At 42.6% G+C, this 72,089-nt stretch overlaps 1 protein-coding gene across 2 annotated transcripts; it reads right to left on the reverse strand.

Annotated features, from left to right (window-relative positions):
- Nucleotides 1-24,544: 24,544 nt before the first annotated feature.
- Nucleotides 24,545-56,798, reverse strand: bnc1 (basonuclin 1). 2 transcript variants are annotated; one of them, XM_034183867.1, is made up of 6 exons: nt 56,638-56,798; nt 43,989-44,091; nt 39,173-39,408; nt 37,631-37,715; nt 35,653-37,525; nt 24,545-26,634 (listed from the first exon to the last, which is right to left on the reverse strand). In XM_034183867.1, exons 1-6 carry the CDS (start codon nt 56,650-56,652, stop codon nt 25,854-25,856), a joined length of 3,093 nt encoding a protein of 1,030 aa, XP_034039758.1. In that variant the 5' UTR covers nt 56,653-56,798; the 3' UTR covers nt 24,545-25,853. The 2 variants fall into 2 exon arrangements, with proteins under 2 accessions (XP_034039758.1, XP_034039749.1); XM_034183858.1 differs by having other exon boundaries at nt 35,653-37,715; nt 56,638-56,797.
- Nucleotides 56,799-72,089: the final 15,291 nt, after the last annotated feature.

A 72,089-nucleotide genomic window follows, 5' to 3' on the forward strand; every position in this document is an offset into this window, starting at 1 on the left:
GTACTGATAGTGGGCTTGGCCTAAACTGGAAGTGGACATGGTTTAACCCAAAATGGCTGGGGCTTAAATCAGTACATTATTTTAAATCTGAAATTGATATGGATTGATCAGAAGTTGCTATATTTATTGTTTCTTTGAAAAGTATTTCCAGAACAAGCTTTTATGAACTCAGAACATAAATATTCTTCAGTGTATATTCATACACTGAAGAATATTTATTTATATATATTTGCAGAACAGCCTCAGAATTGATATTCAATGTTTTTGATCGCAATACTGAAGGAACTATTTTACAGAACAAGTTTTTTTATAAACTCAAAACATGAATATTCTTAAGTGTATGCATGAATAAGAGAACAGCCTCAGAATTGACATTCAGTGTAGTAGGAAATTACGAACTACTAAGTATGCATGAACAAGAGTTGTCATACTCAACAGTTTTCTTTTTTTTAATTTTATGATCAAACTGATTTTTTTCCCCAATTATTTATTTATTTTTACGACCTAATTGTCTTGGCATTTTCTTCCACACAAAGTTAAACAATATTGATTAAGGTGTTTGTGTGTGCGCATGACTGTCTGTCTGTGTGTGTGACTGTGTGAGAGGGAGAGAGAGAGGTTGTTCGACAGACCAATTTATTTTTATGAACCTGCAGTGAGAAGTGTCAGATTCTGCATGCAGCCATATTCAATAAAAAAAATATTAATATAGGCTACTTTGTGTGTTCAGCTATATGTAAGTGGCCTGTAAGACTGCTTATTTTTTTAATGATCTGTGTGAAATTGATGATTAATGCAAACATCCAGTGATAGCAAAGAAGGAAATAATATGTCAGCCGTGTTCACTGTATTCTTATCAAAAGCACTGCGTTCAGTAGGAGCAAAGTTTTCCAACTGACTTTATATTACCCAACCAAATGAAGTGCAAACAAACGGTTAAAAATAAATTAATTTAAAAAACCTGACCGGAGTGGAGGCAGTGACAGATGTGACAAGAGCTGTTTTCAGCTTTTTTTCTCAAAAGCATCACGTACAATACAAAACATGCTTACCAAATATCATACAAACAGAAACAAAGGCAAGTTGAAGAAAGCTTAAGCAGTACTGAGGGAGCAACGTCAGGTAGAATCAAGCCACGCACAGAGTGAAATCCTGTCTGGGTGTGTGCGAGAAGCTGCAGACAGACGTGTGTGTGTAGGGAGGGGTGGAGGCGTGGGCGCTGTGTGTGACTGGCCAATCACAGAGCGTGAAGACAGTCATTTAGCCAATGAGAATTTTCCTTCATCAAGAGCACAGATGAGTTTTATTTGTACCATGCTTGTACTCGTCAAAATTCTTTATCCGTACCGGGTACTCGTCTGAAATGAGTATCCGGCTCAACCCGAGTTACTATGACTATTGGATTAACTGTTTTGTCACCTCACTTGTCACATCGAACATAGAGTACTGCCACAATGATTATTGGTTTCAGTGGTGTGTCACCATTACTACTGAATTTACTGTTCTGTTGCCATGACTATTGAATTTATGTTCTGTGATAATGGACAGTTGGATTTAGTGTTCTGAGACCATCATTTCTTCACCATTGACTATTTGATTAAGCATTCTGTCGCCATGAGTAATAGATTTAGTGTTATGTCGCCATTACTGTTGAATTTACTGTTCTGTCACCATCACCATGACTACTGTTCTGTCACCCTGTTGGGAAAGTGTAGTGACACGGACCCACAACAGGGGGCGTAAATGAACGGACAATGGAAGGAGTTAAATTAGAACACTTTACTGTTGTGAATGTCACAACCAAACACAGCAGATTACAGAATGTACACAAGTCAATTAATAAAGGTGTCGTGTGGGCAGGCTCGACGATAGGAGACGCCCGTCTGGAGACGAACCGGAACCACACGATTTCCACCGCCACCGAACCCGAGGGATACTGGAGCCGCCAAGTCCCGAAGTCCCCAGGTGGCCACCGTCTCGGCGTGTCGGATCTGGTACTGCTGGCAGAAAACAAAAACAGTCAAGTGTGGGTGTGTGTGCACCCAGAACAATTATGGTGGGAATTCCACCTCCACCTCTCACTCAGTACGTGTTGCAGCGATCCCTCAGAGGAAAAGAGTGCCGTCCTGCACAGCCTCCACAAACTAAGGACCGGTACTCCTGCAAACACTCACAATAGATAGATTTAGAAAATTACCACAAAGTCTGAGGATATTACCTCTTGATGAAGATGATATCTCGGCAATGTGGTGGAGGTGTCTTCCTGCTTTTATTCCAGATGTGGAGTAGATGATCAGTGACAGCTGTCATGGTTGATGGGTGACAGCTGTCACCACGGCTTGTTCCTGGAGGCGGCAGCGCCCTCTCGTGCCTGAAAGCAGGGCGCCCTCTGGTGGTGGGCCAGCAGTACCACCTCTTCTGGCAGCCCACACAACACACCATTCTGTCACAATGCCTACTGGATTTACCATTCTGTCACCAGGACTACTGGATTCATCATTCTGTCACCGTGACTACTGGATTTAGCATTGTGTCACCAGTCAATTTATTTACATCCAATTTATTTCATTTATATCACACCAAATCACAACAAGTTGCCTCAAAGCACTTCACATGAGTAAGGCTAACCTTTCCAACCCCTGGAGCAACCACACAGGTGACAGTGGTAAGGAAAAACTCCCTCAGATGATGTTGAGGATGAAACCTCAATCAGACCAGAGTCAGAGGTGTGACCCACTGCTTAGAATAACATCAAAAACAGTCATTATTGAGATTGGGATCATCCTGCACCCTGGGATGCTGGGCCAGCGTCCATCCCTCACACCATCAGTGGACCCATCGTCATGGTACATTCCAAAAGCAGACTGCAATCTGAGAGTGAGGTCTACAGTCTGTTGCAGTGAGTCATGTTCACCAGCAATAAATCATCAGTAAAGCAGAGAGAATATGAAGGTGATCACTGGCTGCTAGCTCCAAACTTCACTAATAGACCCAGAATTTAGATCAGGGGTGGCCAAGTTCGGTCCTCGAGAGCCACCTTCCTGACACTCTTATGCTGTGTTCACACCGGGCGTGACACGAGCGACTGCAGCGACAGGTTGCCATGTAATCCCTATGTAAGGACGCATTTTGGTGCCAAACCGCGCAGCGCGACGCGATGGATGCAAATGAAGTGACGCGAGTGAAGCGATTTTGAGCGTTTGGCGCGTTTGTGGCATGATATTGCGTCGCGTCATGTCGCGTTGCCCTCCTCCCCAAGTTGAAAAATCTGAACTTTTTTGTCTCACCGCGCCGCGATGACCAATCAGGGACTGGATATGTGGTGACGCAGGGGAGCGCTGTGCGGGCAAACTTCGTTTATGACGGAGGAGAAACTCATCGTCACTGTGAACACGAGGCCTGAGTTGTACGACCCTTCAAACGTGATTACAAAGACAAGTACAAAAAGGACATTGTGTGGAGAAGAGTCAGTGAGGAGACCGGACTAGAAGGTAACCTTTGATTTTTTTTTTTTTTTTTGTAGTTTGCTAATGCCTTTAGCGACTTTGTTCTTGGCAGATCCATGTAATAATAGCAATACTTTTCACAATAAATGATCCAAAGTTAACAATAGCCACATTATTGACAGATTCTGCATCATTTCGAGCAACTCGAACCGACAGGGGAACAATGTTGCGTGCTGCGTGCATGCGCACGCGAACGAACGAACTACCGGTAATGTGGAGATGTCTGGAGTTTATTCTTGATGTGGATATGTTCAGTCTCTGGCAATCTGCCGGACTTATTTCCCTTTTGTCCTTTATTTAACACAATTATGACCAGTGATGCCGGTATCGCGTTAGTAACGCGTTACTCTAATCTGACCACTTTTTTTAGTAGCGAGTAATCTAATGCGTTAATCTTTCCAAATCAGTAATCAGATTAAAGTTACTTCTCCAGTCACTGTGCGTTACTATTATTTTTGCATTGTGGGTGGTCAGGGGGTCAGGGTTCGACTGAACTGCGCACTTTAAGCGAGGTGTGAGCTTTTTGTCCGTGTTTTTTTGCAGCAGCTACGACTCGTCCTTCCTCTTAAAGCACAGTGACAACAGCAGACCTGCACTGAGCTTTACAAAGACATTTTTATGCTTTTTTTCTCCTTTATTTAGAATTCTGAGCTGAGCCGTTCCGTATCTGCTCGCTAAAAACAGCTGAACCTCCGCGACGCGTCAACAACAAACACTATTTTCCACTCAAATGCACCTAAACTCTCTTTCTGAGGACCACATGATGTGAAAACGCAATAAAACTTTCTTACCTATAAATCTGGTCATGTTTCCTGCATAAATAAAGGTTATCCATTCTTTGTGCTCAAACGCCAAAGCAGGGACGAATCCAGATGGAATGGGGCGTGGGGCAGGGATGTGCCCCCCACAACACCCCTAGATTAACGGTCCAGTTTTGAAGCCGTTTTTTTACTACAACTACTACTACTTAAAATAATAATTTCGACAAGTAAAATGTTTAGAGAGAATTTAAATGTTAGAATTTAATAGTTACATTTATAAACAATGTAGGTTAGAAATTGCAAGTTTTACTGTTACAGTGCTGTCAACAGTTAAATATGAGGTCAAGAAAGAGGTCTTTATTTTACTTTTTATAAAACAAGTATTTATTTTCATTGAATTCAAGAAAGGGTGACTATAAATTGAGTTTTGGCAAAACAAGTATCATTGTCATGTTGAGATGGCAGAGGGTTGTTGTTGGCAGCTGGGGAAAGTAACTAAAAAAGTAACTAGTAATCTAACTTAGTTACTTTTCCAATTGAGTAATCAGTAAAGTAACTAAGTTACTTTTTCAAGGAGTAATCAGTAATCATTAATTGGATTACTTTTTCAAAGTAACTGTGGCAACATTGATTATGACAGAGGTGTGAGAAAGCGAGGAGCTGTAGCCTTTTTTTTCCACATGTGCACGCATGAATGACTCGTCCATGAAAATAAATTTATTAACTACATGGCTGTATAAACAAGTGGTGACTGGTTTATCAGGGGCATAACGGTTTCATCACATTATATGCTGCCCTCCAAATCAGTCACTATTTATATATTGACCTCCAAAATGAGAGCTGCTGTTCCACAAAGTCAAGTTATTTAATGGCTAATCCTCTACACTAATCAAAATGATGTTAATTGATAGTTAGTGTTTACAAAAACAAATCTATCTTAATCTATTTTCAGTGGAAGTGTGCCGCAAGTGGTGGAAGGGCTTGCGGGACACGTACCTTAGGGAGAGAAGGATGGAGATGGAGGCCAGGAAGAGTGGGGCAGCAGCACACCAGCGGAGGAGATGGAGGTTCTCTGGTGTTCTCTCATTCCTGGACCCATTCATGGCTCCCCGGCCCACTACCAGCAACATGAGCCAGGTCCAGGAGCCACAAGAGGCCCAGAACCAGGACCTCCCTCCCTCATCCACCTTGGACCAGGAGTCAGAAGGTACAGTGCAACCAAAACATATATTTTAACGTCTTTTAAAGATGTCCTAACGTTATGTCCTGTCATTAAAGAGGATGATAAAGAGCCCAGGACCTCTTCACTGCCTGAGGTCCCGTCTGGCTCAAACGACCCTGGTCCTTCTGGTGCTGGTGCTGCTGCTGCGCCCAGTCCCCCGGTGTCCACTCCCACAGGTGTGTGCTGGTTATAATACAATCCACTAATCAATGTAGTTTTTCTTTGTTTAGGGCTGTACACACTGTAGAAATTGCGGGAAATCTAATTTAATTTTTTTAATTTTTCACAGGACAAAGAAAGAGGAGGAGAACCAGACCACAGGAGGAGCCTTCTGCAGTGGAGGCTGCCATTTTGGCAGCTCTCCAAAACCGGCCACCTCCACCTGCCCATCCTCCCCCTCCTCCTCGGGAATTTAGTGCTATGGAGCGTTTTCTCCTCAGTTTAGCTCCATCTCTTGAAAGACTGCCATTTTATGAGCAAGAAATAGCAAAACTGGAAATTCAGAAGGTCATAATTGATCATTCCACATTTGTGCTTAATTTGGAACATTTGGCCCCTCAATAGATTTTTTTTTTTTTACAATAATTTGGTAGTTTTTCAAGGGATGGACCTAAACATTATCTCCATCCTTCTCTCCCTACCAGCCTGTCTCCAGTTCTTTTTGTACTTGTTTTTGTAAATTTTGTTCCAGTCGTACAACTCAGGCCTAGTAAACAATATGTCTCAATAAATTTGTTCTTTTTTCCTGACAACTATGGTATAATTTCATGCAGTCAATTTATACATAAGTATGACATTTTCATTTATCCACCAATGCATAATACTACTACTACTACTAATAATAATAATAATGTACTTTTGTGATGTGTAGAAATATAAGGTTTTTCACTTGGGCTTATCTCAATTTATTAAATCTATTATAGCACATAAACAAACAATACGACTTTTCAAGAAGAAAGAAAGCCACAACAGTGTTTTCATGGATGTTTTAAGTGGTAAAGTCAGCAATGGTGAAGAAAGTACAAAATAATTGCACTTAGCAAATATAAAAGACAGAACAAATAATGCAGAAAATAGGTGAAGTTAAGGTTTGCTCTTTGTATGTTTGTGGGTGGCTTGTCATATAAGCAAGAACACACACATTGATTATGATATATATATATATATATATATATATATATATATATATATATATATATCATAATCACTCTGACTAAAAAGGTAATTATTATTTATTAGGAAAATAAAATGAAACAAATGTCATTTTTGATATATATTAACTAATTTCCTATTTATTCTTGTTGCCATTGTATGTACAGACTTTTCAACACTGTCATGTTCCCTAGTAACTGTTCTCAAAGACTTGTTTTGAATTAAACTTTTGTACTATTTTTGTATCCACTATATCCCAGCACGACACACTCATTTCATTTTAGCATTGAAAACTACATTTAGTCAAAAGAAGGCAATAAATCATTCATGCTTATAATAGATCAAAAAAGCAGTGAGTATTTTTTGGTTAATATATAAAGATATATAAAGTATCAAAAACAATATTTAGCAGTCATTAATTTTATAATATATATTCATCACTATATATGCATTATATATTCATTATTTTTTTTACCAATTTACTTGTGGGGCACTGCCTGAAAGCCACTAGATAGCGCTACTGGGTGGCATTCAATATCTTTGTTAATAACAATCTATTATTATCGAAATAGTTTTTATCTGAACCACATTTTACCAGGAAATTCCCATTACGAATAATTTATTGCTTTATGGCAATCGTATGACAATTTACCTCTGTTGCCATCTGTTTGCCCAGTGTAATTTTATATTTTGGCGGACTTTGATTATTGATTTAAGCGCGGAATATTTAGATAACACGATTTGGATATATTGGTGTATATTTGTATTGTAGACAGGTTGTTTTTACTAACCGAAGACAGATGGAAAGCCGCTCTGCAGCAGGGATTGACCGTCTGTAATTGGTGTCCTGGAGGCGGATGGCGGCTCCAATGCGGGACAGGAGGTCCTCAAACTGGGTCCTGGAGAGGCGGAAGTACTGCTGAAAGCGGCCGTCATCTAGACGCAGCTTCTGCAGCAAATGATGAAACGCCCCAAATTGGGAACGTCTCATGAGGATGTTGTGAACCCAGGGACAGCGCCGCTGGTGACGTTTGTCTGCTTTCCACAACAAATAAAGCACAGCAACTCGCTCTGTGTGATCAAGGTCCGTCATGATGACTTGACGCCGAGCGGAATGGAAGCTCCTCCTAATTGATGATGCACTGGAGTGAATTTTCGCGAATGTCCACCCAATGTCCGACACACTGGGCGAACCACGCGACCCCCGCGAATTTGTAGCGTCTGATCGTGCTCGGTGTGAGAGTGCCATTAGTTGTCTCCCTGCTCCAACACACCTGAATCCAATGAAAGGCTCATTAAAAGTCTGCTAACGAGCCATTCATTGGATTCAGGTGTGTTGGAGCAGGGAGACAACTAAGAGTGTCAGGAAGGTGGCTCTCTAGGACTGAACTTGGCCACCCCTGATTTAGATGAAGTGAGGCCAAGACCTGTTCCATTGCTAATAAGATTATATAAAGCGATATGAAGCATAATACAATACTATGCCATACAATGCTAATGTTATAAAAGTTAATGTTGTTAAAGCTCTGTAAAATATATTTACCATTATAATTGTCTTAGTAATTGATTGAACAATGTCATGGAAGAGGAAGTGTACAAAGGGCACAGATACGATTGATGAGGCGTTCATCAGTGCATGATGAACAAGAAGGAAAGGACTATTCATGTGATTGTCTTGTGCTATATGATGAGCCGAGACAATTTTTCATCAGTGTCTCATGAACGACCAAGGAATGGACTTTTGAGACTGACTTATACTATCAAATGATTTCACTGAATGGACTTTGTAACACCGTGGGACTGTATATAAGTGGCATGAAAATGTACTTCTATTTTGACTTCAGACCTACATTCTGTATGACATACACCTTTAAAGTTTTAAACCTCTGGGGCCGACGGCGTCGTATACGAAGGTTAAGACCAAGCTTTACAAAATTATCAATAACTTTTTAATGATATGAGATAGAAACATACTTTCTTTTTTTTTTTTGCTGAAAAGTTAACTCTGTGGACTTTCGAGCCAGCCATCGACCATCTTTGTACTCCTCATAGAAGCTGTGTGATGACATGCGAGTGACATGTGAGTGTCCAATCGGAATTGGTTCACCATTGCATGGTTTTCCAAAATCCAATTGTAGGGCAGATTTACCTCACGTGAAAAGCCAAAGATCGTTTTCAGGAGTGATATGTTACTAGTTGGCCTGTTTGAATAGCCCCCTGGGTGTTGAGAAAGTGTAATGACACGGACCCACAACAGGGGGCGTAAATGAATGGACAATGGATGAGCCAAAAGTATAACACTTTACTGTTGTGAATGTGCACAACGAAATACAGACAATCACAGAATTTGTATGCAATCAATATACAAAGGTGACGTGTGGGCAGGCTCGAGGATAGAAGACGTCTGTCCAGAGAAGAGACGGGCCCCACACAATTTCCACTGCCAACGGGTCTGAAGCACACCGGAGCCACCAAGTCCTGAGTCCCCAGGTGGCCACTGTCTCCAGCTGTCAGACCTGGTACTGCTGGCAGGAAGCAGAAACAGTTAATGGTGGGTGTGTGTACACACCCAGTAAACAGTCAGCAAACACGTTCTTTCTGTAGCCGGGTGGGAAAAACACATCCACCTTTAATCCAAAAAACTAGGCATGTGCAGAAATCTGTGAGTACTTATCCACGTTTGGTGTGGGGAACGAAAACGTCAGCCCTCCACGAACCACAAACCCAGCCTCCAGCTGCAAGCACTCACCAACTGCAAAGGTACAGATGCAAAACGGTCAGCAATACGGCTGAGTAGTTTACATATTTGGTAGACCATATCTCGGCAGGGAGGTGGAGTTGCTGCCCGGCTTTTATGGAGATGGTGGTGAGGTGGTGATGAGTGACAGCTGTCAGGTGGTGATGAGAGACAGCTGTCATTCCCGACTGCTCCCGTGAGGCGGCTGCGCCCTCTCGTGCCTGAAGCCTGCACTTCAGGCAGGGCGCCCTCTGGTGGTGGGCCAGCAGTACCTCCTCTTCAGCAGCCCACACAACACTGGGTGCTCCAGTGCTGTGTGTTTTAAATAAATGTGTGTGGAAAATTATTTTTTAGCTTTTTTTAAATTGCCTATTTTTGATTGTAAACCTTTATTACACTTATAAAACACAACAAAAACATATATATTCTGAAAGCACAGGTTGTCCTGAAAAAAAGAGACATAAAACTTGATTGTGGGATGCAGGGAGAGCTGTTAACAGCAATAATAAAACATTTATGCTAGGCGAGTGAACTGTCCAAAAAATGCCCTCGGACCCCAGATGGTTAAATGAAGATCATAGTAACCAAAACCTGTTTTCCCCAGTGTCTCACTAAAAACACTGACACAGAGTAACAGCTAACCATATGAAAGGGAGAATAGATGTGTCTTAAGTCTGAACTTGAATGTATCTACAGAATCTGACTGTTTTATCGCCATTGGGAAATCATTCCACAAAACAGGGGCACAATAAAAGAAGGCTCTGTTGCCTGCAGATGTTTTATTCAGGCTTAGGGACACACAGTAGTCCTGTACCCTGAGAATGCAGAGCCCAGGGCAGTATGTAGGGTTTAATTAGGTCAGCTAAGTAGGGAGATGTTAGTCTGTGAATAATTTTATAAGTTAGTAACAGAACCTTAATATGGATCAATATGTGTGGAGTTTGCGTGTTCTCTCTGTGTTTGCATGGGTTTTCTCCAGGTGGTGAACCCCTCCCGGTAGTTTTATGTCATGAGCAAACTCAAACACTGAAAGACTGACAGGAAGCAGACTTCAAAAACAGATGTTATTAAAAAAGATGCCTACACTGAAGAACAGAGTCAACTACAACAGCGCTGGGTTCTTGAAACAAAACATCACATGCACCATTGTGAGCAAGAGCCCAGACATTAAGGTTCGGCTGCTCTTTAAGCCTGGACTTGGTCCACCCCCAAGTGGGCAGGTCTTGCCCTGCTGTGTGGATCAGTGGAACCATGTGACTGGTTGCGAAGAGTTGTTGCGTTTGTTATCTTCAAGCGGTATGTATTATATCAAAACTGTGTAGTGAATGTGTTTGTGTTTGCGTGATAAGCAAAGAACAGAACATTTCATGGCACCCATGGTTTGTCCCAGACAGATAAGAAGGTATTGATGATATGAAGCCCTTGGTCTTATCAGTTTAAACTGTATGCAAATGATATTTTTGGCCATGTGTCAGAGCCGCATGCAAAGCAGTCAGGTCAAATCCAGTCTGTAACATTAAGTTGTCTGAGTACAGGTGTCATGGAACATTCCATCCAACAACTCCCCCTAGAGGTGTGAAAACGAAAACAACCAAAAATTAAACCTAAACTATGAAATCATCCAAAATACCAGAGAGTACATGTGAACTCTGTGGACCCAAAAAGAGTACCTCATCAGTGGCACCTAACCCCCACCAGGACTTTGATTTTACCCACTGAACCAGGTTTTTCAAGGAGGCAATGTTGCGTGTGGAGTATTTGCGGGATTTTACTCCGCTTGTTGCAAAGCACAGAATATGAAAATACAAACAGCATGAATCTTTAAGCAGGGATAAAGAACAGAATATTAACCTAAAATCAAAAACCACCAGTCCCAACTATCCTTGCATACAGCTTACACATAGCCAGAGGTGGGCCTGGATTATTTATTAATTCATTTTCAGAGTACAGTGGTCCCTCGCTATAACGCGGTTCACCTTTCGCGGCCTCGCAGTTTTGCGGATTTTTTTTTAGAGCAATTTTGCATGCTTTTTTTTTTAATGGCGCACTGTGTTCTGCGTCCTTTTCAGGCGGGCCGGTCGCGGCACCGGTCGGCATCACCGCGATTGCTCTCACTGCCTCCGATGCGCTTTCTGCGGGCTCAGTAAATGCAGCAGCGGGCCACTCACACCGCCCTCCTGTCTGCTGTGCGGAATCGCGCCAAATCTGGCGTCACTAATCAGAGACTACGCTCGCTGTTTAGATGCGGATGTTGACCGCAGATGCAGAGCTCCGTGGCCACCGAGAGAGGACTTGGATTCTTTGCGGGTCCCGCATCCGTACCTCCGGAGGCAGTGAGCGAAGGGAGAGTTCTGCGTGTGTCTGTTATAATCTTCTCACCCAGAAGAAAAAAGAGAGTGTGTACACAGGAGAGAAAAGTGAGAAAATGTTAATGCCTGTTCAGTGTTGCATAGTAACCAAGTAAAAGTACAAAAGTACATTTTGGGAGACTTTGTACTTAACTTGTTTTTTTAATTCAGCTTACTTTCACTTTTACTTCACTACATTTCCGACCTTAATTGCATACATCTAGTCCAATACATTTTCTATTCGCCATGCCGTTACTCGTTACAAAAAAAACAAACAAACACACACACACACACACACACACACACACACACACACACACACACACACACACACACACACACACACACACACACACACACACACACACACACACACACACACACACACACACACACACACACGAAAAAAGTCGTGTTTTCAGCCAGAGACACAAATGATTACTAGTGACTGCAACGGAGTCAGGCCGATTTGTCATGAGGCATGTCCGGTAGGCTTTTTTGCAGTTGCGCACTTTATCAGGAAAATGAACATTTCTCTACATTGATTACAGACTTACAGCGGGTCTGTAATCAACATTTCTGCCGCAGCTTTGCTTTGAATCTTAAACCAATCAAAGCAGTGATTCGCAGGTCGAAGCAGTACTTCGATCTGTGATTCGTGGATTAATTGCTATATTTCACTTTATCCTAATTTTTCCCCGCTAAAACCCGGAAGAGCACATGTCTGTGAGTAATATTTAATATTTTTATGTTAAACCAACCTCTTATGGTCTTCTGAAACAGATAGATAGATAGATAGATAGATAGATAGATGTATTTTATAACTTAAAAACGGGACCGATGTTAACGCGTTAGCATGTCTATGGCGTTTTCAATGTTAAGTTAGCATTAAGCTGTTCGCATCAGCACGTTTGTGTTGATTTGTTTTCTGTATAATTAATGGCTCAGCGTTTGTTGTCGTAAAAGGGCCAAATTGTATTTTTTTTTTTTATTCATATATTATAGCAACAAAAATAATAGTCTACATAATAGACAATAATAGTCAATAATAATAGACTAATAATGTTACAATACAATTTTAGAGACTTTCCTGTGAACACCTAGTGAGTAGCCTACTCTCGTTTAGGTTTTGAAACCTTGTTTCTGAAGTGTTTTTGTGTGATGTGCACAATTTTCAGTATTTTGACTAATACTACCAGTCATTTATAAGGCTAGATAAACGTTTATATAAAAAAAAAATCTGTCCATTTTTGATTATTAACATTTACTTGTACTTTTACTTTCAATACTTGAGTACATTTAGTTGCACATTACTTGTCATACTTAAGTACAATAAATACTAGATACTTTAAGACTTTTACTTGAGTAGCATTTCAATCAGTGACTTGAACTTCTACCAAAGTCATTTTTAATGGGTATCTGTACTTTTACTTAAGTGTGATTTTCCAATACTTTATACAACACTGTGCCTGTTTGAGAAAAGTGTATAAAGTGTGTATTGAGGGGTTTTACAGCCTTAAAACATCTATAATAATTGCAAAAAATAGCGCTGACTACTTCGCAGATTTCGCTGTTTTCTACTGTTAATCGGATAAAAACATGACAGACTGAATGCACTCTCCGTGCTTTCCCTTGAAACAAAACTGACCGAATCGTTGGACTATGATGACGTGATAAGAGAGTTCAACAAAAAAAACCCCATCATATCCTGCTGTAGCATGCATTAAAAGGATTCATGAAATATAAGTGTGAGACCATTAATTACTTTTTTCTTCTAAATAGGCCTAATTGTTAATATTATATTGCAACTGCCACGAATCATGTTGGTGTCCATTCTGATGGTTTTTAATTTGGCCGCCGAGCCATGGTTTCCATTGTTTATCAATTTCATAATTTGGCCGCCGAGCCAACCTGTTTTCATGTTGCGGATATATTTTGAATTTTTATTTTAAAGGACTCTACATGACTAAGCGTTGCATTGCTGCTTGCATTGTCCATGGGGTGCTTGTGTCTGACACTTTGCGTCTGTGTAACTGTGCACACAGCGTCTGTGCAGTTGGCTGAGATGTATTTATCATTAAACTTGGAATTCATTTTTGAAACAATGCCTTATTTAAATACCTATTGACGTTTTGGGTTTAGGCCGAGCCAAGTAGGCTAACAGACTTGCACTGAATGTGTGTGTGTGTGTGTTTGGCGCTGCACTGCAGCTTGCATTATCCATGAAGAGTACTTGTGTGTGACGTGTCGCGTCTGTGTGCGCACTTTGCCAGTGCTGTAGGGTAAATGATAACGTTGCTTGCGATGTCCAAACGAGGCATACTTTTTCAAACGGTGAATTATAATACCTACACCTTACCTACAACCCCAAAGGTTGGGCCCGTCTGATTTTTTTCTGGGCCCACCCATTTTATGATTTCTGCCTACGCCCCTTGGCATACAGTGTGAAAATGTATTTGTTCATGTTGGGGAGGTGATGGTCTAGTGCAGGGGTGGCCAAGTTCGGTCCTCGAGAGCCACATTCCTGACACTCTTAGTTGTCTCCCTGCTCCAACACACCTGAATCCAATGAAAGACTCGTTAGCAGACTTTTAATGAGCCTTTCATTCGATTCAGGTGTGTTGGAGCAGGGAGACAAGGACCGAACTTGGCCACCCCTGATCTAGTGGTTAAAGTGTTGGGCTTGAGACCAAATCCCAGCCTGACCGGAAAAGTAGTAGTGAGCACCTTGTATGGCAGCATCCTCACATCGGCTTTAAGCGTCTGATGCAGATGGAAAAGTGCTATGTAAATGCAGCCCATTCATCCTTAGCATCAAAGTGAGAACAGTACATGTAGACCTGACCGTTGACCCTATACTCAGTGAAAGGTGGAGTAGTCTTCATCCAAGAGGGTTGGAGGGTTGGCGCTTCGTGACTGCTGGCCACTCTGTGAGTATCGGCATGTTGAAAATAAGTGACGTTTTTCCTTTTTTTTTTTCTTTCTTTGCAATAGCACCTGCTCTGCCCCCTTTTACGGTGATAAGTCTGAGCTTTTCACAGTGGACTGTTTATTGTGAAGCATATGAAAGAAACTAGCATTTAGGATTTTAGGTTTTACAGATGTTTCTGACTCTTCAGCTTTATCTCTGGTAGCAAAAAATGCCAGTGGAGTGAAAATTATTGGAACTAAATTTAGCAGAAGCTAATTGGTCTGCTGATGGTTTTCAAAGTTAGCTGAAAAGTTAATCTGCGGTTAGCAGAATTGTGCCCACCACTGTCTGTGTGTATATTATATACTCAACAAAAATATAAACGCAACACTTTTGGTTTTGCTCCCATTTTGTATGAGATGAACTCAAAGATCTAAAACTTTTTCCATATACACAATATCACCATTTCCCTCAAATATTGTTCACAAACCAGTCTAAATCTGTGATAGTGAGCACTTCTCCTTTGCTGAGATAATCCATCCCACCTCACAGGTGTGCCATATCAAGATGCTGATTAGACACCATGATTAGTGCACAGGTGTGCCTTAGACTGCCCACAATAAAAGGGCACTCTGAAAGGTGCAGTTTTGTTTTATTGGGGGGGGGGGGATACCAGTCAGTATCTGGTGTGACCACCATTTGCCTCATGCAGTGCAACACATCTCCTTCACATCATCCGTGAAGAGAACACCTCTCCAATGTGCCAAACGCCAGCGAATGTGAGCATTTGCCCACTCAAGTCGGTTACGATGACAAACTGGAGTCAGGTCGAGACCCCGATGAGGACGACGAGCATGCAGATGAGCTTCCCTGAGACGGTTTCTGACAGTTTCTGCAGAAATTCTTTGGTTATGCAAACCGATTGTTTCAGCAGCTGTCCGAGTGGCTGGTCTCAGACGATCTTGGAGGTGAACATGCTGGATGTGGAGGTCCTGGGCTGGTGTGGTTACACATGGTCTGCGGTTGTGAGGCTGGTTGGATGTACTGCCAAATTCTCTGAAACGACTTTGGAGACGGCTTATGGTAGAGACATGAACATTCAATACATGAGCAACAGCTCTGGTTGACATTCCTGCTGTCAGCATGCCAATTGCACGCTCCCTCAAATCTTGCGACATCTGTGGCATTGTGCTGTGTAACAAAACTGCACCTTTCAGAGTGGCCTTTTATTGTGGGCAGTCTAAGGCACACCTGTGCACTAATCATGGTGTCTAATCAGCATCTTGGTATGGCACACCTGTGAGGTGGGATGGATTATCTCAGCAAAGGAGAAGTGCTCACTATCACAGATTTCGACTGGTTTGTGAACAATATTTGAGAGAAATGGTGATATTGTGTATGTGGAAAAAGTTTTAGATCTCTGAGTTCATCTCATACAAAATGGGAGCAAAACCAAAAGCGTTGCGTTTATATTTTTGTTGAGTGTGTATATATATATATATATATATATATATATATATATATATATATATACACACACACACATACACACACACTTTTGTCCACAGTATGTTTGTAAAAATGAAGACGATGCTGATTGGTGTGTGAACAGGAACTTTACATCTAAAAGACAGCCACATGGAGCTGTTGTTCAGGACATTATGTCTAATATCTGCATCAAATAATTTTTTAAATGTCTGACATTTTTGCCTTAAACGTCATATCAACTCACCTAAGCAAAGCTAAGTGCTAAACTTAATACTAAACTAAGCTAAGTGTTTTGAGCTAGCATTAGACTCTTTCAAACTCGTTACATTTGTCTCAACCAGGCTTTGAAACAAATTCACCTTTGCTCACCTTCAGCTTCAGATCCCATGACACAGTTTCAGGACTGAAGCATTTGTTTCCTTCATATGGGGACATTCTCCCATGGGTTTGGTGTTTCTGTCTGTAGGTGAGTCGTCTGTGTCATTACCTTTTTTTATGATGTGAAATTGTGATCGTAGTCTATTGTGTGTATATATATAGGATGTTTTATGTTTCAGAATTTGAAGTGCTTTAATTTTAGGAAACTGTAAAGACTATTTTCAAAAGGTTTCATAATTAAGAGAATGAGTTCAATATTTTTTATTATATCTACAAAACTGAAGAAGTCAAATGGATGATTGATCCATTTTGGAGACCAACCAGATGTCCAGCTGCTGTTGTGGTTATTAAACCAGTGTTCTGTACAGTGTGGTTACCAGTTTTGCCACAGTTACTTTGAAAACGTAATCCATTTACTGATTACGCCTTGAAAAAGTTAGTTGCTTTACTGATTACTCAATTTTAAAAGTAACTAAGTTAAATTAATATGCATATATTGCGGACATGAACGAGCAAAGCTCGTCAGCATCTCACCATGTCATTTAGATCCTTCAGATTTTATTTTGAGTAAATGCTTCAGGGGAGCATTAGCATGGCAAAAACCTTTCAGCTTCAGACCCTCTGCCTTTTTAAGCATTTTTCTTGATTTGGCTCTCACATGCCTGGAAAAGCTCCAATCCATCCGCACGTCTTTCATTACAAAATCTCCTTTAAACAGTGGCATGTCCAGATAATCTGCTGATCCCGACCTCTTCTGAAAGTTCTCTGTTCTCTCACAACATCCTGGGTCAACAGAGGCTTAAATTTGGAGGTTTTCAGCTCGAAACAGGCTGACGATGGTGCCTCGGAGCACTGCACGACGTCCCGCTCCGTGGGAAGTCCTTAAAGCGACAGTAACACTCCATAATCTCTCATCAGCCGTTAAAATTTTCACCGAAAACCAGCTGAATTTCTCAAATGGTGTCCACTTCAATGTGCCTCACAGGTTCTGAAAAATTTTGATAAAGCAAAGCGCCAGTCTCTCAGGAACAAGTCAGACAAAGGAATTCCGATGGGAGGGGTGGACCACTCCTCACTCAAAGCCTGCCCACAGGCGAATGACGTAACCGACAGGCGTGAAAAAACTCTCACATGCCCACGAGGGTTCAAGCTTGTCTGATGTAAACGCACGTGATTCAAATCCATATAGTTTTTGAAAAAAATAAAAAGGTCCGTTACTTTTCTCACAGACCTCGTATATATACACACACACATACATACATATATACACACACATATATATATATATATATACACATATACGAGGTCTGTCAATAAAGTATAGGTCTTTTTTTTTTTTTAAAAACTATATGGATTTCATTCATATGTTTTTACGTCAGACATGCTTGAACCCCCGTGCGCATGCGTGAGTTTTTCCACGCCTGTCGGTGACGTCATTCGCCTGTGAGCATTCCTTGTGGGAGGAGTCGTCCAGCCCCTCGTCGGAATTCCTTTGTCTGAGAAGTTGCTGAGAGACTGGCGCTTTGTTTGATCAAAATGTTTTCTAAACCTGTGAGGCACATCGAAGTGGACACGGTTCAAAAAATGAAGCTGGTTTTCGGTGAAAATTTTAACGGCTGATGAGAGATTTTGAGGTGATACTGTTGCTTTAAGGACTTCCCACGGAGCGAGACGTCACACAGCACTCCCAGGCGCTGTCGTCAGCCTGTTTCAAGCTGAAAACCTTCATATTTCAGGCTCTATTGATCCAGGACGTCGTGAGAGAACAGAGAAGTTTCAGAAGAAGTCGGTTTCAGCATTTTATCCGGATATTCCACTGTTAAAGGAGATTTTTTTAATGAAAGACGTGCGGACGGGTCCGTGCGGACGGGTCCGCGCGTCGGGACGCAGCCGGCGTGGTGCGGCGGCACAGGAAAAACACCTCCGTGTTAATAACCATTTGTAAAATCCAGGCGGCTTTTGATGGCTTTCAGTGGAGTAATTATATGAGAAATTGTTTAACAGCTGGACATGTTCCAACTTGTCCTTAAGGCTTCCAACAGAGGTGTTTTTCCTGTGGTGGAGCGTCGCGGCGGCTGCGAGCCGACGCTGCAATCCGCCCGCACGTCTTTCATTAAAAAAATCTCCTTTAACAGTGGAATATCCGGATAAAATGCTGAAACCGACTTCTTCTGAAACTTCTGTGTTCTCTGACGACGTCCTGCATCAATAGAGCCTGAAATGTGGAGGTTTTCAGCTTGAAAGAGGCTGACGACGGCGCCTGGGACCGCTGTGTGACGTCCCGCTCCGTAGGAAGTCCTTAAAGCGACAGTATCACCTCAAAATCTCTCATCAGCCATTAAAATTTTCACCGAAAACCAGCTTAATTTTTCGAACCGTGTCCACTTCGATGTGCCTCACAGGTTTAGAAAATATTTTGATCAAACAAGGCACCAGTCTCTCAGCAACTTCTCAGACAATGAAAATCCGACGAGGGGGCAGGACCACTCCTTCCACAAGGCGTGCTTACAGGCGAATGATGTCACCGACAGGCGTGGAAAAACTCACGCATGCGCACGAGGGTTCAAGCATGTCTGACGTAAAAACATATGAATGAAATCCACATAGTTTTTGAAAAAAATAAAAAGGACCTATACTTTATTGACAGCCCTCGTACATACACACACACACACACACACACACACACACACACACATATATATATATATGTATATATATATATATATATGTATGTATATATATATATATATATATATATATGTATGTATATATATATATATATATATATATATATATAAAGTATGTACGTGGGTGTGCATGTACATGTGCACATGCATACATATATACATATATATATACACACATACACGCACACACATATGCATGCACACACCTATACACATACACATATACATATGCATATATATAAACATGATTGGGATTGAAAAGGACATAGGAGCATCTTCTTTATGATATGTGAAATGGAATTTAGATGTGGTAAGGTGACATTAGTGCAGAGATTTGTAAATGAGTTGTCTGACTCGTTTGCACATGATTTGTGGACATATTAATATTGCACGTGATTTGTGGACATATTATTGCATGTGGTTATTTCACAGTGTTATTGTACAGTCTGACAGCAGCAGGGAGGAACGACCTACGGTATTGTTCCTTCTTGCACTGAGGGTGCCATACTCTGTCACTGAACGAGCTGGTCAGCTCCTCTACAGTCCGGTGCAGAGGGTGAGAGGAGTTGTTCATGATGCATTTGAACTTGGTTAACACCCTCCTCTCAGTCACCTCCTCCAGAGAGTCCAGAGGACAGCCCAGGACAGAGCTGGACTTCCTGACCCCTTGTTCAGTCGCTTTCTCTCCTGCTCCGTGCTGCCCGGGGCCCAAAAGATGACAGCATAGAGGAGAGCAGAGGCTACAACAGAGTCATAGAAGGACTTAAGCAGAGGCCTGCTCACTCCAAAGGATCTCAGTCTCCTCAGGAGGTGGAGGCGTCCTCCGCATTACCGTAAAAAAGGTCCAGTATTCTATTGTCCCTGGTTTTACATGTGACGTACTGGGTGAACATGGGGAGGGTGGCGGAGAGGGAGGCATGATTAAAGTCCCCGGTGATGAGGAAGAGCGCACGTGGGTGTTGTGTCTGCAGCCGCGTGACTGTGCTGTGAATCTGCTCACAGGCAGCAGCGGCGTCCGCAGAGGGAGGAATATACACACAGAGCGTAATCAGACTTCCAAACTCCCATGGGAGATGGTAAGGCCTCATGCTCACTGCGAGTAGCTCCACATCCGAGGAGCAGATCTGGTCTTTGACGTGAATGTGAGCTGCGCTGCACCATCTCTCAGTCACATAAAGGCAAGCCCCCTCCTCTCTTTTCTCCACTCTCCGCCAGCATCCTGTCCGCGCGGATGAGTGTGAAGCCGTCCATTTTCATTACAGAGTCCAGTACATGTTCATCTAACCATGAGACTGCAGCCCTTATACAGCCTCTGGAAACGGGTTAGCGCTGATAGCTCCTCGGTCTTGTTGCGGAGAAATCTTACATTCCCCATGACCACAGACGGAATATAAGTCCTTCTCCACTTTGTCCGCCCGCCTCTGCAGCCCCTTCGTTTCTTCCGAATGTCTGCAGGTACGTCCGGGTGTTCAGTATAGCAGGGACCCGTCCCGCTGTACATTGAGTCCAAGCAGCTGATCGTGGCTATAAACAATGGGACGTCCGGAGCTGGAATCAAAGGGATTTCCCCACGCTGCCTTGAAAAGTGCCGAGAGCAGCATAAAAATAATCACAAGAGTAACAACAGTGGGTTTCCCATGTGCATACTTGCACAGGGTACGACCCACTGCAAATAAAGACAAATAAGCACTATTAAAAAGTATTAAAAATAGCGAAAGTAGGAAAAGAGGGGCCAGAGCAGAAGTAACAGGCAGCTGCATTAACAGCGCCATCTTGAAAAAAAAAAGAAGTCCATAGTTCAAATGATGTGTTCAGTTCAAATCTGAAGCAAACATTTTTCTTCTTCTACTAAGGTGAACTTTTTGTGGTAAACACCATTAACTACTGGACAGGAGGAACCTAGCAGTCAATGTGACTCACCGATTTGAAAATGTAGGTCTTTCAACCAGACGTGTGGTGCTGTGACATGTCAATCATCTGTGTATAATCAGATTTTAGGGGAGTCTAGTGAAACCCCGGCCTCCACTCTAGCTCCACCCATGCCAGGAAGTATTCAACATTTGACATTTCCTGTTTCACTGTAACTGAAAATTTGGCAGTTCCTGTTTGAGTGTAAGCTTGCCACTGAGTTCCTGTGAGATTCCATGGGATCTCATCTGTCAATCCAGGAAGTGTTTGACATTTGAACATTTCCTATCTTACTATGGATTTGAAATTTAGCACTTCCTGTTCAGGACACCCTGTACCATGAGCAAGCTTCACGCAGCTGTGCAATGCTTCGCTCGTACTAGTTAATTTGTTACTTTCAGCAGCTGCCGACAACAACCCCCTGCCACCTCAACATGAAAATAATAACCAGTTTGGCCAATACTCACTTTATTGGAAGCGCATTTTTAACAGTAATGCAAACAATGTATGTCTTGACATTTTAGGTGGAACTTAAGTACTATTTCCTGAAAAAAAAGGTTTTGTAAAACGACATCAAGTCAATGAACATAAATACTTGTTTTATTTTATTTTTATTTTATTTTTTTTACCTCATACTTAACTGTTGACAGCACTGTAACGGTAAAATTTTCAATTTATAATCTACTATAATCTACATTGTTTATAAATGTGACAATCTTTCTACTGTTTTAGTTGTTGAAATTATTATTGTTATTATTATTATTAGTAGTAGTACTATGAAAAAATATCTCCAAAAGTGGACCTTTAATCTAAGGGTGTTATGGGGGGCGCAACCCCCTCCATGCCCATTTCCATCTGAATTTGACTCTGCCTTGCTGTTTGCGTGCTTAAGATGCTGTGTTCTTAAGATGCCAGAGCTTCCCACAGCTAAACTTCAGGCAACCTGGCCTCCCCTCTAATTCCCGTATTAGTGCAAACTGTCTTTCCTGGTGTTCCGGATGATTTCTGCACAGTTCTCATGCTTCCCTGGCTCCTGGTTCCTGGCTACCTGCACAGCTACGTCACTTTAGAACTCCTCGGCTCTCTGCTCAGAGCGCGACTCTGCTATGTAAGATAAGATAAAACTTTATTAATCTCAAAGAGGAGAAATTCACGTTATGTCAGCTCTTAAAAGAACACACAAGATGGGTGCAAATAGAGGAAAATGTTCATCAAACAGCGTGTGCAAGGATAAGCAATAATACCTGTAACAGTACAATAAAATAAGAAAATGAGGTGTATATATATATATATATATATATATATATACTCAACAAAAATATAAACACAACACTTTTGGTTTTGCTCCCATTTTGTATGAGATGAACTCAAAGATCTAAAACTTTTTCCACATACACCATATCCCTCAAATATTGTTCACAAACCAGTCTAAATCTGTGATAGTGAGCACTTCTCCTTTGCTGAGATAATCCATCCCACCTCACAGGTGTGCCATACCAAGATGCTGATTAGACACCATGATTAGTGCATAGGTGTGCCTTAGACTGCCCACAATAAAAGGCCACTCTGAAAGGTGCAGTTTTGTTTTATTGGGGGGGATACCAGTCAGTATCTGGTGTGACCACCATGTGCCTCGTGCAGTGCAACACATCTCCTTCGCATCATCTGTGAAGAGAACACCTCTCCAACGTGCCAAACGCCAGCGAATGTGAGCATTTGCCCACTCAGGTCGGTTACGACGACGAACTGGAGTCAGGTCGAGACCCCGATGAGGACGACAAGCATGCAGATGAGCTTCCCTGAGACGTTTTCTGATAGTTTGTGCAGAAATTCTTTGGTTATGCAAACCGATTGTTCCAGCAGCTGTCCGAGTGGCTGGTCTCAGACGATCTTGGAGGTGAACATGCTGAATGTGGAGGTCCTGGGCTGGTGTGGTTACACGTGGTCTGCAGTTGTGAGGCTGGTTGGATGTACTGCCAAATTCTCTGAAATGCCTTTGGAGACGGCTTATGGTAGAGACATGAACATTCAATACACGAGCAACAGCTCTGGTTGGCATTCCTGCTGTCAGCATGCCAATTCCACGCTCCCTCAAATCTTGCGACATCTGTGGCATTGTGCTGTGTGATAAAACTGCACCTTTCAGAGTGGCCTTTTATTGTGGACAGTCTAAGGCACACCTGTGCACTAATCATGGTGTCTAATCAGCATCTTGATATGGCACACCTGTGAGGTGGGATGGATTATCTCAGCAAAGGAGAAGTGCTCACTATCACAGATTTAGACTGGTTTGTGAACAATATTTGAGGGAAATGGTGATATTGTGTATGTGGAAAAAGTTTTACATCTTTGAGTTCATCTCATACAAAATGGGAGCAAAACCACAATTGTTGCATTTATATTTTTGTTGAGTGTATATACATATATATATATATATAGTTAAGTTCCTCCTCGTCTTAGTGGGATCCCGTTTTTATTCACCCTGTTTGTGACTGTGCCATGATAAAGAACTCTTCCTAAGAACTGCATGAACTCTGATATCAAACAAATAAGAACCCACCTGTATCAAGTCCTGCTTCATTGCAATTGCGTGACAACACGCAGCACTTGACCTCTGGATACAATTTATGAACTGTGAACAATTCCTGAACAGTAAACCTTATTTCTTGAGAAGACAACATTATTTCCTCACATCCAAAGCAACCTGTATTAAGCCTTTTGTGAACTGTGACTGTTTGCTCTAGCGTTATGAGTGCATTCACTCACCTTGTGTGTCTTTATTTACCATAGTTCCTGGTTTCGGAGGCGGGTGTTCCACCTGGTCCTGGTCCTTGAACCTTAGTAATCATTCTCCTTCAAGACTGGCTCAGAATACTGCAGCTCCCTATTTTCACCACCAGGAGGTGGGCCATCTCTCCATACTGCAGGCAGCCCAGCAGCACCTTTTATTTATTGATTATAAATAAATATATTGTCCTTTGTACTCCTTACGTGTCCAACTCCGTGCATTTGGATCCATTGCCTGAAATGGTCTGGTTCCGTATGTACCCCTAACCATAACAGATTGTATATTTATGCCTTTAGAAAGATGTTTGTAGTGACAACCTTATGTTATGCTATGTTAACTGTGCACATAACACATAATCTTGAGTTCATTCATGTTTGAAAATAAGACGGTCTAACAAACCTCTGATTGTCATCCCTTAAATTAAAATTTTTTACGAATATATTCATAACTGACAAACCAAAGCATGTGAATCAGATTCAGGGATCAAAATAAATCTTATCTCGTTTCACATTAAAAATAATCCTGCCCATGAGTTTGAGGAATGGCAAATTTCTGGGCGAAAATTCTACCAAACAAAAAGTGCTTGTTTTGATTGGCATTATGTGTGAAAGATAAACATCAGAGTGTCATTTTTAGATACACAGCAAAAAGCACACAATGGAAAACATATGGCTTTTATTTTATAAGAATTAATATTGCAACATTAAGTCACAGGAGACAGGAACACCTATCAATATATGTGGAATTCTGCTCTTTTTTTCAACAAATCAAAAACAAGATCTTTCGTTTGAACCATTCAATATAAATACAGAATTAAAAAAAATACATTGCAAAAAAAATAGACAATTTAACCACAATGAGACAATCAGACAGTGAACAAGACATTTTTTTCCTTTAAAAAAAACAAACAAACAAAAGGACGCAAACAATTAAAAAACATACACTGCACGTGGCCCCGCAACCCAATCCCGGATAAGCGGTTGAAGATGTATGTCCACTGTAAGTGGTGAACCTTTTTTCTTTTTTACTTATTTTTTGGTTTATTTCAGTTACAAATAAGTCTATTCACAGAATATACAAACATTTATTTGCCAGTTTGCTTGCGTGTGTCTGGCCTTTGTTATCAGCTGCATTTACTTTAACTATTTCTCAGTGTTTGACTTATTCACAGTATGTTTGCCTAATGTGTGTTTGTGTGTGTCATTGTGCCATTTGTCTGCTCAGCCAGAATTCACACAGACGTGACAACAGCGATGCTTTAATCAAGTCTAAATACATGAAAAATGCCACTGAGACACTCGCTGCCAGACGTGTTTTGTTGAACACAGCGGACGCCCCGTGTGAATCCATCTGCTCGCTGAGGACCCGTTTAGACTACACGGCTCCTCCACAGGATGATGGACTGTCTGTTAACCATGGAATGAAGCAGATCTTTGGTCATCTTTAGCAGTGTGCACCAGAATAGTACAGACAGAAAGAACAATGTCGATCAAACAACATCACATAATACGCACAAGAAAGCGGACACAATGAAACACAGTGCTTGCGTCACATCTGCTTCTCATCAACACGTTATGCACAACGCCACAGTTCACAGTGTAGACATTTGACAGCGAAACACCAGATGACAAAGTTTCGTGAGTTCCGTCTCACTTGCACAACACAAAAATTCTCTTCATGTAAATGAAGAGTTGGGACACATGGAGGAAGGCCTTCTTAATACCAAGTCCGTTCCAACACATTTTACTTTTATTGGCTGTGGAGAAAAAACACTTTTCCAGTTCTCTGTTTGTCACAACAAATGATCTTCAGACATTTATGTTACAGCCACATGACTGCACCATTACGGAATACATATTTAATTCAAAAAGTGCTAATTGGCGATAATTACGTGAATCCCCACCACCACCAAACAAACAAATCAGCAACAAAGGAAATGAGTCATGGTGGTACGGCAGCTCGAGTCTTTACTCCTGGTCCAGAGCAGTTCTTGAGCTCACAGCCAGGTTCCTGTGGAGGTTTGGGTTCTGGCTGTGCCGGTTTCTGCTTCGTACCGAAGAGAAGGACGTATCACAGCCGGGAACTTTACACTTGTGGAGCAGCCGCAGATGGACAGTTTTGTAATGGGCCCTGAATGTGCCTTTGTTGCTGTACACCTTTTGGCAGATGTGGCAGGTTATTGGAAAGCTGCTCCCACCACCCTGAACAACGCCAACACAGCCTAGGGTCCTTTCTTCCCCAAGTGCCAACTCTTCGACCCCAGGCTTCCCAATCTCAACCCCGTCACAGCTTTCATCAGTGTCCTCCATGGGCAGCGTCTCCTCCTCCTCTTCCATCATTACTCCTTCCTCACTACCCGCTCCGTCTGAGTCCCAAGATGATCGAGCACTGCTGTTGCTGGGGGGTGGGATTGTGGAGGAGGTGCTTAGGTCGAGGACTGCCCCGTCATCCACATTTCCCCCAGAATGCCCTCCCCCTAACCCCTCCAGTGGAGTCACTTCAAGGCTTTCTGATGCTGCTGACACTTTGCTCATAGGGAAGACCAGGCCCATGCGGTTGTGTCCCCTGAAGATGACTGAGGTCTGACTAGTAGAGTCCCTCTGGAGCAGATCTCTGTCCCTCTGGCCATGGCAGTAGTCTTGAACAACAGAGTCTCTGCAGTGGGATGTGGGTGAGTACAGGACGTTTGGTGGGCTGAATGTGTCTTTGGTTAGCAGCTTGTGGTGGAGGTTTAAATTTGCACTGTGTCTGGAGGACAGAAAAATGAGCATCAGTACACCTCATCCAGAACATTTTTGTATACATCTCTCAAATGTCTTGTAATTTTTGTAGTACGATGAACTTGTTATGAGTGTGCCACACCAGATTCAGCAAACTCTCAAGAATACAGATCATTTCACAAATAAACAGAATTCCACCTGTATTGTGCAAGAAAAGTCTTGTACTTACTTGGACTTAGTATTTGTAGTGCTCATGAAGCACTGCAAATACTAAGTCCCTTTGGCTTCTACCTTTGTTTTCACTTGGGGTCACCACTGCAGATCCAAGGTGGATCTGCATGTTGATTTGGTACAGGTTTTACACTGGATGCCCTTCCTGACACAACAACATATTACAAGCAGAAATGTGGCAGGGCTAGGGTTTGAATCGGGAATGTTCCGCAATGAAAACAAGTGCACTAACCACATGGCCACCACAACACCCCCAAAATGCCAACTAAATCTACGCAAAAGACCGAAATATATTTTTCAGAAATGTTCAACAAGGACACTTTTTCGACGAGGAAGCTAATGTCCAGCTATCTGCCTTTAAAGCTGTTTCATCCCACTTGACGGTCAGACTACATTTATGAAATAAGGAAGTAAAGGTTTGACACGGAAACTGATTCAAAAACTATCTTGCCACATCAAAGCAGTTGCTGTCTGCTGCAGGAAAGGGGTCAATGGTTCTCACAGATCAACATGGAGATGAACACAATACGAGTGCCTGGACTGAGATTTACAAGTAGTGTTCAGAATAATAGTAGTGCTATGTGACTAAAAAGATTAATCCAGGTTTTGAGTATATTTCTTATTGTTACATGGGAAACAAGGTACCAGTAGATTCAGTAGATTCTCACAAATCCAACAAGACTGTTATGGATAAGACGCGGATTGAGGAGCGGTCCAGTATCTGACTGAACCCAGCATGAAATAATCAGAAGCAGTTCCAAAAAGAAAACACTTATTTTTCTCCCTTTATGCTATACATGAAATACTAAATAATTAAAGTTCTAGTGAGGTGAAAAGGCGGCGCGCTCTCTCAGCATCTCAACAGTCGGAGTCCGAACGTTCAAGACTCAGGAGTTCCGCCAACACCCCCCCAGGTAACTTTCCCAGACTGTACTCTGCGAAGGAGGAACAGAGATGAGATTATTCAACACTTATTACTACGAAATATTGTTTAGAGGCAAACTTATCAGCTACACGTTTAGGTCTGGTTTCAAACTTAGTTCAAAGAGGCTGCTGCTCACAGCTAGTGGAGGATCATTAATCCGCACGCCACTGCCGTGAGGAGCACGCCAAACAATTTCCACCAATAATTACTTATAGCTGCGTATAAACGCCAATTTACATTCACGGATAAACTTTTCAGAATATTCACCTCTGTCGTGTGCTGACAACGTTTGCCTCTCACCCTCGTCCTCCTTCACAGGCGTGATGTCAGACTCTGAAACGGCCCTCAGCGTCCCCACACGGTCGTCACAAGGTCGTATTCTCCGGCAATCTTATCCAACTCACTGCTGGTTTAAATGTAGTTCTTCATCACTACATTGGTACCAGCTGGAAGTCCTCAGATCTGCACGTGAACATCACAGGTGTCGTGGATTGTCCTGATAGAGAGCCGCACGAGAATGCAACAGGTGCAGCCAATCATCGTAACAGAGGAGAGAGACTCTTCTGCAGTACATTTTCCTCAGAGAACAGCCCCAAATCACCTGGGAAGGAAAATAAACACAAAACAACCCAACCTTGTCCAGCCACCCCAACACACAACAGTACCCCCCCCCCCCCCCCCCGTCAACGGGAAGCCTCCCGGCAACCGCACAAACCAGACCCAGAAACAGCCCAACACCTTAACCACTAGACTATCACCTCCCCACTAGACTCTTCTGCAGCACATTTTCCTCAAAGAACAGCCCCAAATCACCTGGGAAGGAAAATAAACACAAAACAACCCAACCTTGTCCAGCTAAACACCCCCCCCCCCCAACACACAACAAAGACCAAGCATTCATGATATGCACACTCTTAAGGCTATGAAATTGGGCTATTAGTAAAAAAAAAGTAGAAAAGGGGGTGTTCACAATAATAGTAGCATCTGCTGTTGACGCTACAAACTCAAAACTATTATGTATGTTCAAACTCCTTTTTTAGCAATCCTGTGAATCACTAAACTAGTATTTAGTTGTATAACCACAGTTTTTCATGATTTCTTCACATTTGTGAGGCATTAATTTTTTTGGTTTGGAACCATGATTTTGCTCATTTGCTGGTGTGGTTGGGGTCATTGTCTTGTTGAAACACCCATTTCAAGGGCATGTCCTCTTCAGCATAAGGCAACATGACCTCTTCAAGTATTTTGACATATCCAAACTGATCTACGGTACCTGGTATGCGATATATAGGCCCAACACCATAGTAGGAGAAGTATGCCCATATCATGATGCTTGCACCACCATGCTTCACTGTCTTCACTGTGAACTGTGACTTGAATTCAGAGTTTGGGGGTCGTCTCACAAACTGTCTGCGGCCCTTGGACCCAAAAAGAACAATTTTACTCTCATCAGTCCACAAAATATTCCTCCATTTCTCTTTAGGCCAGTTGATGTGTTCTTTGGCAAATTGTAACCTCTTCTGCACGTCTTTAATTTAACAGAGGGACTTTGTGGGGGATTCTTGCAAATAAATTAGCATCACACAGGCGTCTTCTAACTGTCACAGCACTTACAGGTAACTCCAGACTGCCTTTGATCATCCTGGAGCTGATCAGTGGGTGAGCCTTTGCCATTGTGGTTATTCTTCTATCCATTTTGATGGTTTTTTCTGGTTTCTGTTTTTTTTTTTTGTCCATTTTAAAGCATTGGAGATCATTGTAGATGAACAGCCTATAATTTTTTGCACCTGCGTATAAGTTTTCCCCTCTCCAATCAACTTTATTCAAACTACGCTGTTCTTCTGAACAATGTCTTGAACGTCCCATTTTCCTCAGGCTTTCAAAGAGAAAAGCATGTTCAACAGGTGCTGGCTCCATCCTTAAATAGGGGACACCTGATTCATACCTGTTTGTTCCACAAAATTGACGAACTCACTGACTGAATGCCACACTACTATTGTTGTGAACACCCCTTTTCTACTTTTTTTTTACTAATAGCCCAATTTCATAGCCTTAAGAGTGTGCATATCATGAACGCTTGGTCTTGTTGGATTTGTGAGAATCTACTGAATCTACTGGTACCTTGTTTCCCATGTAACAATAAGAAATATACTCAAAACCTGGATTAATCTTTTCAGTCACATAGCACTACTATTATTCTGAACACTACTGTATCTATATTTTAAATTAATGTTCTTGGTAGTCAATATGATTACATTTCAAATAATATGTTTCAAATTGCAGCATAAGCATAAACTGTGTATATACTGGACAATGCCTGCGTGACATCACCCATAGGTTGAAGTAGAGACTCAGAACAGCTGAAAAGAAAACCATATCTAGACATCACCATGTTGTCAGTGCTGACTTTGGTTATGTCATGATGAACTCATTATTGGATAAAGAGGTGGAATGCAGATGGGATGAGTTCATCAGCAAAATCACCTGCTGGAGTCAGTGGCTGCAAAGAAAACCTGCACTTTCTTGGCCCTTTCTGGAATACTGTGGACAGCACTGGTTTATATCGTAGCGTGAAATACAGATTTATTGTCACAGTCACTGGTTTTTGCAGTGTTGCAGTAAAATCAAAGAATCTGTGAGTTCATGTCCGTTAGATGCCCCCTGAGCGCCTCCCTAGGGATGTGTTCCAGGCACGTCCATCTGGAAGGAGACCCCAGGGAAGACCCAGGACTAAGTAGAGATTATCTCCTCACTGGCTTGGGAACACCTCGGGATCCCCCAGTCAGAGGTGGTCAATGTGGCCCAGAAAGGGATGTCTGGGGTCCCCGGCTGGAGCTACTGCCCCCGCGACCTTGTGCAGGCTCAACAAATTTCGGGGTCCAAACATGGAAAAAACTCTGAAATCTCAGGAGGAGTGTGTGCGTGCTGTGCCATCCTGGGGCCACTGAGCCTTTCCCAGGCAGGGACCATACTAGCTGGTCGTATACTGAGCGTCTGAAAAAAACAGACTTTTCTTGACTTTTGTCAAGTGCTTGCTTGGGAGGACTCAACACGGCCAGGCTGCAACTGCATCTGAGTATCACATGGGTTACGATAAGATGAGCACCGTATCCATGGGCTGAACACTGCCCTAAAAAGCATCTGCGGACCCCCTTTGTAATGAAAGTTGATTAAATACCCACCCAAAATTCAATTAATTTTGTGAACCCAACAATCAGAAAAAGCAAAAAATAATGAGTTTCACTACATTTTTCTCCTTGCTTCCACGTCTTACTTGTGACGATGTCATCGGTATGTGCTGGTTTTCCCCCGACTTCCGTAAATGTACCAAGTGACCTACAATAACTTTTGTTTTGAATAGGGAATTATATATTTTTAAAATCATTAATTATGTTACCCATGCACACAATGTTTTTGATTTTAAATCAGTAGTAGTCACACGACGATGTCAATTTGACAATTCGGAGTATGAGAGTTGCTCACACAGCGTGGTGTTCAGCTAACAGCCTGCTGCTGAACACCACAAAAACAAAAGAAATAATCCTGGACTTCAGGAAGAACAGGGCTGACCCAGCCCCGCTCTACATCCAAAGGGACTGTGTGGAAAGGGTCAGCTCCATCAGGTTCCTTGGGAGTGCAGCTCTCTGACAGCCTCTCCTGGACTACCAACACCACAATGGTGGTGAAGAAAGCCCAACAGCAATTCCACTTCCTGAGGGTGCTCAGGAGGAACAATCTGGAGGAGAAGCTGCTGGTGTTGTTCTACAGAGCCACCACATCAAGAGCATCCTGATGTACTGCATCACAGCGTGGCACGGGGGTGCACAGCAGCAGACAGGAGAGCGCTGCAGAGGGTGTTCAACACGGCCCAGGGAATCAGTGGTTGCTCTCTGCCCAGCATGGAGGACATTGCCAGCTCTCGCTGCCTCAGCAGAGCAGCCAGCATCAGCAAAGACACATCCCACCCCAGCAACCACCTGTTTGACCTACTACTCTCCGGCCGACGGTATAGGTCAATCAAAACTAGGACAAACAGACTTAGGGACAGCTTTCTCCCCAGAGCGATCACTGCACTGAACAATAACAAACCACTCTAATCTGCACTTTTCAAGTTCTTGTGCAATATCTGTAACCATGTGCAATATTTCCCGTGCAATATTATTCCACAGTGGTACATAATTCTCGTTTTACATTTTACTTTGGTCCACATTTTATTTAGTTGTACATATATTTAAATAATTTATTGTTAAAATTCATTATCTTTTATTTGGCTAACAATTACTCACACCTCGGGAAAGGACCTTTTGGAGTTGCACTCAAATCTCATTGCAATGCAAATTGCAATGACAATAAAGGCAATTCTGTCTGATTCTGAAGGTGGAATGGATTAGTTGTCATGAAATCAAATTATTATATTAAACTATAAGGAAGGGTGGGCTTTCAAAAAAATGTAATATTGACAGTGCACTCGTGCAATCGGCCACCTTGTCACAACATGCAAATACAGTACTTCAGTACCTAGCCAGGGTTTTCTATGTTATTTGAAAATATTATTTGATTATTTAATTGTTCTCTAAGAACTTTAATAAATGTAAAACAAAGTTACGTATATTTGCCTCCTTTAAATCTAAATTTATCCATTCTACAACTAAAACCATAATCTGATCTGAACTGGGATGCATCACACCCCCAGTACACGTGGTTCTTATGTGGCCCAGCGTGTTTATATCACTATGTTTGTCTTATGCCTTAAAGATTCAAGTTTCCATTCTGACCAAATTATTTTTGCTCTTACACAAAGGCCTTGTTCAGACTGTCAGTAAAAATCCAATTCATGGGCATACCTGATTTGACTCCGATTCCATGCTGCAAGTCTGATGAGTCAAAAGCATGAAATGCATGAAATCCATTCTTTTTCCAAATCGGTTTCAAGCATCATTGGTGGGTAATTTGAAATGTGATTTGAATCACACATTTGCAAATTCTTTTGTAAAATAACCTCCAAAAATAGAGCACTCAAATGACACCTCATGCCTGAAACACACTGCACATCACAACAAATGTGCAGGAGTCTCGTGCACATGTTTACGAGGTTTTGCAATGCACAATCAGTTTGGACCTTTTTGTGTGCGTGTGTGTGTGTGTGTGTGTGTGTGTGCGTGTGCGTGTGCAAGTGCACACAGGTATTTTTTAAAGGTTCACTTGTCTGATCAGTTACCAAACAGCACACCCCATATCAATTTATAATGTATATATCTAAAAAAAAAAAAATTAATTGAATACAGATAAACTCAGCAGATTTGATTAAAATTCATAATTCTGTGAGTCAGAACTCATAGCTGCAGCCTTCTGAGTGCTGAACAGCTGTTATGTGACTGTTTACGTTTTGTGTTCATTATTATTTTGTGACATTTTTGTGATGTGATTTGATTTTTGTGTGTGATTTTTGTGATGTCAGATGAAGACTGTAATATGAACACAGAAATCGGATTATGTCACTTGCTGTATATGTCGTATACATGTGGCACTGTATGTTTGTAGAGACATCAAGTGTTTTCAAAGACTTGATTAAAAAGGCTTGATTAAAATATCTTGCCCCCCCATTTAAAATGAACTTGTGAAAAACAACCAAGAACTTTAAAACATGTTAAAATGACTACTTGTATTTTCTCTGTGATTTCATTCATTTTCTAGCAGATCTGGTTAAATTTTTTCGTAGTTGCAGTACTCGGCCAGTAGATGGAGTTGTGTTGAATCAGGCATGAAAAAGCAGATGCCAATCACTAGAGTCAGACATCTGTGTGTGAGTGATGTAAAGCAACAGACATGAAGACTGATAAGTTTTCTTTGTCACTTTTCTACAGGTAAGATGACCAGAAATCATCAGACACAAGGGGGTTGTTCCCATTCTAATCCAATTCCATCATTTGCACGGTTATTTTTCTGTAAGTAATTCGGTCAGTGAAGCTCACCATAGCAAGAGCATCATCGCGCCACCAGTTTCTTTCACTCTCAGCTGACGCCATTATTGACATCTGTGTTAAACGCGGTCAGGGCGTGGAGTAACACATCAAATGTGAAACAGTTTAATATTTTGCCACCGTCAATGCAATATTTTAATGGTTGGAAATCTCATATGATTTACCAATCAGTTTTGCGGAACAAATGTAATTGGATTAGAATGGTTTGTAACGTGACTTTGAATTGATACGAGTGAGCCTGCATTAATGAGTGGTAACTCAGGGTGGTGACGCAGCGCCAATAAGAGTAAAAATGAGCTATGAAGCTGTCTTCTAAAAGGGTTAAAGCTTGATTTGTGTGAGTGTGAATGAGCGAAGGCTAACTGCACAAATGCTAACAATAATAAAGCCCGGGGCCATACTAAAATATGAAATGGGCGAAATGGGGACTGATAATCACGAAATTGGGGCAAAATGTAACAAAATGGAGCAGAGTGAACCAGACTGACTGCATATAATAACTTTTAATTGTTTAGCTTTTGTTTTATGTGAGTTGCACTCAGTACCTGTAGTACGGGCAGGTGCGCCATCTGGCATTTGAGAGATGAAACTTAAATGAATGGGTCAGTCTGCTCCATTTCGTTAAGTTTTATCCCATTTCATTATTATTAGTCCTCATTTCGTCCCATTTAGCTAAAAAAAAAACTTAATAAAAGTACTTAATTGAATCATATTTGGAGTCAGTCTGCTCTATTTTGCTACGTTTAACCCCCGTTTTGTTATTATCAGTCCCCATTTTGAACATTCGCTTAAAAATAATTAAATAAAAGCAATTAATTGAACCATATTTAATCATATTTGGAGTCAGTCTTGGTCAGTCTGCTCCATTTCATTATGTTTTACCCCTGTTTTGTTATTATTAGTCCCCATTTTGCTCATTCGCTTAAAAATAATTAAATAAAAGCAATTAATTGATCCATATTTAATCATATTTGGAGTCAGTCTGGGTCAGTCTGCTCCATTTCGTTATGTTTTAGCCCTGTTTTGGTATTATCAGTCCCCATTTCACTCATTTGCTTAAAAATAATTAAATAAAAGCAATTAATTGATCCATATTTAATCATATTTCAAGTCAGTCTGGGTCAGTCTGCTCCATTTTGTTACATTTTACCCCTGTTTTTTATTATTAGTCCCCATTTCGCTCCATTTTGCTTAAAAATAATTAAATAAAAGTAATTAATTGAATCATATTTGGAGTCATTCTGGTCAATCTGCCCCATTTCGTTACTTTTTATCCCCATTTCTGATTATTGGGCTCCATTTTGCCCTATTTCGTCCATTTCGTATTTTAATATAGCTGTAAAGCCTGCGCACTGCAGCTCCAACCTGATGTCAGAACCGGGAGACAGTATGCAGTTTCCAGTGGGTCTTTCAGAATAAGATCGTAATGATAAAGTGACCATAAGTGATCTTGTTACGTTTCAAGATTTTGTTATTTTTAAACAACACAGAGTTAGGCAAACAATAATAAATACTGGTGAGTTAAAGATAGTTCGAGGTTACCAGTAATGTGTGTGTATTGAGACATGCCAATCACTAATAGGGTGAGACATCAGAGTGTGAGTGATGTGAAGTAACACAGACGTTAAGACTGATAAGTTTTCTTTGTCACCATTTCTGCAGGAATAAAACTAATGTGCTACAACAAAGAGTTGACCACAGCGTCATTCTCAGAAGTGTAACATATTGTGAATCAATTAAATCAGAGTTGAATCAGATATGCTTTAAATCTGAGTTGATGTGGCAGTCTGAACAAAGTCGAAGTGTCCCATAAAATGAGCATCAAGTTCCTCAGAGGTGAGATGACAAACAGTGTGGCAACCAACGAAAGTGGCAAAAAACTAAACAAAAAATAAGATGTCTTCCTCACCTGTCTCGGCTCCTGCGGGAAGGGAAGGCAGCATTGCAGCCATCAACTGAGCACATGTGCATCTCCTTTAGGTGGACAGTTTGGTAGTGCAGCTTCATGCTGTAGGGATTCTTAAAGGTCTTACTGCACATCTCACAATGGTGTGGAAGGTCAGGGTCGGTGTCCAGGTGAGAGATTCCTGAGTCACTGAAGTCTTGTACACGGCTGTCAGACCCATCTTTTTCATTGTTTAAGAACTGGAGCGTGACCCCGTTAGCCATCCTGTGCTCTCCCTCATCCCACCTGAGCTCAGAAAGTTTTTCGGCTGGACACTCTCCGTCTTCTTTTTCATCCTTCTTAATGTGCTCTTCACAAAATAAGTGGTCCTCACAGTTGTTCTCTCTCAGCTTATTGCCAAAGCACAAAGTTGTACAGGTGATAACTCCCGTATCAGCCTGCTGTGATTCACCGTCTTTGTCCTCCTTGCCAATCAACTTTAAATCTTGGTTCACAAGACACTCTGCCTCTTCTCTCTCTTCATCACTATATACTCTTCTCTCCTGCTTCTTTTCCTCAGGCTCTTCCTCAGCTCCCCTTGCAAACATTTGCCCTTCTTCTCGAGTATTTTCACACTCCTTGTCCCTGCTCAATGTAGCAGCTTCGTCCTCAGAGCTGCTGCCCTTATCCAGCTGCTCATCTCGTTCTATTGGCTCCTTCTCTATTTTTATTGGCATACTTGATTTTCGAGACTTCTTCTTTGGTATAGGGTCTACTATGCAGGGTTCAGGGGCCATGGATGGTTTGATGGGGACAGATGAGGACAGCAGTGGGAGGGACGGCAGTGTTCCTGGGGTGTTGGCCAGCTCTGCTGGGCTCACTAGACTGCGATAGAATGGCAGGACTGGCTGTACTGTTTTTAAGTTTGGGAAGAGGATGCCACTTTGACCCATGCTGGGGAAGGAGGTACTATGGATTTTCGAGCCATTGTCCACGTGGCTCACCATATAGCTGGGCACTGTCTTATGGCTTTCTGTAGAACACACAGGGACAGAGGTGCCATATTCGGGCCTTTTTTCCCCTTGAGAGCTTTCATCACCGGACAAACTACCTCTTAGGTCTTTGTCTCGATTGTTGCGATTCATGGGCATGTGCAGGCGTGGGTTTGGATTGGCACTGTGGCGATTCCGGCTGCGCAATGAGCTGAACACCATGTTGCAGCCCTCAATGGTACACTTGTGCTTAATTTTTAGGTGCACTGCATTGTAGTGGATTTTCAATGTACCCTTGTCATAAAATGTCTTCTCACAAGCATTACAAAATACACGGCCCTTCTTCAGAGAACCTGGCCCAGCTCCTGCCCCAATGCTGCCACCATTCCTGTCCAGAGAGCGCATCTTACCTTCAGGTGACATCTGTGTTAGCTCAGAGCTCATGGAAGGTGTGCAGGGTGTGGAGGGTCCATCAGAGTAGTTGTCACTGGTGGAGAAGTCCTCAACCTCAATTTTTGTGGTGGCTGGAAGGCTGTCAGCTGTTTTTTCTTGGTTTTGTTCAAGTTCCATGTAGGATGAGGCAGAGCTGGTACTGAGCATGCTGGACTCTGGAAGATGAGAAAGATGGTGAATGTTGTCCTTCCTGAGACAGTCCTGTCCTTGATCTTCTTGTCTCTGATCTTGCTGGTCCAGTGACCCTCGGCATGGCTGCTGGGGCCGCTGGTGCTGCTGCAGTGTACCTGATGGGGAGCCCAGAAATGGTGCAGGAACAGAGCCCAGCAGCTGAAAGGGCAGCATGAAGGCCATGCTGTTGATGAAGTTCTCAAAGTGGTGCATGCTACTACCACTTAGCTTCTCAGTTTTGGCTGTGGAGAGGTTGACAGAGTTGTGCGGGGTGTTGCGCTCTATGAAAGTGCGGATATCAGAGTTAGTGCGGCTACTGGGAACCAACACTGCCTGGCCCTCCTTGTCCTGCAGAGCCATTAGTTCCACAATGGACTTGGTCTCACCAAAACGTAGGAACTGATGCAGTGTGGCGATCTCCTCCTCAAACGTCATGATAGCCCATCGATCCAGAACCTTCCCAGCTACATCCTACAGACAATAAGCGAAGATACAGCACAAAGTAGCACAGTGTGAGAGTAAGGGTGCGAGGTAGATTGAGAAGGAAAGTAGTAAGATAGGGAAGAAAGCAATTTCATCATAAGCATTGTGAGTGACTTGGTTTTCTCATACATATTCAAAGGGTACATTTAAATGACACTCCCTGTAATACAGGCTGGCAGGGCAGCAAAATAAAGGAATCGGATGGAGCATTAATACAAGCGGGCACCACAGAACCCCGAGAACCCTCATTACAGAAACACTGTTTCATCTCAGTGTAGCTCATTTCTCGTCATTTAAATCACATGATGAGAGACAACACAGCAAGCATGTGAGCTTACGAGTACATATGTGCAAAGGCAGGGAAAATTTTATACTGCCTGAAACATACCACACACACACATAGGTGAAGGACAAGTGATCAGAAGACGCTCTCCCTCCGTGATCAAGTGGTGCTCTCCCTCAACCCGCCAGTAATCACATGTGAGTTTGGGCGTCTTTGAATGTGAGCAGCAGCTTCGTGCCGTAACCATGATTAATATTTCATCACAGAGCATTCATCTAGGCGCCTGTCGAGGATTCTGATTCTACGTCCGCCATTAGATCAGCTAACATGAATTAAACGCAGCCAAACTTGAATACTTGATGATGTACTAATCGACGTGAGAGCCTGCACTGATACGGCGCCTGCAGCTCAGGGCTTGGCTCCATCTTGAGAGGAAATCTGAAGCAAAAGAAATAAGATTTACAAATCTACACAGCATGGTGCTGAGATCTCCCCAAACTCTGTGGTACACAGCAACAAGCGGGCCGTGTCAGCACTGGGACGGCTGATGGCACTGGTCATTACCTCACATCTCTTATCAGTCATGCTTTTTCGTCACCTTCTCCTTTGACACTTCCCCCTTCTCTTTTAGATTCCCCCCTCTCCGTTTCTGTCAGGCTCCTGGTCTGCCCATCAGCACTGTGGCACTGGTTTGATGATGACCACTGAGGGAAAGGTGGCATTTAAATAGTCAGCTAATGCTGGTACCCAGAGGTGTTTCAAAAGACTCCAAGCAAAAGGGACCTGGAGGTACATACACAACCTACATACACCACCTAAGACCACATCATCACCTGCCCTCAAGGCAACCAGTGCACAATATCTAATCATGTCTAAAAGTAGCGTGTTAGCCTCCGATCATTAACTTCTTTTTTTAGTCCTAAATATTGTTATTGCAAATTTCCTTTTGAGTTTACATCATCCACCCCATTGGAAAATAAGGGTATGTTCCTGGGCATGTTGTTACAGTCTCCTAGTTTGTGTATGGGTGATTAGCAAATTTAAGGGGATTCAAATGAAATCGTTGTAATTGTATGTAGTCAACTGTTCTCTGTGGTGCCCTGCAGTTGGCTTGTTAGCCTACCCTGGTGCAGTGCCCTCACTGTCCCAGAGTCCTGCTCACCTGAAGGATATATCCTCGTATGTAGTCCTGCAGCGTCCAGTCCAGTGCATTGAGGATCTGGATGACTTCTTCCTGTTTAAGGACAGAGAAAAGACGGTCCAGGAGGATCTTGAGGCGGATGGGGATAGCTTGGGTGCCGTACAGCATCAGGCTGCAGATATCAAACACTACGTTGGAGTGCACGATCTCCACCTGGCTGCTTTGGTACATGTGATGCGCCTTGAGTTTGCTGAGTGCTGCAACATAGTTAAGTAGGTCAAGTTACTGAAAAATAAAAAAATAAAAAACACTGATGAAAAGCTGCCTGCGTGTTGTGGACAGAGCTAACACTTGCTGTGCTCAATTAAAAAAATCCCAAAGACTACAGTGAACAGCCAGTACTATTATCTGAAAAACACATTAAGGCACTAACTTAAATTTATACAAATATTGACCGATACTGTTAATACTACTGCACAGATGGAATGGCAACTCAAACAGTACACAGGAAGGTGCACAAACACACATCCAAATTCAACATAGAGAGCGTGTGCAAATGTTTCAGGCATTTGAATATCTCCACGTTAAAAAAAAAAGTGTATTAAAAAGTGTGGCTACATGTCACCTTTAAAAGTTATAATTTCAATAATGTTATCAGATTGTTACAATCTGATTACCATTTACCATTTGACTGATGAACTGAACTACACTGCTGCCGATATTAGAAAGTCCACTTCACTTCAATCTCTAAGAAACTCTAAGAAACAGATTTCATTCTCATTTTCACCTGGTTTTAACTGTATTTTGTTAGTTTGTATGATATTTGGTATTTGGCTTTTGGATTTTAAGCGATTAATATAATTATGTAGCCATTTTTGTTTTGTTTTTTTACAGTCACTTTGAAGCTAACCTCAGACGTTTGTACTCAATTTTCGAAACGTTAGCTACAGCATTCATAATGGTCAGTACTCATAACACAGCCCAACCATGTGTTCAAAACCTTGCATTCTGTGTTCATATCATTGAAGGAGCATTGCACATCTGACTCTGTGGTTCAAATGACTCACCTATCATGAAATACCGTAGGAACACTACTTTAGATCACCCACACACAAGATACATACAGTACAAGTAGCTTCACTATTAAGTTGTTATTTCAATCTCTTACATCACTGCAAAAAAACAGTTGATGAATGTTTCAATAAGGTTTTTTGTGGTTCTAAAAAATAGACACAGTGGAATCTTTGAACAAAATATGAAATCAATGTTTGAAATACAACAGTAACAGGTTTATTTGAAGAATGACAAAGTAGTCACAATGCCAAAAAAAAAAAAAAAGCCATAAAAGTAAGTGAATCAAAACAACTGCTGTGTAAAAAGTGAACAGTTGTAAACAAAAACAATACTGTAACATCATTACTCGCCATTTGCATCAACTATCTATGCTGGAGTTGGCCAGAGATTCCCATCGACATCACAGTGGATATTTTCTTGTCAATATGTCTTGACATAACGAATCAAGGCCTGGTCTGCTGTTATTTCAACACATGCATCATCCATATCCTGGAGAAGGGTGGCACATTCATGAGTCCACTATTGGGTTGAGAAAGCAAAAAAATATGGAGGGGAGGGGTGGAGGGGAGCACAGATAATGCTATGAACTGTGTACGGGTCTCAAACCATGTGCACCACTTCAGTATGGTGGAACTGAACTTTATCCCAGACTAGCACATATGTGACTCCCTCAGTATGACAGAGCTGCTCTAATTCGTTTAAAAAAATCATGAAGAAGGGCTGCGCTGTATGATCCCAGCACAGGTCTGCATGCCACCACACCATCCTCAGAGATGCAGAGCAGCACACATGATGAGGTTCACTTCACGTTGTCCAGGTACCTGGATTGTTGCTCACTGGCCAATCAAATTTCGCATTCTCTGCCTTGTTTTGCAACACAACTCTTTCAACTGAACATACTCTGCCCACAGTGGCTTCATCCCATCTGTATTTCTATCAAAAGGCACCCGGTAAATCTGCTTAATAAACACCTGGTGCCTTTTCAGGATGTGGGCAATAGTCGGCAGACTACTGGCTTCCACATTATTGAATACATCCACATTGTTGACAACATGCTGCTGGATTTTGGTCAGGCGGTCATTTTCCTGGCTCGAATTAAATTGACCACAGCCACCTCTTGTTGGTCAGTCAAGAGTCTGCCCCTGTCTCCCCTATTTGGCCTTGTCTCAACGCTGCAGGGAAAGCAAAGAACACATTGACGCACAACACCTACTGTGTGATATCTATTTGCATGCACTATCCAGTGGTCTGCTGGGGAGACACTGTATAATAAGACAGGGGTAACACACAGGCTGTATTACAGTACTGTAAATTATTACTCATTATACAGCAAAGTGATAATTTACTGTTGTTTACATAATGCATAGTCCATTCTGAAGAATTACCGGTTCTCGTTGCAGAATGTTCTGATGATCGAGGCCACTGTGAGATCTTCTTAGCTGGATCATGGCAGCAGCCTCACTCATCGTCATGCCCCGACTGATGACATGATCCACAGCTATTGCTCTGATCTCATTCGACAACCTTTGCTGTGACTGTCACTGTCTTGATCCCTGGACTTGTCCTCTCCCTCCCGCCCTCTCTGACGAGGCCCTTCTCCCTCACCTCCACGTCTACATCCTCTCACTGTTTGACCCCTCAGCTGATCTGCCTGCTCCATGCTGTCACTGTGTTGAAGCACATGGGTCCAAACCCTAAGCTATATACTCTTACCACAATGTGAAATCAATCATCAGTAATTGGTGTTCTGCCCTGATTCTGTACAGGATTTAAGAATTTAAGATGGTTTAAATAGAAATTAATGGTGTATCGACTGAAACACATTTTTGCATTGAGAAATCTCACACACACACAGTAATTCTACAGAGGACTGGACATTTATTTTGAAGTGTCAGGGCAGGATGCATGGTTTGCTTAGACTTCTTGTGACTGGCAGCTGCTGTGCAGAGAAGTGTGGTCAGTCAGACAGTGAATGTGCTAATCATTTTCACACTCATGAAAGCAATGGCTGTAAGTTTCATAATGTGTCCAATTATATAAATGAACATGCATACTTAGTGTGACGTTGCACAATGTAAAGTTTGATGGTTTATTCGACTGGAAAGCCACGCTATCAGTCATGTTAGTTTTTTACAACCGCTATGACCTGTTATTTATACCTTTAATGCTTTTTCAAAATTCTTCACACAGTTACCACAACATCAGCCTGTGTGGGCTACACAATTAACACAATTCTTCTTCTTTTGACACAAAATACAAACATTTTACATGTTTAAAATTAGTTTCAACTCCTTTTACACACAAGCTCAATCATGACCAAAACAGTAGGTGTTAACTGGGGAATTTTCAATTGCTTTCACACGGTTTGTCAAAACAGAAAACCTCATGTTCAAAACTAATGGATTGAAGATGACATTGATCACAGCTAATTCCCATCTCGCTGAGCTCAGGTGCTGGGCTTTTTTCAATCACATCACCAATCACATCATCTGTATTTATAGGCGGATCTTGTGAGGGGAAAAGAACAAAAGCCAAGACAAGGGACAAAGGTGGAGGTCTTGCAAAAACAAGTGAGAAAAATGCCTAGAGGTAGAGGTAGAGTTAGAATGTGTGGTGGGGCTCAGGGCTGGATAAGGCATGCAAAAAGATACTTCCCAAGATGCCTGGCCAGAGAAGACATCAGGTGGGATGTTGATGAAAATATGTGGCCCAATACTGATGACTGAGCAGATTAGCTTTTTTTTCCTTCCTCTTTTACAGTGATTTCTTCTGCTCCTTTTTCTTTTTGTGTATTTGACAATGTAGTAATGAATGACAGCTAAGTGCTGATTTTTTTTTTCCTCTTTACTGTCCTGTAAGTCATTTTCATTTGCAATACAGTAAAGTGTTTAACTGCAAATCCTTTCATTTACTGTCTTCTTCCTTCATAAACATTTTGCAAAGTTGCTCTAACATGGGTCGTTTTTTGTGCTGAGTGTTGTTCAAAAAAAGGAACAAAATCATGCCCAACAAATGAAAAATGAAGAATTTCATCACAAGCATTAATTTACATGTATGATCAATACAATAATCCAGGGGTGGCCAAGTTCGGTCCTCGAGAGCCACATTCCTGATACTCTTAGTTGTCTCCCTGCTCCAACACACCTGAATCCAATGAAAGGCTCATTAAAAGTCTGCTAACAAGTCTTTCATTGGATTCAGGTGTATTGGAGCAGGGAGACAACTAAGAGTATCAGGAATGTGGCTCTCGAGGACCGAACTTGGCCACCCCTGCAATAATCTGTTGATGACAAATTACTTAAATAAATGCAATGTGTATTGTAACCACACAAGTGAAGAGTTGTCTATCTTGATCATTTGTGTCGGGGTTTGTATCTAGAGTTTTGAAAGCTGTGCAGAAACTTATGAGGTTAGCATCAAAGTGGTTGTAAAAAAACTGTAACTTTAGAATGAGGTTTGTGTCTATAACTTTGATTTTAATTATTAGCTTTGTTTTTATTGGCTAAAAAGAGCTCACACATATTTTAAAACCTAATTGCCAAACAATTATCAGTGTCCTCGCTGAGGGCGACAACTGACAGACAGGAAAACGTCTTCATGTCAGGACTCGCCGTCGCTCCCTTGCAGTCCAGTTACCGTACGGTTAGATGACTGGAGTTGTGCAGTCTTTAGTTAGTATGAAAAGGTTTTGGGAGCTGCTGGATTCCAAGTAGGGTTCAGACCCGGACCCGGTGGGATATGTGCGGTGCGTGTGAGCTCTTACCGTGTGCCACCCAGCCGTGCTTACAGTTCTCACACTGCCTCCTCTTCAGCTTCCCGGGATTGAAGCTGTCACAGCTACAGTTTACCAAAGTGCAGCAGATTGTCTGTGGAACACACAAACATGACGCTGAGTTAGAAACAAGTCACCACTTACAAACGTCAGCATTACACCAGGAATGAAACGTAAAAGTGAGTCCAGTAAGCTCGTCTTACAGAGCGAAAGGAAAACCATTTTTTGAAAGTCACTCACATCTCGTATGTTCAGCAATCAAAAGTTTGATCCTGCTTACACTGAGCGCAACATGTCTTCTTACAATATTCACTTTTATATAAAACACCTAAATAGATATGTGTCATTTGATTGCTGGTTTCTATGTCATTTGACATTCATTTACTTACGACATGGCTTTTTTCACTAGCATGCATTTTTGGTGCCATCTGTGCATTTTTTTTTATCCCATCCATTTTGCACTATTGCCAGCCCAGTCTCACATTTTGTTTTGTTTTTTCATGCTCCAGTGTTGAAATGAGTGAAATTTTCGTGATGGGTTTTTTTTTAAACTCACTAGTACTAACCCTATTCCTGCCCCCAACCCTGACCTTAACCATAACCTAGTCTTACTTTTCCCCCCACCCTAACCATAACCACCTTGACTCCCCCCCCGCTCCACTTTTAATTATGTGCAGCCATCATGGAATGAATTAGAATGAATTTGTGCTGCTGTGACAAAAATGAGGTGCTTTTCTTCACAATATCACAAACCAGTAGATTAATGTATATTTTGTGCTGCTGAATCACGACTTGCCGTGAGACCACGTTGCTATTGCACATCTCCATGATGATGTGACACATACATAACACAGATGATTGGCCTTTTCTGTTTTTATCTTTCTTTTCAAGAAAGCAGACGTATGTTTCCACACAGGCCGCAGCGGCACTTGCTGAAGTCAGCGATGTGTCAGTGAATCCTGAATTCTGCTCCGAGAAGGAACACTTGTCTAATTTTAATAAGTAAAATATCAAATAACATGGATCTTTTGACACATCATATAAAACAAATAATGAATGTTTTCCAGTCATGCAATGGAAAGAATATTTTTGTTTAAAGATTAACTGAATTTGTTGGAAGGTATGTTTATTTTTATTCTTAAAATTCCACTTGTAAGCATTCATTATTTGTATACTGTTGTTGTGTCGGACTCAAAGAATTGCTGAGTGAAAGCTCACAATTAAGGTCTTGAATTTACCCTCCCTGTGAGCAAGCACTTTGGCTTTTTGTTATTTTACAGGATGAAACCTGGATCACGGCAGCACAGAGGATTAGTGTTTAACACCATTGCCTCCTGGGTTCGCTTCCCACCAAGTCCTTTCTGTGCGCAGTTTGCTTGTTTGCATGGGTTCCCTGTTAGGTTTACTGGAAACTTAAATTGGTCCGTAGGTGTGAGTGAGACTGGGAACCTATTTGTTTATCTGTATGTGACTCTGCGATGGACTGGCAGCCTGTCTAGGTGAACTCTGCCTGTTGGGACATGTTTCAGCTCCACCATGACAGTTCATTGAAATCAGTGGGTATAGAAATTTAAATAATGAATGAAAACCTGGGGCAAACCAGGCTTAGTTTGCCCCAGGTTTTCTGGTCTGCTATGTTGATTTTCTAGAGACAGAACTGAATCCACAACACAAGACAGACAACGTAAATACGAGGGCTGTCCATAAAGTATAGGTCCTTTTTATTTTTTTCAAAAACTATATGGATTTCATTCATATGTTTTTACGTCAGACATGCATGAACCCTCGTGCGCATGCGTGAGTTTTTCCACGCCTGTCGGTGACGTCATTCGCCTGTGAGCACTCCTTGTGGGAGGAGTCGTCCAGCCCCTCGTCGGAATTCCTTTGTCTGAGAAGTTGCTGAGAGACTGGCGCTTTGTTTGATCAAAATTTTTTCTAAGCCTGTGAGACACATCGAAGTGGACACGGTTCGAAAAATTAAGCTGGTTTTCAGTGAAAATTTTAACGGCTGATGAGAGATTTTGAGGTGACACTGTCGCTTTAAGGACTTCCCACGGTGCGAGACGTCGCGCTGCGCTCTCAGGCGGCGTCATCAGCCTGTTTCAAGCTGAAAACCTCCACATTTCAGGCTCTATTGATCCAGGACGTCGTGAGAGAACAGAGAAGTTTCAGAAGAAGTCGGTTTCAGCATTTTATCCGGATATTCCACTGTTAAAGGAGATTTTTTTAATGAAAGACGTGCGGACTACGCAGAGCGGCGGCACAGGAAAAACACCTCCGTTGGAAGCCTTAAGGACAAGTTGGAACATGTCCAGCTGTTAAACAATTCCTCATATACTCACTCCACTGAAAGCCATCAAAAGCCGCCTGGATTTTACAAATGGTTATCAACACGGAGGTGTTTTAACTGTGCCGCCGCTCCGCGCCGGCTGCGTCCCGACGCGCGGACCCGTCCGCACGTCTTTAATTAAAAAAATCTCCTTTAACAGTGGGATATCCGGATAAAATGCTGAAACCGACTTCTTCTGAAACTTTTCTGTTCTCTCACGACGTCCTGGATCAATAGAGCCTGAAATGTGGAGGTTTTCAGCTTGAAACAGGCTGATGACGCCGCCTGAGAGCGCAGCGCGACGTCTCGCACCGTGGGAAGTCCTTAAAGCGACAGTGTCACCTCAAAATCTCTCATCAGCCGTTAAAAGTTTCACTGAAAACCAGCTTAATTTTTCGAACCATGTCCACTTCGATGTGTCTCACAGGTTTAGAAAAAATTTTGATCAAACAAAGCGCCAGTCTCTCAGCAACTTCTCAGACAAAGGAATTCCGACGAGGGGCCGGACGACTCCTCCCACAAGGAGTGCTCACAGGCGAATGACGTCACCGACAGGCGTGGAAAAACTCACGCATGCGCACGAGGGTTCATGCATGTCTGACGTAAAAACATATGAATGAAATCCATATAGTGTTTGAAAAAAATAAAAAGGACCTATACTTTATGGACAGCCCTCGTAGATGGTCTATTATGCAATTGGTGGAAAACCAGAGGAACACAGTTCAACAAAGAGATAATGAGGTAGAGAACTTCTGTTTGTAAGGATGAACACCAAACTCTTTGCCCCTTGCTAACCCAGACAGTGTATTGACAGTGATGAGAACATGTCACACAATTCTGCCGTCTTGCTTATGGCTTAAAACACGATGTAACAGAAGCATCTCAATCTGCAGTTTTTCTGTTTTTGGAAACATCCATTCTGTCTGGCCAGTGTTTTGTTTGGTGGAGAGATTAGTGGACACTGAAAAATGGATCAATTTGTCCCATTGTGGATCCAATCGAACCCTGACTCAACTGTGGGTCTGACATCAGACCCATAGAACAAACAGTTCTGTGCGTCAGACGTCATCACTGTTTTATTCTTCTGATGTCACACAAGTCCTATGAGTAGTAAAGTCAAACCTCTGTCCTTGTCTGGTGGATTGTTGACACTAAATCTAACTAGTTCAGTGATACATTCACTGATACACCCTCTTTGCACTGTGAACCAAAAAAAAAAAAGAAAGCCTACTGACACAGTGGGATGGAGGGAAAAGCATCATCATATTTGTGATCAAAGTGCGTGTTGTTAGTGCTACATGCTGAGAAGCAGCGAGCGGCTGCACCACACCACCTCTCTCCCTCCACATCTATAATGTATGATGAGTGGGGTTTTAGTATACATGAGCAGCATGCTTAACTCCTCATGCTAACTCCGTGGGCCTCCTCCTCCTCATTTACTCACTGACTGGCTCTGTGCTTGGGGTCCGGCTCGTCCTTGAGATGTGAGCTGACATTAGTTCACCTTGCGGTAACCTCTCATTATCATCCTACCCATCGAAACGTCCTACCGAGGCTTAGTGTGCATGCAAACACTACAAAAAACATCATTTTTCAGCAGCCAGTATCAATCGTTTTCCACTTTATTAAAGTTAAGATTTGATTTCAAATGGTTGAATTTACTTATTTTTCATGTCTTGTTTTTTGATTGATGTTCTCTGTATTAGCATGGTGTTAGCTTTGTGGACTCTGTGCATTTGGTGTCACCAATAAAGTTCTGTTTGTATTCATCCTGCATTCCAATTTTGCTGGTTTTAAGTCATTTGAAACAGCAGATACTGGCTAAAGCACCAAATTTATAACTATTGTAAGCCACTTGACAGATGCTTCAATACATTCAGCGTACAGTACGATGTTTCCACAAAGTAGGATGGTTCATCAGAACATCAGCTGAACCTGAGAAGAAGGTGGCTGCAGTAAATGCGGTCTCATGACGTGCTCTTGATCCCACTGTGTCAGAGCGCAGGTGGCTACCCGAGTCTCACCAGGACGGCAGCCAGGTGTAAGAAGCCCTTTGCTCATCTCGTAGCTACATAATCACATCATTTCACAGCACCAAGAACCAACAAGGCCCAATTAGGCTAATCCTGTCCTACACACCTCCTGCTGTTGGTCCTCCATCTCAGTCAGGTGCTCCTCTGTAGTGTGCATCACATTCATCTGCACAGCGTGCTGCCGGTCCTTTATCTTAATTAGCTGGTCATTTCATGAGCTCCTAACAAAAAGAAGGAATGATGGCAGTGCCAGGCAGGCCGACTCGCAATTCCGCACTTCTGCCAGAACATGTCCCGTGAGGCTTCATCACGGTGTTGCTTTGCACCATGCGGCACCGCCGCGATGTGCGGAATTCCTCCGCACGTCTGTCACAATGTGCTGAAAAAGTGCTGATGTCCACATCTTTTCACAATTCCTGTGCTAGTCAGACGACGTCCCGGATAAAACACAGTGTCCAGTTTGGAAATGAACGGCACATTCCACTGTTACAGGAGTTTTTGTCATGGAAAGAGGAGCGGAGGCTTCGCGCGTCGCGGCAGAAATGATCTGGTGGTTTGTGGCTCTTGATGGCGGCATGGAGCGCGGCGCACCGAGCATCCTTAAAGCCGTCCTTAAAGCTGTAGTAACAGTCCTTATTCTCTGTGAAGCTCGTAAAATTTTCACCGAAAGCCATATAAATTTTTCGAATGGTTTCCAGCTGCCAGTCTCTAACAGTTTCTGAAAAAATTCTGATGGAAAAAAAGCCCAAATCATTCCGCCATTTCCTGACAATGAAAATCCGCCGAGGGGATGGACCACTCCTCACTCAAAGCCTGCTCACAGGTGAATGACGCAACCGACAGGCGTGGAAAAACTCACGCATGCGCACAAGGGTTCAAGCTTGTCTGACGCAATCACACGTGATTCAAATCCATATGGTTTTTGGAAAAAAATAATAAGGTCGGATACTTTTCTAATAGACCTCGTAAATTATAAATAACTTTTTAATGATATGAGATAGAAACTTACTTTTTTGCTGAAAAGTTAACTCTGCGGACTTTCGAACCACCATCCACCATCTTTGTACTCCTCATAGAAGCTTTATGATGACGTGAGCAATGTGAGTGTCCAATCAGAATTGGTTCACCGTCACATGGTTTTCCAAAATCCAATCGTAGGGCAGATTCACCTCACGTGACACACCAAAGATTGTTTTTAGGAGTAATATGTTACTAGTTTATTATCGTTTGCTATGTGTTTTGAATAAATGTATGTGGAAAATTATTTGTCGCTTTACTTTTTCCTTTCTTATTTCTGATTGTAAACCTTTATTTTGTAAGAGCTCTTTATGTTAAAGGGAGGTAGCAAGTGGACATAACTAAACACAGCTGCAACGTTTTAGAGTGCAGTGGATTTATTTGTCTCTTTGTGACCATTCGTATCAGCAAACAGATTTTTTTCCACAATTCAGGGCTTTATAAAATTCACTCTTTCTGAAATTTGACAGTCCCAAATAACAGGTTTTGTAAATTAGTTTAAAAATTAAATAGTGCTGGCGTGACAGACAGACAGAATGCACAGTGGGTGGAAATTAATATTTTTTTGTTCAACAATTAACATTGTATTGTCTAATTAATAACTTATGAGTGTGATTGGGTTTAACAGCAGCTCTGTTTTCTCTCCATCACACAGGAAGGAACTTTAAAGCAGGTCTTATGCATTTTTCAAATATATTGGTTTTTCCCCGCTTAGAATCAAAGATACAGTTTGTGTTGGTTCAGTGTGTTCTTTCTCTACAGCGATGGATGGATGGATGGATGGATGGGACAGACTGACAATAACATTATGTGTTTATGTTTGTCAGGCTATGTTCACATTACTGGATGAAGTGATTGATTCACAGCTGACTCAGACTGTCTGCCTCTGATGTTCTCTGTTGTGTGCACAACCAAACTGGATTCACTTTATATCTGATTCCTGCACACAAGTGATGATGTTTATTATTTAAAAGACCAATAAACAAAATGTAGCCACTTTTTACTGTCACAACTTAATTTCTTTTGCTGACCAAACTGCAGTATTTGTAGGTGGCCTTTTGCAATATCAGAATTTTATGCCAATGTTCTCTGTTTAATTAATTTTTAATTTTAAATCATTTTTATCATTTTGTTGCGCAATCATCAGCTAGAGTCTTTGTGATGTCAGTTGTCACTTTTTTGGGGGGTATTAAAGTTTGTAACTTCATGGTTGATTATTTAAAGCTGAATATTTGAGTTTGTTAGAGTAGGAACATTAAAACATTCCAAATTCTATTTCCTGTTGGCCCATTGCTGAAGAAAACAAAAGAATTATGTTCTCAAACTTCTAGTGTGTTTTAAACACACACACACACACACACACACACACACACACACAGAGTGAGTTTGTGTACTGTGGTGAATAAAACTTGCAGGTTGCCAGGCCAAACAGCACAGCATTCATGAAAAAATAAAGTTAAATAAAAATTAAATTAAAAAAATAAAGTTTTGCTCTGAAGAAGAAGTAAACGCACAGATGTAGACTTTGTGACTGTATGACTTTGGAGCTGGAGAGGGCAGACTGTTTGACTGTATGGGGGAGAGTTTGGGTCTGGGGAGGGGAGACTATGGAGCTTGACGGCGGACTTGTTGGCCAAATGCAGTGGTAAAGTAATGAATTAGCAGCATCTCAGCACTAAGTGAGCCTGAACAGGGTACAGAGCCAAATGGTGACCAGCAGCAGTGATATGAGTGAGAGTGAAAGAGGATCATGTTTTACTGCCAGCTGTTAATCAGTTCAGGCTCCAATTACAGCGCTGAGCACAAGGAGTGGAAGTGACAGTTTCCCCGACATCAAGTGTAAGTCAATGGAGAATTCAATGGCACACACGCCTAAAAAAAAAGAAGTAATAATTCTTTTATGTGTGCTGGTAAGTACAGCTCAGATGTCCATGAGTGAGTGAGTGAGTGAGTGAGTGAGCTAATGGATACAATATTTCATAAACAATGACGATCTAATTTTGTAACTCAGGAAATTAAAGGAACATATGATGAGGACAAACCATTGTATATGGTGAACATTCATGCTGATCAAGTAACTTTCTTTCGACTTTGCAATATCCCGTTGGCATACTGCCCCCTGCTGGATGGTTAGTGTAGGCTTCTGTCTTCATGAGCACCATTAAGTGCAAACCACAACGTAATAAGTTGTGGTTACAGTTAGTGAATGCTGGATAAATGGTTTAAAATTACATACAGCTGTGGTTCCTGCCTCATGAACATTGGACATGTTTGTTGATCAATCCGCGCGGCTAACAAGTTAGCAACTGCAGACATAAATCATACCCAGTATGTGAACAAATAAGACACAAAATATACAACATGACAGGAAACTTAAACCAAAAAATGGGGACAGCTGCTTCCATAAATGAGTAATGCATTACTCATTCAAACACAGCTTTGGAGAGCTTCAAATCCAGATTTGAACACTTTTTCAAAGTCTGTGTCAAAAGTAAAACATAATGAGTTGTGCTGAATGGGGCCTCAGTCATTCAGGTGGTTTCATGTGGATTTCATATTTAAAGGCTGCAGTCAGCACATGCTCTGTACTTGCACATGTACATATGCTGCTTGTGTTTTTACTCGGTTCAATATTTCAGTTTGTTGTTCACGGTCTGGATGTGTCTTCTCAGCTCATGCCATTAGTTGCCAGATCCTGGAATGACCCAAGAATAAATAAATAAAAGAAAATTAAATAATAAATAAATAAATAAAAAGAATAAATTTTAAAAATATCACTCACTCATCTTCAACCACTTACTCCAATTAAGGGTCACGGGGGACTGGAGCCTATCCCAGCAGTCATAGAGCGTGAGGTGGGGTGCACCCAGGACAGGACACCAGTCTGTCACAGGGCCACATACAGACAGACAACCACATTCAGACCCACACACACAACTACAGACAATTAAAAAACATATCTCCCACAATAATTTGGGGTTTAACTTCTCTCTCTCTCTCTCTCTCTCTCTCTCTCTCTCTCTCTCTCTCTCTCTCTCTCTCTCTCCTCTCTCTCTCTCTCTCTCTCATCTCTCTCTCTCTCTCTCTCTCTCTCTCTCTCTCTCTCTCTCTCTCTCTCTCTCTCTCTCTCTCTCTCTCTCTCACACACACACACACACACACAGATATATTATTTGTGTTTTAAGTGTACTCACCAATAGAATACCACAAAAACAGTTTTAAATGATCATGCAGTAGTAAAAAGATTATAAAACACAGTTACTCAAACTTTAAGTCATATTATCCTTAAACTAGTTTTGAGGTCCTGGAATGACTTATACACTGGAAAAAAAAAAAAAAAATCACATGTAAATAGAACACAATTTTCATATCATTGTCAAAGTTGAAATTCATGGCACAATTCATTTTTATGAATATTTATCAGGTTTCCAGAAATTTTAATACACTGATGAGGCATTAAGGGCAGCACGGTGGCTTAATAGTTAGCACTGTTGCCTCACACCGAGAAGGTTGTGGGTTCAATTCCCGTGGCCTTTCTGTGTGGAGTTTGCATGTTCTCCCCGTGTTTGCGTGGGTTTCCTCCGGGTGCTCCGGTTTCCTCCCACATCCAAAGACATGCGGGTTAGGTGGATTGGCATCTTTAGAAAATTGTCCGTAGGTGTGTGTGTGTGGGTGTGTCTGTGTTTGTTTGTCTATTTGTGGCCCTGCGACAGACTGGCGTCCTGTCCTGGGTGTACCCCACCTCGCGCCCTATGACTGCTGGGATAGGCTCCAGCCCCCCACGACCCTTAATTGGACTAAGCGGTAGAAGATGAATGAATGAATGAATGAATGAATGATGAGGCATTAAATTTTTTGTGCTGCTGTGACGAAAATCAGGTGCTTTTCATCACAATATCACAAATCAATAGATTAATGTATATTTTGTGCTGCTGAATCACAACTTGCCGTGAGACTGGGTTGGAACTTACACAGTACATTAGTGTGTGTGTGTGTGTGTGTGTGTGTGTGTGTGTGTGTGTGTGTGTGTGTGTGTGTGTGTGTGTGTGTGTGTGTGATTTATTTTATTTATGTCAGAGTATTATTTAACACATGAAGAAGCTTATTTTTTCTTTTTTGAAGAGCTGATGTTATAATAAAGTATGTAATTTATCCAGGTATCTCACACAGCTGTGTCTATGGTACTGTCTCTTTGTTTAGCTTTTACTGCTGGCCGCTTTATCAAACACTGATCTTACTTGATCTTATCTCACAAGACGCTGACCAGAGTCAGTGTAACCGGCCAGAGAGAGAAATCACTCAGGAATTTGGAGGGAGGACAGTGTTCCCCGTACCACTCAGATAGCACCAATAAAAGCATTCCAGCAGCACAACTTTGCCTTACAGTGTGTATGTGAGCGAGAGAGAGAGAGAGAGAGAGAGAAAACACAGTGTTGAATATATCACACCACTGACTGCGTCATGTTCCATGACATGAAGGCAGTAAAATGTTAACGGATGACAAACAGCGGATAAAGTGAGGTTACGATGCTCAGCCGCGGTGCAGGAAACCTGATCCTGCTGCGTGTTTGTTCTCCACACAGGAAGCACATCAAAACCCAAATCCAGCTGAATCACATTTGTATGACAGAAGCGGTGTTTCAGTGACAGGCCCCCATCTGGAAGAAAGACTCCCAGTTTGGGATTCATTTAGCAGCTGGCCCCAAAGCGTCAGTGACAGTGACCAAGAGACGAGAGCTGGAAGACGTACAGAAGACGGACCTGTGCAAAGCCAGTGCAAGTAGAGACAGGCTGCGTTTCTTAAGAATCCATGGAGAAAAGGCAATTATTTCATACTCATACAGCAGTCAATCACAGAGGGGCATGTTCCAACACCAGACCCAGCAACCAAACCCGGCAACCAAACCTTCACCTGAACCTCCACCAGACTTAAAGGCAAAGAGCTGGTGGCTCCTGGTCTGGAGTGTGGACTAAATGAGGGGAACATGTTAGTACACTGAAGCTGTTTGGCTCCCAGCTACGCTCTGATTCCCATCAGATCGCCTCCCCCTCCCAGGCCGGCCTCCCGACAAGCTTGTCACATCTGGCTGACAAATCCTCACAAGCCTTTTGGTGGCAGCGCCGAGCAGGAGCAAAGGCTGAGTGGGTGTGTGTTATGGCCCGAGGCGGCCCGAGGGGGCCTGATCGCAGCCCAAGGAGACGCTGAAGGGGGGTAACCCCGGCCCCTCCCACCACAGACAGGTTGCAGTAAACCTACTTCAGCCGGTGAGCTCGGCAGGACGCGGCAGTGCACACAAAACACAACACCTGGTGGAGAAGGGCCCCTGCTCAGCTCCACAGTGTGGAACCTGCTTTGTGTGCTGAGGCCCCAGGGCCCGCAACACCGCACAGGCAGCGGTGAAGGTTCCAAACACACACGTACGCACACACACACACGCACATGCACACACTTTTAATCTCAAACTGAAAATAAATGTCTAAATGTCGACAGCTTGCTCTGTGATATTCAGGGATTTGATTTGTTTTGTTTTATTCCATTTGGTCCTGCAAGCTGCAAAAGTGACAGGTTGCTCGTGTTTTATTAAAGGGCATCAGTGCAGTACTGTAAATTAAGGACAAAATTTTTGTCCTTAATTTACAGTACTGCACGTAGACAGAGCATGTAGACATTTGTTTTCACTTTAAGCATTAAAAGAAAATTAAAGATAAAAATCTGTATCAAGACACTTATTTTTGAACCATTTGCACAGGTTAACCTAAATGTTTGTGCTATAATAAAACTGCAATAAAATGTCAAAAAGTGTATCAAAGTAGTTATTTATTAAGAGTGCAGCCACTGTGAGGCTCATAAATAGAATTATTACAAAGCCAAATTACAACAAATGGGAAAAATACAGAGAAACAACACAACAAAAATAATAATGCGCTATTTTTGTAACTGTAGCTCAATCAAAATATGTTTTCGACACCATTAATCATGCATAATTTGTTTTATTTGATCCTGTAATTGACATGTGACACACAGACACACACACACATTGTTTTGTTAAATGACATTCTAGGAGGTCGCGCAGCTGCTGAACTACACACAGGTCAATGAGCCGAGTGGCGAAACCACACCAACACATTTTGAGCCCAAGACAGCTTCTGTAATAGTTCATATTTAGATAACAACTGTCCCAAAGTGGACAGATGCAGACAACTGGGGAAAACCACAATCACAACAAAATGTGAGTGAATGCTTTTTTTGTTTGTTTTTTCCAACAAATAAAGTTGGAGTAGTTTTTGTAATGTGGTGAATAAAACTCTCACTTACACAGTTTTGCTTTTTGGAGCAAAACTTCTAAAAGAACACAAAAACTCAAAGTTTTTGACTGTTAACAATAACCAATGTGTCAATCAAAACCAAAATGATGACAGTCTCACTGACGTGATTCTGCTGTGTGCAAGTTTAAAAAGTGTAAAGTTAAAACGTGTCATGTCACCTTTACAAAGGTGAAAACGTGTGCAGCGATAAAACTTACTGAATTCAGCATGTGATTGATTATTAATTTTACAGACGAGCATGATTGATTGATTTTACCGATGATGATGAACGGCGTCGTTTGTTTTTAGTTTACAAACAAGCAAAAAGAAATTTCCTGAGACAATACAACAGTACAGAAAAATAGACACAAAAATCATAAATTAAAATACTGAGTGAGTCAGAATAATAATTTCAGGAAAAAAAAATGCTCATTGTTTGGACAAATATATGCTTTGTCTTGTGTGTTAGTGTGATTATCAGATTTAAAAGTGATGTACTTTATAAATATTAAAGTCACAACAACCACAACAATACGTGCACGATATCAGGGGTCACAAACACAGCAAAAAACAAACAAAAAAAAAACTTTAAGTTTGGAAATGGTGACATGCCAAGTGGATACAAGCAAGTTATCCAGAGATAAACGCACAAAATCACATGCAGTGTGAAAGAAAGAGATGAGCAGCATGCGAATGTTGAACAGAGCAATTAGAGGGTTCCCGAAGAATAATCCGGGTTTGACATGTTCCTCACAATCTGCTGAAGCTTCTAAGTGTGAGTTATTTAAAGTTTCACGCAGACCAAACATGCTTACGCTGCACAAAATCAAGTCTGGAAGTGTGTCACAAGTTAGTCTGCGTACACAAAGTGCACATCAGGAAAACCATCACACATCAAACATCTGGAATTCTGCTTCACCTCAGATGTGGGTCCAGTCGCTGCTGTGTGTCTTACCTCAGCCATTGTCATTTATTCAGTGGTTTCCAAGGAGACGGTGGAGTTTGCCATTTCCCGCGACTCCCGAGAAACAACTAGAGAGCTGCAACAGTGGACTGTGCTCGTGCTCTCCTGCACACACGTGCACATGCTTTGCACTTCAACACTGCCTCTGAACTACTCATCATGCTCTCTCTCTCTCTCGTGCTCTCTCTCTCTCTCTCTCTCTCTGTGCGTGTGCATGTGTGTGCACTGGAACTGGGCACTGGGGATTGGAATGAGATCCTCCCACTCGGCATTCTCACCTCAGGAGCTGCCTGCTCCCTCCCTAAACCTGCACGAACGTGCGCGCGGAGGTGTGCGTGCTTTCACGTGCATGGTTACCCCTTAAGAGGGCAGTCCCCTCACAGCTGGCTGGAAGAGGGCATGACACTCATCTTTCACAGAGATTTGATCAAAAGGAATCACAAAGGCTTGAGGCTCTCATAATGCAGTCAGAAGAGACTCTCCCCCTTTTTCGTCTCTCTCTCTCTCTCTCTCTCTGTTTCTCTCTGTATCTCTCTCTCTCTCTGTTTCTCTCTGTTTCTCTCTCTCTCTCTTCTCTGTCTCTCTCTCTCTCTGTCTCTCTCTCTCTCTGTCCCTCTCTCTGTCTCTCACTCTGTCTCTTTCTCTCTTCTCTCTCTCTCTGTTTCTCTCTGTCTCTGTTTATCTCTGTCTCTCTCTCTCTCTGTTTCTCTCTGTCTCTCTCTCTCTGTTTCTATCTCTGTTTCTCTCTGTCTCTGTTTCTCTCTCTCTGTCTCTCTCTCTCTCTCTGTTTCTCTGTGTGTGTCTCTGTGACTCTCCGTCTCTATCTCTGTCTCTCTCTCTCTGTGTGTCTCTGTGACTCTCTCTGTCTCTCTCTCTCTCTCTCTCTCTGTCTCTCTCTCTCTCTGTGTCTCTGTGACACTCTCTGTCTCTCTCTCTCTGTCTCTCTGTGACTCTCTCTGTCTCTGTCTCTCTCTCTCTGTGTCTCTGTGTCTCTCTGTCTCTCTCTCTCTCTGTGTGTGTGTGTGTCTCTGTGACACTCTGTCTCTCTCTGTCTCTGTCTCTCTTTCTCTGTGACTCTCTCTGTCTCTGTCTCTCTCTGTGTGTGTCTCTGTGACTCTCTCTGTCTCTCTCTCTGTGTCTCTGTGACTCTCTGTCTCTCTCTCTTTATCTCTCTCTGTCTCTGTCTCTCTCTGTCTGTCTCTCTCTCTTTATCTCTCTGTCTCTCTGTCTCTCTCTGAGTAATGCCCTAAACCCACACGGCCCCTCTCTCAGTGTATGTGTGGATTCAGCTTATCGCGGTCCTGTGAACATCCTCCTTAACAAGTCACGCCTTGTGCTGTGAGGAATGTGTCTGCACTCACTTCTTCTTCTTCTTGGGAAGAACGCAACTTCAGTCATGACAGCAACGAGCAGGGCACCTGGTGAGTGCACACCTCCACCGGAGTGGAAAGGAAACTTCAGGTTGATTTACTACAAACACCAAACCATAGCGTGCAGGAAGAGCACACACATTTTGGATTTGAACAACAGGTGTTTGTGACCTCATAAAGCCATAAAACAAAAGAAGAGATCAAAGTAAAAACTAGTCTCTCAGTATCATAAGACATTAATAATAATATTAAATGTATTTGTACTGCACCTTCCAAGCAACCATTCCACAATAAAGCAACCATTCCACAATAAGTCAAGATCAAATGTATTCAAAAGAACAATGTCTGTGGAACAGACCCTTCTCTACCCTGCAAAAATCAATTTTTACTTCTTATTATACTGACAGTATGATAATAAGCAAACAATACATTTATGTTAGTTTTTCAACACCCAGTATGAGAGCAATAGTTTGCTGTAATGAACATTTTACTTAAAGTTTTTTCTATTTGTAATCATATTTTGCTAGTACTAATGTAATAATAAAATATTATTAATTTGGTGTATTACACGAAATGTTTTATTGTAATCTGAAGTTTGACCTAATTTAGGTGGCATTTGCCCTCAAGCAAAATCCTGAAGGTCAACCTCAATTGCTTATCCCAGGTAATGGGCAAGGCCTATGACTATGTTCATGGCAAAGTGTGCCCTGTAATGCCCTAATGATGGCTGTAAAAGCCCTAATCTGTATCACCATGAATCACCTACACTGAGGCAAATAATTATTTCATCCACTGTCGATTTTGCAAGTCCCCCCCCCCCCACACACACACAAAGAATGGAGAGGTCTGTAATTTTCATTGTAGGTTCTCTTCAACTGTGAGAGACAGAAGCTAAAAAAAACAAATAAAAAAAAAATCACATTGTATGATTTTAAATAATTAATTTGCATTTTATTGCATGAAATAAGTATTGGATACAATAGAAAAACAGACCTCAGTATTTGGTATAGACCTTGTGTTTGCAGTTACAGAGCTCAGACATTTCCTGTTTTTCTTGACCAAGTTTGTACACTGCAGCAGGGATTTTTGTCCACTCCTCCATACATATCTTCTCCAGATTTTCTAAGAGTTTCAGCTCCCTCCAAAGATTTCCTATTGAGTTCAGGTCTGGAGACTGGCTAGACCACTCCAGGACCCTGAAATACTTCTTACAGAGCCCCTCCTTAGTTGCCCTGGCTGTGTGTTTTGGGTCATTGTCATGCTGTCATGCTGAAGACCCAGCCACGACCCATCTTCAATGCTTTTACTGAGGGAAGGAGGTTGTTGTGATACATGACCCCATCATCCATCCTCCCTTCAATACAGTGCAGTCATCCTGTCGCCTTTGCAGAAAAGCACCCCCAAACATGATGTTTCCACCTCCATGCTTCACGCTTGGAATGGTGTTCTTGGGGTTGTTCTCATCCTCCAAACATGGTGAGTGGAGTTGATACCAAAAGCTCTACTTTGGTCTCATCTGACCACATGACTGCCTCCCATGCCTCCTCTCGATCATCCAGATGGTCACTGGCAAACTTCAAACAGGCCTCGAGATGTGCTGGCTGGAGCAGGGGAACCTTGCATGCCCTTGAAGGATTTTAAACCATGATGGCGTTGTGTGTTACTAATGTAATCTTTGTGACTGTGGTCCCAGCTCTCTTCATGTCATTGACCAGGTCCTCCCGTGTAGTTCTGAGCTTTCTCAGAATCGTTTCCTTTTTCATCATCAGTCATGCTACAATTGTTCTTATTGTTCTTATTATAGTCTTTTTTTTTTTTTTTTAATTATTCATGAGTTTACTGACCTTTGTTGTTTTAATCTGGAGTGCTGTTTCTTTTTCTGTGGTTGTGTGACTGTGCTGGTTAACTGGAGATGAATTGCCCTTGTAGGGACCAATAAAGTTGTTGGAATTGAACTGAACTGAAATCATCCTTATCCCACGGGATGAGATCTTACATGGGGCCCCAGACTGAGGAAGATTGACAGTCATCTTGTGTTTCTTCAATTTTCTAATAATTACGGCAACAGTTGTTGTCTTCTACCAAGCTGCTTGCCTATTGTCCTGTAGCCCATCCCAGCCTTGTGGAGGTCTACAGCTTTGTCCATGGTGTCCTTAGACAGCTCTGTGGTCTTGGCCATGGTGGATCGGTTGGAGTGTGATTAGTTGAGTGTGTGGACAGGTGTCTCTTATACAGGTAACAAGTTCAAACAGGTGCAATTAATACAGGTAATAAGTGCAGAATAGGAGGGCTTCTTAAAGAAAAACTAACAGGTCTGTGAGAGCCAGAATTCTTAATGGTTGGTAGGTGATCAAATATTTATTTCATGCAATAAAAGGCAAATTAATTTTGTGTTTGTTTGTTTTTAGATTCTGTTTCTCACAGTTGACGTGTACCAACAATAAAAATTATAGGCCTCTGCAAAATCGACAGTGGCTCAAATACTTATTTGTCTCACTGTAGCCCTTGTCTCTGAGCTCTCAGAGAAATCTATGCAGACACACTGTTGATCGGCGAGGCCACATTATCAAGGCTGGATCTAGGTCTTGAACTCTTAAGACTTGGGCATTCATTCTCTGCCAAAGGAATTAGTATCATAATACTCCTTAGTCTAGTGACCTCCTGATTCCATAAGTTCGATCAAGATGTCGCTCAACAGCTGAAGTCCCAGAGACGAGAATGTCACTGTTAAAAATAAATTGAATCTCACTTTTACAGTCACATAGTGGAGTCCAGGAAGTCATTGACAAACTGGATGTTAAGGCACCTTGACACTTGCATGAATTTGATCCCTGCACTGCCGTGCAATTCATCGTGTCAGTGTGACCCGTTTGGCCCCTCTTTGTCCCGCTTGACGCCACACTATAATATGCATATGTCACAGACATGAATGAGCGAAGCTCATCAGCATCTCACCATGTCATTTAGGTCCTTCAGACTTCAGACTGAGTAAATGCTTCAAGGGAGCATTAGCATGGCAATATCCTTTCAGCTGCTGGGGGAGCTGTGCCCCCCTCAGACCCACCGCCTTTTTAAGCATTTCTCTTTCTTTGCCTCTCACATGCCTGGAAAAGCTCCTCGCCACCTAACCATGTCCTTTAGATCCTTCAGACTTTTTCAGTAAAATTGTTCTTGTGAGCATGAGCATGACTAAAACAACCTTTCAGCTTCTGGGGGGGCTCTGCCCCCAATACTCCCCACCTTTTTAAGCATTTTTCTTTTTTGCTTTTCAGCTGACCCCCCAATTACAGCCCTCTTAACCCCCTGCCACTTTAAGCATTTTTTATTGTAGATGTAAATTAATATTCAAAGTTTTCAGCAACTTGACAGTAGGGCTGTACAATATGGTACAGTATGGCCAAATTATCGTATCTCAATATTGTCATATAAATTGTCATGTAAATGTCACTTATATACATCCTGTCCATATTCTTGAGCTGCTTAGGTGGGTAGGGAGAGTTCCCATGGGATAAAAAAGCTTTTCAACCTATCATCCCTGGTTCTCAAGACCAGGCACCTAAGTGTGCCTGGTCTTGAGGCACACTTAGGTGTCTGGTCTGGAGACTGGCTCCACTTTAGATTTGGAATATATACGAGGTCTGTCCAAAAAGTAACGGACCTTTTTATTGTTTTCAAAAACTATATGGATTTGACTCACGTGTGATTGCATCAGCCAATCTTGAACCTTCGTGCGCATGCGTGAGTTTTTTGCGTCATTCGCCTGTGGGCAGGCTTTGAGTGAGCACTGGTCCACCCCCCTCGTTGGATTTTTATTGTCAGGGAAATGGCTGAGAGACTGCCGCTTTGCTCCATGAAATTTTTTCAGAAACTGTTAGAAACAGCCAGTTGGAAACCATTTGAAAGATTCAGATGGATTTTGGTGAAGATTCTGTCGGTGTCACACGGATTAAGGAGTGTTAAAACCTTTTTAAAGACGGCCCACAGCGGCGGAGGGCGCGCGGCTCATGGAGTGGCCATCGACAGGCTGGAACGATCCGGGACATCTTGTGACTACCACAGAAATGGCAAGAGAGCTGGACATAGCACTTTTGCGGCACATTCCACTGTTACAGGAGATTTTGTAAAGAAAGACGTGCGGAGGATTTCGCGCATCGGCACGGAGCCACTCATGGCGCGCAAGAAAAAAACACCTCTGTGTTGGAAACCATTCATAAGATTCAGACGGCTTTCGATTGCTTTTCAGTCGAGTGAGTATCCGAGAAATTGTGTAACAGCTGGACATGCCACATGTTCTGTGAGACTTCCAACACGGAGGTGCTTTTTGCAAACATGAACATTTCCAAGTCACTGAATATGTCTTGGACTTTATTTATATCAATCATGAAGAAATACAAAATTTTCTTTCACCAAAACATCAAATCTAGGCTTTCATCTCAAATGTACGAGGGCTGTCCGTAAAGTATAGGTCCTTTTTATTTTTTTCAAAAACTATATGGATTTCATTCATATGTTTTTACGTCAGACATGCTTGCACCCTTGTGCGCATGCGTGAGTTTTTCCATGCCTGTCGGTGACGTCATTCGCCTGTGAGCACTCCTTGTGGGAGGAGTCGTCCAGCCCCTCGTCGGAATTCCTTTGTCTGAGAAGTTGCTGAGAGACTGGGGCTTTGTTTGATCAAAATGTTTTCTAAACCTGTGAGACACATCGAAGTGGACATGGTTCGAAAAATTAAGCTGGTTTTCAGTGAAAATTTTAACAGCTGATGAGAGATTTTGAGGTGATTCTGTCGCTTTAAGGACTTTTCACGGTGCGTGACGTCGCTCAGCGCTCTCAGGCGGCGTCATCAGCCTGTTTCAAGCTTAAAACCTCCACATTTCAGGCTCTATTGATCCAGGACGTCGTGAGAGAACAGAGAAGTTTCAGAAGAAGTCGGTTTCAGCATTTTATCCGGATATTCCACTGTTAAAGGAGATTTTTTTTAATGAAAGACGTGCGGACGGGTCCGCGCGTCGGGACGCAGCCGACGCGGCGCGGCGGCACAGGAAAAACACCTCCGTGTTGATAACCATTTGTAAAATCCAGGCGGCTTTTGATGGCTTTCAGTGGAGTGAGTATATGAGAAATTGTTTATCAGCTGGAGATGTTCCAACTTGTCCTCAAGGCTTCCAACAGAGGTGTTTTTCCTGCGGAGGAGCGTCGCGGCGGCTGCGAGCCGACGCTGCAATCCGCCTGCACGTCTTTCATTAAAAAAATCTCCTTTAACAGTGGAATATCCGGATAAAATGCTGAAACCGACTTCTTCTGAAACTTCTCTGTTCTCTCACGACGTCCTGGATCAATAAAGCCTGAAATGTGGAGGTTTTAAGCTTGAAACAGGCTGATGATGCCGCCTGAGAGCGCTGCGCGACATCTCGCACCGTGAAAAGTCCTTAAAGCGACAGAATCACCTCAAAATCTCTCATCAGCTGTTAAAATTTTCACTGAAAACCAGCTTAATTTTTTGAACCATGTCCACTTCGATGTGTCTCATAGGTTTAGAAAAAATTTTGATCAAACAAAGCGCCAGTCTCTCAGCAACTTCTCAGACAAAGGAATTCCGACGAGGGGCTGGACGACTCCTCCCACAAGGAGTGCTCACAGGCGAATGACGTCACCGACAGGCGTGGAAAAACTCACGCATGCGCACGAGGGTTCAAGCATGTCTGACGTAAAAACATATGAATGAAATCCATATAGTTTTAGAAAAAATAAAAAGGACCTATACTTTACGGACAGCCCTCGTACTTTATGTCAAATTGTAGCTGAACTTTCAGGTCTTTTTAAGAAAATCTTCCTCTTACACCACTTCATCAGGAAGCTGGATTTTATATTTTTAATTAATTTATATCAAGTTGTTGAGATTTGCTTTCAGTTTGAGTTAAGGAAGATAATTTTAGAAAAAAAATGTATTTGAAATAGAATAAACAAATTAAAATGTGTGAAATACCAAGTGTTCCAATACTTTTGAGGGCAATAGAAAAACAATGAGGAGCAACAGCTTACATCTCATATATATATATATAGTGCAGTAAGAGAATATTTAGAGTGGAATCCTGCAAATGGTGATACAAACATCAAATTTAGCACAAATAATCCATAGACATGAACTCTTTTGAAAAAACTGATTGGCCACTTGAATTTTCAAGGCAGGGGTCAAAATCAGGGGTGGGCAACTTGTTGCAGAAAGGGCTTAGCTATTGTCATTCTGGGAGCGATGAGAGAATGGTTTCATCAGCCATTATTAACTGATTCCATCTGCTCAAAGTGATATAAATCACTGAAATCACTGGGTGGAGTCAGTGGCTGCAAAGAAAACTTGCACCCTCTTGGCCCTTTCTGGAACAAGTTGCCCACCTCGGTCTAAATTAAAAGATGCTCCAATCATATAGAAAACTACACCACATTATTTGCCTGATCATAAAGATTCCAAAAAAGGTATAGTTTGGATAGGTAGGGTTGAACACTTAGCCTCCTTCCCTATCTGTGACTGAATGTTATGGACTTATGAGGTAAAAGCAGCAAGAATGATGACAAAGGTCAGTTTCAGTTTGTACAGGGGTCAAAAGTTAAAGTTGCTCCATTAATTTTGCTCCAGCTGTATTTGTGCTGAATTTGATGCTTGTATCACCATTTGAAGGATTGTTTCAGTTATCTGCTCCCTTATAAGCCAACATGAAGAAGCTGCTGCCTTAGTTTAAAAATGTGTACATAAGCCAACCTGAATTAAAGGAGAAATGCTGCTTTTAACAACCTGGACCTCATTTCTGTCATAAAATACGGTCGTTTACTCACCAATATAAGTTTGGTGTAATTAGAATTCCATAGTTCAAACGACATGTTCAGTTAAAATCTGGAGCAAACATTTTTCTTCATCTAAGGTGGATTATAACTTTCTGTGGTACACAGCACAAACTACTGGACAGGAGGAACCTAGCAGTCAATGTGACTCACTGATTTGAAAATGCAGCTCTTTCAAACAGACGTGTGGTGCTGTGACATGTCAATCATCTGTGTCCAATCAGATTTCAGGAGAGTCCAGTGAAACCACGGCCTCCGCTCTAGCTCCACCCATGCCAGGAATATTTGAACATTTCCTGTTTCACTGTGAGTGAGAATTTGGCACTTCCTGTTTGAGTGTGAGCTTGCCACTGAGTTCCCGCGAGATTCCATGGGATCTCGTGTGTCAATCCAGGAAGTGTTTGACATTTGAACATTTCCTGTTTTACTGTGGATTTGAAAATTGGCACTTCCTGTTTAGGACGCCCCGTACCATGACCAAGCTTCATGCCGCTGCGCGCGCTTCCCTCATATAAAATAATAAAAAAAACAAAAACAATGATGCATTTGTTCTCACAACTTGGCTCATGAAACCATTCTCTCATCGCTCCCAGAATCACACAGAAATGATCTACAGCTACAGGTTGTCTCGTGCGCATTATGCAGTGGAGAACACTTTTGGAATCTTGTGCCAAAGGTAATAATTTCTAATATATATATATATATATATATATATATATATATATATATATATATATATATATATATATATACGAGGTCTGTCCATAAAGTATAGGTCCTTTTTATTTTTTTCAAAAACTATATGGATTTCATTCATATGTTTTTACGTCAGACATGCTTGAACCCTCGTGCGCATGCGTGAGTTTTTCCACGCCTGTCGGTGACGTCATTCGTCTGTGAGCACTCCTTGTGGGAGGAGTCGTCCAGCCCCTCGTCGGAATTCCTTTGTCTGAGAAGTTGCTGAGAGACTGGCGCTTTGTTTGATCAAAATTTTTTCTAAACCTGTGAGACATCGAAGTGGACATGGTTCGAAAAATTAAGCTGGTTTTCGGTAAAAAATTTTAACAGCTGATGAGAGATTTTGAGGTGATACTGTCGCTTTAAGGACTTCCCACGGTGCGAGACGTCGCGCAGCGCTCTCAGGCGCCGTCGTCAGCCTGTTTCAAGCTTAAAACCTCCACATTTCAGGCTCTATTGATCCAGGACATCGTGAGAGAACAGAGAAGTTTCAGAAGAAGTCGGTTTCAGCATTTTATCCGGATATTCCACTGTTAAAGGAGATTTTTTTAATGAAAGACGTGCGGACGGGTCCGCGCATCGGGACGCAGCCGACACGGTGCGGCGGCACAGGAAAAACACCTCCGTGTTGATAACCATTTGTAAAATCCAGGCGGCTTTTGATGGCTTTCAGTGGAGTGAGTATATGAGAAATTGTTTAACAGCTGGACACGTTCCAACTTGTCCTTAAGGCTTCCAACAGAGGTGTTTTTCCTGTGGCGGAGCGTCGCGGCGGCTGCATGAATGAAATCCATATAGTTTTTGAAAAAAATAAAAAGGACCTATACTTTATGGATAGCCCTCGTATATATATATGGGTTGGTAAAACAGTTGCATTTCTTTCCTCCTTATGAGTTAGATAAAGTATCTGTAAAAGTATGTTTATTATTGATGTAGCATCTCGTCATAATCATTCAGATGCACTTTTTGCAATGACATGGATTGACAAGTACTGACACGCAGTGTTTTCGAATAGGTTACACAATATTCATGACTTGTTCATAAAATGAATGTGTGCCAGATGTTTTTAAGATTTCAACATTTTCTTTGTGAACTAGCACACAGCCACACACAGTTCACACGCAGTTTACAACAGTTTATGATGGGTTTACTCATTGGCACACCAGATTGTGTGCCATTACGGGAATCGAATACATGCGATGTCAAGTCACCTTTAGTCTTGATGCAGGACAGCTCCAAACCAAGACATTCAAATGCCACAACCAGAAAATCAACTGATTAGTGCCTCTGGTTACAGAGATGATCTGTAAAGTCAAGGTCAGTGAACCTGTCCTCATGGACACCAGGTATGAGCCAGAACTGAGCCCTGAGATCACTGTAAAGATGTTACAGACTCCGCCTCCATGTCACACAGCACTCAAAGTACCTGTGCACATGCCGGCCACAATGTCCAACAAAGCACCATTGTTGAATGAGATGAAAGCTCTGCAACCAAGGTCCATTTAAATATCTGGACTTTCCACAAATACATACATTATACACTGTTTGAGTTACTGCACCCACAGATAAGCAGGCAGTCAGACAGGCAGATGGACTAGAAGACAGGCGGTAGGATGGCAAGCAGACAGACAGGCTTGACTGGGAAGCAGACAGACACTCAGGTAGGTAGACAGGTAGACCGGCAGGCAGTCAGACGGACTGCCAGGCAGGCAGGCAGTCAGACAGATTGGCAGGCAGACTGGCAGATGGACTGTCTGACAGGCAGGGGGATGGCAAGCAGACAGACAGGCTGAATGGGAAGCAGACACACAATCTGGTAGGTAGACAAACGGGCAGACAGGCAGTCAGGCAGACTGGCAGGCAGGCAGACAGAGTGGCAGATAGTCAGACAGACTGGCAGGTAGACCGGCAGACAGTCAGATGGACTGGCAGATAGTCAGATTGGCAGGCAGGCAGAGTGGCAGATAGTCAGACAGACTGGCAGGCAGACTGGCAGGCAGACTGGCAGACAGTCAGACTAGCAGACAGTCAGACTGGCAGGCAGTCAGACAGATTGGCAGACAGTTAGACTGGCAGATAGTCAGACAAACTGGCAGACAGTCGGACTGGCAGACAGTGAGGCAGACTGGCAAGCAGTCAGACAGATTGGCAGACCGTCAGACTGACAGACAGTCAGACAGACTGGCAGGACAATCAGACTGGCAGGCAGACTGGCAGACAGTCAGACAATCAGACTGGCAGGATAATCAGACTGGCAGACAGACTGGCAGACAGTCAAACTGCCAGGACAGTCATACTGGCAGGTAGGCAATCAGACTGACAGACAGACCGGCTGGCAGACAATCATACTGGCAGGGCAATCAGACAGGCAGACAGTCAGACTGGCAGGCAGGCAGACAGTTAGACGGACTGGCAGATAGTCAGACTGGTAGGCAGGCAGACAGAGTGGCAGATATTCAGACAGACTGGCAGTCAGACTGGCAGGTGGTCAGGCAGACTGACAGACAGTCAGACTGGCAGGCAGTCAGACAGATTGGCAGACAGTCAGACTGGCAGATAGTCAGACTAGCAGACAGTCATACTGGCAGGCAGACAATCAGACAGGCAGACAAACTGGCAGACAGACCGGCTGTCAGACTGAAGACTGGCAGACAGACAGACTGGCAGGGCAATCAGACAGGCATACAGACTGGCAGACAGTCAGACTGGCAGGCACTCAGAGAGACTGGCAGTCAGACAGACAGGCAGGACAATCAGACTGGCAGTCAGTCAGACTGGCAGGCAGGCAGACAGTTAGACGGACTGGCAGATAGTCAGACTGGTAGGCAGGCAGACAGAGTGGCAGATATTCAGACAGACTGGCAGTCAGACTGGCAGGTGGTCAGGCAGACTGACAGACAGTCAGACTGGCAGGCAGTCAGACAGATTGGCAGGCAGTCAGACTGGCAGATAGTCAGACTAGCAGACAGTCATACTGGCAGGCAGACAATCAGACAGGCAGACAAACTGGCAGACAGACCGGCTGTCAGACTGACAGACTGGCAGACAGACAGACTGGCAGGGCAATCAGACAGGCATACAGACTGGCAGACAGTCAGACTGGCAGGCAGTCAGACAGACTGGCAGACAGTCAGACGGAGTGGCAGATAGCCAGACTGGCAGGCAGACAGACAGACAGAGTGGCAAATAGTCAGACAGACTGGCAGTCAGACTGGCAGGCGGTCAGACTGGCAGATAGTCAGACTAGCAGACAGTCAGACTGGCAGGCAGTCAGACAGATTGGCAGACAGTCAGACTGGCAGATAGTCAGACAGACTGGCAGACAGTCAGACAGACTGGCAGGACAATCAGAATGGCAGGCAGGCTGGCAGACAGTCAGACAATCAGACTGGCAGGACAGTCATACTGGCAGAGACAGGCTTGGCAGACAGACCGGCTTGCAGGGTTGAACACATAGCCTCCTTCTTTATTTGTTGCAAGAGGTTAACTACATTTAGAACTAAATGTATAAATGTTTTGGTCACAGTAACAGCTAATTAGATGCAGTGTTTATTATAGAGCAGGAGCAGAAAAAAAAAAAGATTCTTTTATTCACCACAGTCCAAACCAAGCAGCAGCTGAAGATGTGTTCTTCAAAGTAATTGGACACAAACAAGGCTTCATCAAAATTTACTTAAGTTTTTTCACCTGTGTTTAATTTTTTTTTCTTGCTTTTTGCTCTCTATGGTGGAGGGAAAGCTCTGATGATTTGGGCCATCAGAGGCATCTGCTAATCCACAAATTACACAGCAAGTTGAAACGGGTACATCTGGTCTATGCTACCTGTTACCAGAGGTAGCACAGGACTACAGGGTGTGTGGCTGCTTACAGCTTACAGGACTGAGGCAGGGTGTGTGTGTGTGTGTGTATGTGTGTGTGTGTGCCCGGGTACATGCTTGTGTATGATGGAGGGGGGGGTACTACAGTGTGCACATTTGTAGCATGTTGAAAACAGACTCTCTCCATTTTACTTTCAGCATCTCCATGGAGATTACTGTTTTGTGTTTCTCGTGAGGTCACATCATCCAGCAACTTTCTCGTATAATCGCAATCTTCTCTGCCGAGCTGCTGAAGCAGCCCATCAGGGGTTTACTGCCTTGCTCAAAGGTAACTGGACTGAAGTGGTGTTGAGTGCTACTCATTCTCATTGCCCGCCCACATTCTCCCAGCATGACACTCAAACTTGACAGCCATCCAATCACACTACCTCAGGACTAGCCCTGCTCCCGGCTTGGCGTTCTGAAATTTGCAGAGCAGCCTCTGTATCTGATAAAAATGCAGCTAATGTCCCTTGAAGTTGGACATTAAAACTGCATTACTTCCACAGAAGATCAAAGCTGTTCTTATTTCGTGAAAAGTCGAGATGTTATGAGGTTACATATATGGATAAGAGACATCCTGTCAAGGCATGTAAGGCGAGGTTGGAAAGCCCTGCACTCCCCTGCGGTGGCCCAGGCAGGCAGCTGTACTTACCGGCCTTGTATTTATTCCATACCTCGGGGATGCATACCAAACACAGCTCCAGACCTGGCCTAGATTTGGTCTGCACTGGTTGTCAGATTGCTGCTCCCTGGGCTGGAGCACCGCATACGTATTTGCACCCTGAGGGCTGAGCGTGGAGGCTGCAGCTAAAACCACAGCAAATAAAGTCCATGTGCAGCAGAACAGGTCACACTGCCTGCTTATACGCCTGTCATTAGCCTTCCTGCAGGGGGAGTGGGAGGAGCCTGGGCACTTCAGCAGATGAGAGAATTACACACTCCTCTGCTCTTTCTTCATTTGATAACAGCTAACACTTTAACGCCAGCGTGTTGCCCGCCTTTATCACTTTAATGATATGATTGAAGCCTTCTCTTTAAAAATCAGATGTTAGGTTCACCTTAGGTGGACTTATATGACATACAGAGAAAGAATTACAGCAGTGTGGCTTTTATTTGACAGCTTTATTGTCCCATAATGGCCTCAAAACTATACGAGGTCTGTGAGAAAAGTATCGGACCTTTTTATTTTTTTCAAAAACCATATGGATTTGAATCACGTGTGATTGCATCAGCCAAGTTTGAACCTTTGTGCGCATGTGTGAGTTTTTTTCACGTCTGTCGGTTGCATCATTTGCCTGTGAGCAGGCTTTGTGTGAGCAGTGGTCCACCCCTCTCATCGGATTTTTATTGCGAATAAATGTCTGAACGATTTGGAGCTTTGCTGCATCAATTTTTTTCCAGAAACTGTGAGAGACCTCCAGGTGGACACCGTTCGGAAAATTAATATGGCTTTCAGGGACGATTTTATGGGATTATACAGATTAAGGAGTGTTACTGCCGCATTAAGGACGGCCCACAACTGCTGAGAGCGCGGCGCGCTCCCAGCGCCGATCAACATGCTCAGACCCCGCTGAAAGAACCAGATCATTTCCAACATGAAGGCTTTGTTGATCCGGGACCTCATCTGACTTTCACAAAAAGGCAGGAGACGTGGACATCAGCACTTTTTCGGCACATTCCACTGTTACAGGAGTTTTTTTCATGGAAAGAAAAGCGGAGGGACGCGCCACAGAGCCGTTCATTACGCGGGACAAAACCACCTCGGTGTTGGTCTCACAGGACGGCTTTCAGGTGGATTTCAGATGGATTCCGGTTGCTTTTCAGTCGTATGATTATCCGATTGTGATTGTGCATGAGCTGGACATGCCCCAACATGTCCTGGAAGGCTTCATCACGGCGTTGCTTTGCACCATGCGGCTCCACCGCGATGCGCGGAACTCCTCCGCACGTCTGTCTTAATGTGCCAAAAAAGTGCTGATGTCCACATCTTTTCACAATTCCTGTGCTAGTCAGATGACATACCGGATCAAGACAGTGTCCAGTTTAGAAATGAATGGCACATTCCACTGTTACAGGAGTTTTTTCATGGAAAGAAAAGCGGAGGGACGCACCACGGAGCCGTTCATCACGCGGGACAAAACCACCTCGGTGTTGGTCTCACAGGACGGCTTTCAGGTGGATTTCAGATGGATTCCGGTTGCTTTTCAGTCGTGTGATTATCCGATTGTGATTGTGCATGAGCTGGACATGCCCCAACATGTCCTGGAAGGCTTCATCACGGCGTTGCTTTGCGCCATGCGGCTCCACCGTGACGCGCGGAACTCCTCTGCACGTCTGTCTTAATGTGCCAAAAAAGTGCTGATGTCCACGTCTCCTGCCTTTTTGTGAAAGTCAGACGAGGTCCCGGAACACAAAGCCTTCACATTGGAAATGATCTGGTTGTTTCAGCAGGGTCTGAGCATGTCGATCGGCGCTGGGAGCGCGCCGCACTCTCAGCAGTTGTGGGCCGTCCTTAAAGCGGCAGTAACACTCCTTAATCTGTATAATACCCATAAAATCGTCCCTGAAAGCCATATTAATTTTCCGAACGGTGTCCACCTGGAGGTCTCTCACAGTTTCTGGAAAAAAATTGATGCAG

This window comes from Thalassophryne amazonica, chromosome 2 (assembly GCF_902500255.1).
Source record: "Thalassophryne amazonica chromosome 2, fThaAma1.1, whole genome shotgun sequence".
Lineage (NCBI taxonomy): Eukaryota > Metazoa > Chordata > Actinopteri > Batrachoidiformes > Batrachoididae > Thalassophryne > Thalassophryne amazonica.

Excerpts from the sequence above, each read along its gene's own strand:
- bnc1 (XM_034183858.1), bottom strand. Across the intron at positions 39,409-43,988 it reads GCACGGCTGGGTGGCACACG|CACTCAGCAAACTCAAGGCG; the intron begins GTAAGAGCTCAC and ends ACTATGTTGCAG. Across the intron at positions 26,635-35,652 it reads TCCCGCAGGAGCCGAGACAG|ACACAGTGCAAATTTAAACC; the intron begins GTGAGGAAGACA and ends TCTGTCCTCCAG.